This window comes from Bactrocera tryoni, chromosome 4 (assembly GCF_016617805.1).
Source record: "Bactrocera tryoni isolate S06 chromosome 4, CSIRO_BtryS06_freeze2, whole genome shotgun sequence".
Classification (NCBI taxonomy): Eukaryota; Metazoa; Arthropoda; class Insecta; order Diptera; family Tephritidae; genus Bactrocera; species Bactrocera tryoni.
In genome coordinates, this window is record NC_052502.1 from 21,513,667 (window position 1) to 21,581,867 (window position 68,201).

Below are 68,201 nucleotides of genomic sequence, written 5' to 3' on the forward strand. Positions count from 1 at the left end.
GATGCCAGCACGACGACTTTCACGACCTACACTGAATTGTTTGTGTTCTTGGTAAAGTAAAATTCGTCTCTCATACTACTACTCTCGTACCAATTCTTCACCTGCTATGAAATATATGCACTTGTCTCCCTTAGGAACGAGACGAACTTTCCGTAGTTATTCATAAAGATACAACATTTTTGTTTTGAAGGGTATACATAGAAACCACAACAATTGTGGTATCATCTTCGAACCAACAACAACATCTACCACTTTCGTTCCCACCGCTTCAAACCAACACAAAGCCTACAGCGTAATATTGCCGCTTGAACATCATCGATCGTCTGAGATCATCGAAGCAAACTTCCTCCAAACAAATCGAGTTGGATAAAGGAACCAGCGCAACAAGCAACGGCGCAACGACGCAACAAACAACCACCAACAGCACCAGTCAGACAGTCGCCGAGTTCGTACACGCGCATCACAGTCAGTATTAACTTGAATGCGATACGGTGTGAACGTGAACGTGACTTGATCGCATCGACGCATCGACCGATCAGAGACCGACCGATAAGCGGCTAAGAAAAGCAAAACAAAACAAACTTTCTGTACGAAACTTGAAGCGGGTAAATTGAACTTGGTGTTTAGTTGAAATTCTACTTGGAAAGCCAAAAAACAAAAACAACAAAAACGAAATCGCAACAATAAAAGGCTCTGCTTAAGGAGCATCATTAGCAAGTAAGGTGTAGCGTTGTTGTGTCGCATTGCTGCATCGAGTGGCGGCAGGAGTGTGTGGCGGTGGCAAGAAGTGGTATAGCGCGTTGCTGGGTCGTTCGATGGCCTGATGTGGCTTTTTAACTCTTTTTTCCTCGTTTTATTTGCTTTGTTGTTGTGGTGTATGAAGTGTGTACAAAGTGTCTTCGCTGCCATGGTGTTGGCCATTTTAGCAATTTACTTGCCAATCTGAGAAGGTCTTAAAAATATATGCCCATACATACATACGTATCGAAATATGCATAATTGCCCGCGTGTGCGTATATGTATGCACTTACTATATACTACATATATATGGGGTTGTGTGAGCAAACATTTTTGAATTTACCTGTGCGCAGTGTACGCTGAAATATTTATTTGCTAAACTAATTGAAATGTTATTGGCGATGATTAAACAAAAATCAGCAACAGATAAAATGAATTATCTTTTGACTAAGTGTGGACAGTGTTTACAACTTTGTGGCAAATAAAGGGCCAGTACGCTTAAGGTTTGATTTCCAACTCGAACTTTTTGTGTATATTTTTACTGAAGACACAGCAGTTAGTACAATAATTTATATACAAGTATGTACATATGTATATAAGCATGTGTTCGACACTTGCACCCACTAACATCATTAATGGCTTTATTGTATGTACATATGTACATATTTATATAGATGCAAACATATAAACATACGGTCAAGTGTCATAAAAAGCTCGTAAAAGTTTGCGGCTCCGTTGTTGACAATTACTGCATAAAAAACAAATTTGCAAAAAATTATACATTCAGTAAAAATTTGCGGCAACAAACCGGCTGAGCCACATACTTACATACTTCATATACACTTACACATCTGTTATCGCTATGTGCGTCTGGGCGCATGTATATTTGCGTATGTTTATTGATTGATATATTTATTTTTAATTTGGAATATATGGTATGCACGTTTAGCAGTTCAATCAAAATTTATATTAGAGCGGGTTGGATTTTTTTCTATAAAATCGCGTGTGCCCGAAATTTTTTACGGTTTTACTGAAGAACTTTGCTTAAGTGGGGAGCCTGATTTAGAAGCTTCAAAAAATCGATTTTTTTTGCTTAAATCTTTTTAAAAATAATCTAAGAATATGTCCCCAAAGTTTTAGATGGGAATTTGAAATATTTTCGAAGCTACATAGAAGGAAAATAGTGACCGAGCGTCTAAAAGGAGGATAGAAAAAAACTAAACTTCCTATGGAATTGGGGAAAAGTTTGCTATCTTTGGCAATAAATTATCTTCTATTTAAACTAAAAAAAAAACTATGAAAAGTCAAGTTTGAACATATTTTTAAACAACATAAAGTAAATTTTTTTTGGTTAAAAACCACTTTTTTCAATTTTTAAAACAATTCTCAAATTTTACATTTTTTCCGGAATGTTTTTAGTTTAACTAGAAGATAAATTATTAAAATATATGAATCTCTTTGAATTTCTTGTTTCCAATAGAAATTGCAACCTGCATCCTGTCCGCCGTCCGACAAATGCACATGCGAGATACATCGGGCAAATACTTCCCAAAGGCAGAATATAAAAGATTTCGTACCCAAAAAATTTGTGAATGATGTTTAAATATATAACTATAAACCCTAGAAATTTTGCTTTAATCACTTATTTCTTTCCTTTTCAAAAAAATCCTCAAAAAAACCGATTTTTTGAAGCCTCTAAAGCAGGCTCGCCCCTTAAGAGACTATGCGTCTAAAGCTGGTTTCGAGCCAGCGATTTTTATGGCGAAGTTTAAAAAATCTAAACAATCAGTCGTTTGGTACATATGTGTTATAGTTGTCTGGCTGATGCCGATAAATGATCAATAGAATATAAAAATTCACCTACGTATTAACTCATTCCGATTATCTAAAAAACTGTCATTTGGATATCTAAAAAACTAAAGTACAAATTTTTATAATCCCTAAAAAAGTTCACCTTAAAATCGTTGGCTCGAAACCGGTTTTAGACCATAGTCTTTTAGACAAAGTTGTTCAAAATAAACTGTAGCATATTTCCCGCATAAGAAATTTTTTCCGTTTTTTGGGCCACTGTAAATCGTCCCGCTCTAATGTATGTATGTATATGCCTTTGTCGCACAAGTGCGTGTTTTTATGACAATTTTGAGAGCTATATTTTTATGAGTCCTTATCGATTTTTGTGGACCAAACCAAGTTTTTTTTGATAGTTTTAGTCATAAGTAAGAATTTATCATTTTTTCAAAATTAGCTTCAAAAATCGAAATATTTGCCTTCAAGGTATAAAGAGATAATTATCTTGATCAGTCAGTTTGAATGACATCCATATGCTACAGTCGTCCATTCTGATCAATTTCTTCGAAGACTTTTGCGTTACTTTAGGCAATAATCTGTGGCAAATTTCGTGAAGATATCTTTTCAATCGAAGTATTTCCCCATTTAAGGAGCAGATTTCGATCGATGCTAAATTTTTCGGATATTGACAGCTCCGACAAATGAGCAGCTTCTTTGGGAAGAATGTACGTTTGCAAATGTGATATTCACGACGATTTTAAAAATTTGCCCTAAATTATTTGAATTATTAATTGTTTTCTTTTTTTTTTTTCAAAGATTAAGGGGGTATTCTACTCTAGAAGCATGAATTTCATGTAATTTTTAAAGTGTCGTAAAAAAAAGGCAATTAATATTTTTACTATCCATTTTTTATAGTGTTTTATTGATATCTTAAGAATACAGGAAAAAAATTTACAATAAAATATTAAAAATTAAAATAATTAGATTAGAGACAGGTGTAAAAAAATGGCGCATCCTGGTGACATTGATCCTGACTCTCCTGGTGGTCTGAAAAAAAAATCAAAAGAAATTCTTAATCAGTAAGGATGCTGTTATAGTCCCTATTTCAGGGAACATGAAAAATTTTTTTTTGAGAAATGGCGACTGCCTGAAAATAAAAATCATTTTTTACGCTTTTTTTTTGGGAAATTCCTGAATTTTTTTAAAATATTAAAAAAAAAATTTGACACGTTGCTGGTAGGAACGATAAAGGATTATATAATGAAGGTTCACACAAAATTTCAAGTAAATCGGTTGTATAGAACTTGAGATAACGCCGGTACCGTGTGGAAAAAAGAAGTTTCGAGAAAAACGCGTTTAAAAAATTCGATACGTCCGAACCGGTACTAGTTACTAAAGTAACTGCAGCTCTTAAAATAATTTTAATTTTTTAAAAATCCTTTGGAGGATATGTTCTTAATGGTCTAAACTTTAAATATATAACAACTGAACAAATATATAACGATCGAATTTTTCAAAATTCTAGAGTAGATTACCCTCTTAAAGTTGCATCTTGCTTGTAGCATCTCTCATATATCTAAGCTATACACCCTTGAAATAGAAAGAAATCGTGGGTGATATTTCCAATATACATACATATTTATTTTCTTAATAACTAACATACTCTAATTATTAATGATATTTCCAATATACTGACGAACTTCGAAAGCTTGGTGTCTAACTTCGGGAAATGGAGAAATAACTTGTTAACCTATGACTCAATCTCTCGAAAAAAATTAGTTTGGTCCAATACCAATTGTACAGTGCAATCAGTTTTTGCAAAAGGAAATGTATATCAATATACACATACATATATGTACATATATACCTATGACGCTAAAATTCGAAATAATTTCCAGGAAATAATATTAAAAGATTTGCGAAAACCTAATTATAAATTTATTTGCGAATCTGAAATATGCTTCTGAGAATTTGAATTTCAAAATACAACAACACGGGATAATTAACTTAAAACAAATATTGCTATGAACATAATTGTGAAGAAAGCAATTTCCACTGAACAATAAAATTTCTTATTCAACTAATAGAAAAAAGGGAACGTTATATATATATATGTATGTAAAAGATCCTGGCCGACGTTAACGGCATTAAATTAATCGGAAGGGCGTTAGACATTGTGTGCTAGATCTTAGGTTGAGTGATGTTTAGGTTATCTTCGGTAAAATAAAATAAGTTGATGAAAGTCAATATGATATAATATGAGAAGTTGAAGTGGTTCTATACAAAATTCAAACTGCGTCATCAGAACAAGACGTGCCAATTTAAATTTGTCAAGTATTCAGCCAAGGTTGGGTGGGCCATACGCATACTCCAGTTTCTGTACTACTTGGTGTGAAAGACCTTAGCACTTATCTAAATTGTTCACTCTTGTTATCTCAGTTTAAAAAATTTGGCACAATTTCGATATATGGTCGCTGTTATTAAACGATTTGACTATTTTTAGAAGAACAGTCCAACGTGGAGACTGGCATCATAATTGAATTGGTTTCTTACACGCTGTAAATTGTAGATTTATTTGTATTAATATATGTATAATTTAGAGAAGTATTCAAACCTTCCACTCATCGAGTGCCCGCAAATATGTAGTCTTGCATCAAAAATGTGAGTGAAAAGTATGTATGTACATACATACTTACTAAAGAAATATTTTTGATGAAAAAATAATCGGACGGTGTAGCAAGCAAACTGATTATGTTATATGTTAACAAATAACAAAAATTTCAAACAAACGTCTTTAAAGAATTCAGAGAAATATAAAAATTATTTTATTGGAAGCAGCTGCTGTTCGGCGGCTAATTGCTGCTCCAGAAAACAGCTGTTTTATTGCATTTCATAAGGGAGATTTTTTCAAAGCGACCTAGGTATTTCTAGGGTCGTATTATTAATATTTATAATTATTAGTCATTTAGTGTATCGTAAATTTTCGGGATTCGACAGCGAGCGAATAAAAAATGGGGTTCGCTCTCAGTCCGATCGTATTTTGGTCATATATAAATTTAAAAATTGAAATTCAAGAGCACGTTAGACTTTTAAACTTCTTAGCTTTTATTTCGATGATTTCAAAATTAGGATTTGACCTTTGGTTTCCGCATTAAAAAATTTCAAAATCTATTATACTATAAGGCATGCGTGATGATTCCAAAAATTAAAGATTCCTATTGCGAACTGTTTGACTTCCGTCTAATTTATCTCTACACTTATTAAAGAATTACTATTCTGCAAGCTTACGCAAATCTCACTTTAACTATAGTAATTTCACGTGAAAACCCATTCGTTGAACCCATTTTCAAGGTTGGTTTGACTGTCAATGACGTCGGTGCCAAATATCACATCAAAATAATCATTAGTGTTTAGTATACACTTCCCTTTCTGAAGTATATAAAGGGCATTCGGCGATTTTCGCGATGAGTGAAATTATTCAAGAAAGAAGTTCCATTAAATTATGTGTGCGGAATGAAAATTTTGATGCGGAAACGTTCAGAATGTTGGAAAAGGCCTTCGATGATAATTTTTTGTTGCAAGCAAGTGTTTTTAATTGGTACAAATTATGCAAAGAGAGTCGAGATCGCGTTGACGATGAACCACGTCCATCAACCAAACAGGACGATAATCAACACGCCAATAAAAAAAGGAATTGGTGCTTGAGAATCGACGATTAACAGTCAGAGATCTTACTGGCATCGTTTGAATATCGGAAGGATCTGTGAAAATCATTTCGTAAGATCATTTGCACCTAAAAGTGAAAGCTCGATTGGTTCCAAAGTCACTCAAATTACTATTTTTTGCTCAAAGTAGTAAACACAGGACCGTGGAGAGAAATCTTGGACTCGGTTATGTTTGTTGTAAATTTTGTTGGAGAAAAAGTCAGCAAAACATTGTTGCGGAGAATCGGGTTCCTCTGCGAACTACGAGCGTGGGAGGAATTGTTCCCGATCTCCGTTCTCTCTTCTTCACTGAACACTACATATCTGGCTAGCTTCACTTGATAACAAAAGCTTAAAAAGTTTCAAGTAGTAAAATTTGAAATCATTATCCGCTATATGCTTCCAAACTTGAATACTTCCGAATTAATAAATTCCGAGTGCCACAAGCAAATTTTGGTCCGCTGCACTTAAACCCAGTTAGCAAATGGAAGGGCTGCTTTTATCCTTCAAATTAGAAGCGATCAGCTGTTGTTCTGTTTAGATTTAGATGTATGGTACTTACACGTTTTAATTATGACCTTTCTTACTTATTGATATTAGGACAGCTTTATTGAACTCCCTCTCTTCTCTCCTACTTTACCTATACACACGCTAATGAACTTCGATATAACAAAAAAACAATTAATACTACGAATTGATGTCTTACTCAGCATGTCCATGTAATATTGCATTCTCATAGCATAAAAACAAACAATCACACATACGTACTTGCAATACGCACACACACATACATACAATAAAGAGGAAGTGACCATTCCCACGCTCAAATAGATGTTTTATTAACTCATTCCTTGGCCCTTGAAATGCTTTTGTCACATTCTGCTCATTTGTACACATCAGCAACAGCATCAGTCGACACCTCCTTCTCCAGCGGTGATGTACTTGTACGCCTAAACGCCTGTGTGTATGCATGTGTGCAAGGGTGTGATTTGTTTTTCTTTTGCTTTATAATGTTGCTGTTGTTGTTTTTGGTGCAGCATGTGAACACTTTCAGGAGCAAAGAAAAAAGTGAAAAAGTGAGGTGTAACATACAGACAAACGCTCGTAGATGGTCAAGCAAATGAACAGTTGAGACGACCGACAAACAGTTGGACATTGAACGAGAATACCTGTAATATCTTTAGAACCAGAAGAAAAAAAAACAACAACAAAACAAAACACTAAAAAAATAATACGGAAAAGACAAAAACAACACACTTTTAAATCCCACAGACTAACTGGCTAAGCTAAACGGCTTTCGCTTATCGCTTGCTCGGCTAGCTGTGCAGGGTGGATATGCGGCTGTTAGCTGTTGGCAACGGTCATTTGGCTTGTTGGGCGTCTCACTGCCTCCAGTTAACCGGCTTTTTGACGCTGATCGCATTTTCCGTAATTTATTTGTGCCTCATTTCTTTCATACACACATCGATATATTGCAGCCATGCATTGGAGTTGTTAGTTTTGGCTAAAAAGAGACTAGTTCTACGATGTGTGCAAAGTGATGGAAAATGGGTGAAAGCGTAACAGTAAATGGAAGCGATTACGTCTTAGTTGACATTTATTACTATCGTTCGTCTCTGAGTAGATTGAGTTCATAACTACCACCTCGTTAATTCTGTGTTCAGCATCCAGAAAAGGCCAAAAACAAATTTATTGAAAATTATCTTTGAGATATAGGCGGAAAATATCAAATGATCTCTTGTTCAGATATCGAGCCTAAAATGAGGCTCCTATGCGGTTATATCCACTTTCGAAATTCAAAAAGTCGTTTTTTTTTGTGTTTGGAATCCGCCTTATTGCCAAACTCAAAATTTTTACAAGTTATTTGATCGTTACCTGCATTCATCTATAATATTGGATAGTCGAAAAAGTCTTTTCGTATTTTGTAAATATATATCGTTGCAGTCGTGTATCTCCAGTGCAACCAATCACATTGTGTCATACCATATACATATATAGTGGCGGAAAGGTGAGCTTCATTCAACAAAAAAATTTAAATTTGGGCAAGTTGAAAAAAAAAGTTATGTTATAAAATATTATGTTTTAAAATTTTTGTATAGAAGGCGAAGAATGCCACGTACGCCACCAATGAAATTTGTGAAGTTTACGGAGTCAATACTGTATTAGTTCGTGTAGCACAACAATGGTTCGCTCGCTTCCGTTCCGGAAATTTCGATGTGTAAGATGCACCTCACAACGGTCGACCTATCGTTGAAAAATTCGATGAAATTATGAAAAATATTGACCAGGACCGTCGCATAAGCAGCCATGACATCGCTAAGGACCTTAACTTTCATCATCAAACGGTTTTGAACCATTTAAAAAAGGCTGGCTACGAAAAAAGCTCTTTGTTTGGGTACCACATGAAATGTCTATGAAAGTTTTAATGGACCGAATTAACATCTGTGATTTTTTGCTGAAAAGAAATGAAGTCGAACCACTTCTGAAGCGAATAGTAACAGGAGACAAAAAGTGGATCAAACGCTACAATAATGTGCGAAAAAGATCATGGTCCAAGCGTGGTCATGGTCCAAGTGGGGTGAAGCTCAACAAATGCTGAGTGATTGGCGGGAATGGAAAGGAATCATCCGCCACGAGCTGCTCCAGCCTGATCGAACGATTCTACATTTTACTGTCAACAACTGATGAGATTGAAGCAAGCAATCGAAAAAAACGGCTAGAACTGATGAACTAAAAGGGCTTCGACTTCCATCAGGACAACGCTGGACCACACACATCTTTGATGACTCGGCAAAAACTGAGAGAGCTTGGCTGGGAAGTTTTGATGCATCCACCATATAGCCCTAACCTTGCACCATCGGACTACTATTTGTTTCGGCAATGCAGAACTCTCTTAATGGTGTAAAGTTGGCTTCAAGAGAAGCTTGTGAAAATTACTTGCCGCAGTTTTTCGCCGAGAAACAAGAAAAGTTTTACACAGATGGAATAATGTCTCTAGCGGAAAAATGGCAGAAATTGATCGACCAAAATAGTACATATTTGTTTCATTAAAGTTCATTATAATACGAAAAGACTTTTTCGACTACCCAATAATAATGATTTTTTTGGTTTTGATTTGAAAAAACTTTAAGTAGAAAATCTTCCTCACCATGATATACTTGTGTTCAAGTTTTTTCAGAATAAATCGCCGATTACATTGCTCAACAAATCTTAAGTAAAAATTTACGGCTGATGTGCTAAGAGGTTTGTGTGGTATTTGAGTTGTAATCTCATTCATTCAAAATATGATCCCTTCGCCTTGAAAGTCTATTATGACTTTTGGTGAAAACGTCTTTGAAACCAGGTTATTTCTTAACCATGCGAACTGCTTCTCATTAAATTTGACTTTATCAGCAATTTACAGACGTCACATTAGCAATTGCTTATGAAATGCTTGACAATCGCCCTCTCAAGAAAATAATGGACTAGTGGATTAAATACAAAAAATTTTGTTCACTTGACTCTCGAAACAATCTATTTTACTATAGGGGAAAGGAATGAGCATTGCTCGTCTGTAAGTTACCGGTTGGCTACTTTTAGCAGCTGCAGGTGTGCAGACACGGTTGGTGCGGAAATTCGAAGGAAGTTACTATACCATACGGTGATAGCAATCTACAGAAGCTACCCACTAAAAGACGTAGAAAAAACATAAAAAAATATATGAGTTGATATATATAGTGGCATATACATATGTATGTATGCAGAAGCAATAACACGATAAAAAACAATGAAATGAACAGCAAAGACGGCAAAAGTCAGTGGCGCGTTAATTTTTTAAGTAGTTAAATACGTGCTCACCTCGCCACACTCTTCAACGTTTAAATTAAGGAGTTATGTTGACTCTGCATTCACAGGCATACCCACGTGTATATGTTTATATGCACATAGGTACACATGTTTGTATGTCGTTATATTTATACCTTGTAGTAGCACCAGCAAGAGCGTTAGTGATGTTGTTGCTGTTTATTGCTCTTTTTGCCGGCCTCTTATGTTGATATTGTTGCGCTGTTTTGATAAGCAGTTTTAGCCGGTTTGTTGCCACAAATTACAGTGTTCAGAATTGGAAGAATATGCGTTAAACATCTGTATAGCATAGTCGATTCCACGATCTTAAACCCACACTGATGGGGTTCACCTGATTGCTGACTGTCGGCGTAAGCTTAAGGGTGAAAAAATACAAGTTTTAATTAAAACCTTAACTTAGAACTTGGACAAAGGGAAAAAACTGAAATTGGATTTTTGGCTGATATTTTTACAAAAAACTGAAAATTTCGCGGATTTTTTTTCAAATAGTTTTAATTGAAAAAAATCCTTAGCCCACGTCTTTATTAATTCTATCTCAAAGACCTGTGTAAAATTGCATGAAGATCGGTTGAATAGTTCTCGAGAAATCTTGCCAACCGACTTCGAAAATACAGTTTCGAGAAAAACGCGTTTAAAGACGGAGCACTTAGCCTAGCTAGACTCGAGCGCACAAGTTCTCAAAGTTGTATCTCCGAAACTATTACTCGGATCAACTTGTAAATTTAGGAGAATATTTTAGAGGCGTTGTGTTAATAGGACAATCAAAAATTAGATTTTTTGAAACCCGTTAACCCATGTAACACCTTAAATATAGAAATTGATTTGGATTACTCAGCGTCACGGTCTCTCAGCTCTTAAAGCGTTTTTAAAATTATGGGATCTTTAAAAAGATCTTGTGATATCTTTTTTCATTATACTTAGCAACAACCGACGTGTCGGGTGTGGACAACTTTTACAGCGAAGAAAGTTAATTGCAATTATTTTAAATATTTAAACAAGTATGTATGTCAATCGATCCACTGTGAATCGGTCTCATTTGGTGTTTCCACTTACTGTGTCGTGGCCGTCATTCGCGCCTTCGTAGCAATAATAATAGTGATTGTTGCTGTTGTTGTTGGTGATACGTTCTTATAAATCATGTTCATTCCGTCCTCTCTGTTTACGTTGTTGCTGATGATTTCAAGTATTATTTCTTTTGTTATTTTTTGTTTTTGTTAATGGCTTGTCAAACCGTGCACTTATCGTGTTACCTCTTCTTCAACACTTCGTTCACCTGATGAGATCGATAGTCGATGCGGCACAATTCTTGCTACCATCGCTTGAATTTTCGTTGATTGTCATATGCAATTTCATATATTATATAGAAACCTATATACCAGCATATTTATACCCATTACAGCAACAATATGCATATTGATTGCGAAGTTTGAGGGGTTTTTAAGGTGTCGATATCGATCATAACCCCCCTATGTTCAAATGCAGACGCTAAAAGTTTGATGGAAGAATTTGAAGTCAGATATGGATGCCAATTTTTCGTTTTGTAATATTAATAAGTAATATGTGCTGTAATGGGTATATTTCTAGCTATGTGTATACGGTATACAAACTTATTTCTGTATAACTCTTTTTGTTACTAAGTGGCAAGCGAGATAGTTGTAGTTGACAACATTGTGGCGTTCGGCAAATGTAGCGGTTTTCAGATTAACTTAGACTTAATACATATTTTATCATCCTTAGGATAGAATTTTCTCAGGAAAAGATCTACCTAAATGTTAGATTTTAGTTTGCGAAACATTTTCTTCAGTTTGTACAAAGAAAGATCCTTTTGGTTAGTAGGAATCATCAAGAATTTTCTTAAATGGAGCAAAAGAAGTAGTTTTCTCGAATTCTTAGAATTTAAATGGATTTCCGACATCAATAAATATCAAGAATCAATTATATCTGAAGATTAGAAAACTTGTCGTAAGCTAGCAACGACGGTAATGAAGAGACGAGTGAGAGAGAGAGACGGTAATCGAAGAGTGACAATTTTAACTCATTGCATGACTTTAATGCGAATAAGGTCTCAACTAGTACACTCTAAAGTATACCGGAAATTCTTAAAATATACTTATCCTAGTTTAGAAGTTGATCCAGTCAAGCCCTGGGGAAACCTCCAAACCGCTTAATTAACTTAAAGCATGTTGTGTTTCTTCCTAATCCTCATTTTTGTATAACGCCCTTTGCAGACATGATGCCCTAGAAGATCCTCCCTTAATTAGATTCAAGTTCGAACTCATAGCTGCCCACAACCAAAAAGGGGAGGTTTTCGATTCCTGAAATGAATATATCGCGTACCTTAAAACATATTTAGTCTCTGCCTTACCCTGTTCTAATATCCAGTTTTCGCCATGAAACCTTTCTGCAAATGGAAAGCGAACTTATTCAAGAAGAATTAAACAATTGCGACGCTTCCTTCTGGGTGTTACAAACTTCGTGACAAACTTAATATACCCAGTTCAGGGTATAAAACCCAGCATATATCAAATCCAGCAAATCTTGCATCGGAACACCTTGCGCTCATCAACTGAACACCTACGTATTAGTCTATTCCAAAGTGAAATTAAAAAAGCTTGAGTATATCTTTTCTACTGAAACATTGTCTTCTTTGCCAACGCAGCGTGTTACTTTCGTTGCTGCTTTTGCATGAGACCGAGATTATTAGCGCAGTTGCACAACCTTTCTGCTGCTACTTAGTAGTTCCCATAAATGTAGGCATACCGATATAACATTGCATTAAACCTTGCCAAATATGAGCACACACACATATGTCCGTGTATATTGGACCCTTTCAGTTGTCCAGCTGCCTGTTCAGCACTACCCAGACGTCCGTTCGCCTCTTTATACTTTATAAATTTCTCACTTACACATACATACGCACATATATATATGTACTACATACTATATATACCAGATGCGTTTGAAACACTTTTTTGCTGCATTTTTTGTTGTTATTATTATTTTTTTTTTTTGGTTCCTCAATATGTTGTCGTTTCGGTTCGAACTGCCCGCTGTTCGACGCCTTGGTGTTTATTGAGGTGTTTGTCCATTTAAGCGTTGCCTCAATTTGCTCGTTGAGCCTTTTTGTTGACGACGTTGTTGCCATTTTCTGTCCTGCTGTTGTAACTTTGACTTTGGTTTTCTTCTTTTATGCGCTAATGCATTGCTGTTGTTGCAGTGGCTCTCTTGCCACTTGTATTGTTAAAAGTGCAGGTCCACTGGTTGCCGTTGTCGTCGTCGGCTTGGTCGGCTTGGTCGTCTTGGCCGTATCGTCAACATCGTCAATTGTCTGTCCACATTGCACAGCAGTCAAGCGTCAGGCAAATGGAGCAGTGAGCTGGCTCACTTAGTAATAAGGTGTGAGAAAGGCAATAATCGTAAAGAGCTAACAAATTGTTTGCTGGAAGTTAGTGTCCGATGATTGTGTCGTTGCCGTTTACGTTGAGCAGATATTGTGCATCTGTTATATTGTGGTGCGAGCGCGCTGGTTGCATTTGTGCCGCCTACAGGTGTTGATGTCGGAGTGGTTAAGTGATAATTAATGGAATATTGAATGTGCCGGTTCGGGTAGCTGATTACTTACCGTGCATTATGATTACATGTGTAATAAAAATGTGTGTGTGTGTGTTTTTTTTTTCAATTTAATCTAACGCGTATAAATATAAGTATTTGATATTTTTGGTCAAAGGCACTTAATGAAATCAAATTGCGAAGCTGTGAAGTAATACCGATCTCATCTATTATTGAACTGTAATCGAAGAATATGAAATTAGTGCTTTCTGATATCGCCTCTAATGCCTGCTGCAAGTTACTTTAAATATTGGACTTCGCATTTAATAACTTGAAATTGTTTATTTTGTGTTTGGAAATCTAACGTTTTCCTTGATTCAAAGTGTATTCATTTGTGTATAGAAGGATGGTGGAAGGTAGGTCTATAACTTCAGATCCATTTTGTCAATTGGTAGCATAGACCAAGGGAATGCATCAATATTGAAATCGTTCAAACAAATTCGAAATCGTTCTCAAAGCAACCGTTCGAATCTAATATTGAACTGAGTAACCACAGTTTCAAAAACTGAAGTTCCACTCTCCATAATTTTTTAACAATTTCCCTGTTTTATGAGTCCAATGGGGTTAGGCCAGTAGAAAACCGAATCGATAAAAAATTATTCCTAGATTCCTTGTTTATGTTCGTGCGAAGTTTAGTCTACATACTTATATCAATTAGTTTACGACGCCGAAGGTTTCTTTGGGGATTTTTTCCATGCAAGAATTGCATAAAAAGCTTTCTTCAAATTTGTGTTTCCAATGTAATTGCGGTTGTGGAATCGTTGAAATTGTTGCAGAAGCGTTTTGGGCATTCTAATTTATTACGGACAGACTCAAACCATCTTTGGTGGAAACGAGTTCGAATAGAGGTCAAAAAACAAATGCATGACAAATATACTTACCAATACAGGGTTTGTCCGGAAAGTAATAGGACTGAATCAATTTAAATAAATTTATTGAACCAATTGTCACAATTCTTTACTAATTTTCAAAATAGGCTCTTTCTGCATCGATACAGCGCTGCCAGCGTGCTTTCCAATCACTGAAGGCGTCGTGAAAGGCATTCTGCTTGTATCCTCTCTGTCATTTCTAAACACTTGCCTTTCATCGGCCTTTTCAGGCAAGAAAACAAAAAAGTCCGGTGGCCACATCTGGGCTGTAGGGCGGCTACGGAAGCGTTGGTATGCCGGCCTTGGTTAGGCAGCTGTTCACAAAAAAGGCGGTGTGAGCCGGGGCGTTGTCGTGGTGCAACTTCCAATCGGCTGCGCTGTCTTGTCGGACCCGATTGACCCTGCGTCAATCTATTGAGGACTCACACGTAAAACTTGGCGTTGACGGTTTGTCCAGGAAGAACAAATTCATGGTTCAGGTTTTCCCAGTAAATTCGACAGTAAATTAGATTAAGTTGACATGCGTGTATTGGCTCAGCACATTTTGTAGACAATAGTCGATATTTGTATTATAATACTTAAAAATATAGTTTTTTGTCAGTCCGGATCAAATTTGATCAGATTGTATAAACTTTTTTATGCAGTCTATTCATATTAAATTAAGTTGTCAAAGTTAAGCTCTAGACTAGCTTAACCCCTTAAATATTGAGTTCCTAAAAACACCGGGTTTTATCCTGATAATCATTTACAATTTCGAAAATGCGAATTAAACCACTTCATCAAAAGTGCTCTTACATTATCCAACACTCAAATACGCTTTAATATTCATTCTCGTCATATCGAATTCCATAGATCCTACGAGTAGCACACTTACAAATTAAGTATGCACTTACTTCCGGCGATAACTTCATTTTAATTACTCCTTAATTACACTTGGCTATTAAAAAGTAAATTAGTCGCTTGTCAACACCCATGCCCATCAATGAGCATTGTGATCTTCACGATTCTACAAAATAATAATCACGTCCAACCCAACTTCACTACACAAGCATAATTAATTTTAATTGCTTGCCGTTCCCAGACTTGCCTCTGTTGGTTTCTTTCATTCAAAAAGTCCACCAAACGCCTTAAGCAGCGTAGACTTCTTTATTACACTTCGAAGATCGCTGCGAGCAGTTATGCTCGTTGCTTTTCAACTTGCTTGAGAATTAATGGGATATTTTTGTTGTTATTATTTGTTTGTTTACTTGGCTTAGCTCCGATTCTCGAATGAATTGGACCAGATTTTCGGTTTCTTTATACTCAATACGTACCCGGAAAACTTCTAATAAATTTTCACCATAGTTTATGAATTCAGGTTTAGGAAAAATCCACTTTCGATGTTTTGAAATTTTTAGTTACAGGTCAACTCATTCTAATATTCGCTTACTATTGTGTAAGAAAGTTTTGACTAGTTTCAAACTAGTTTTTCTGTCATTCGAGGCATTGATGCGCTTGTCTGGATTTTGATGTCACTCACTTCGTTACTCAATATTTAAGTATTACCCGAGCCTCCTGGGGTAAAATTCTCAAATACAGCCTTCTTATAACTATAAAATCGAAGAATCCAATTTTTCTTGAAAGAAATCTACTCGTATTTCAAATCGAAATATTAAAGCTTATTGATTTTATTTAGCTTGGGTCAACACAGGATCTTAAACCACAACCACTTCTGCTTCAAAGGCGTTTGCTATGTGGTCCCGCAATGCAATTAGCAACATGGTATGTTTCGTTTCCTGTTTGATCACTAGATGCAACGATGTGAGCTCCAGCATGACTTCAAGTGCTGCGGTGGGGCAAGTGCGCATTGCTTCTGAAGCGCAGACACAGGCGAGCCTTTGCAGCTTCGATAGTTGAAGGCCTACCGAAGACCGCTCCATAAGTGACAATAGGTCTTATGATCATGGCATTCAGCCATCTTATGATATCTGGCTTGCAGCCCTGGGATCTGCCGGCTAGGCGTATGCATATCACGAGTGTCTTGGTGGCTTTGGAGAGTGTTAAATTCACAAACCTACTCCACCGTAAGGTTGAGACCCCTCTAACTTCCTGCCACCGAGTGTTAGGGGCTCAAGCCCCTCAGTAAGACTCAAGTGGATGTGCATGCTCTGTACGCATGCTGACTGGCGTGTAGGAGTGCGATTTTCAGCGCCTTCGATCTTATATGAATGTCCACAATCTTTTCAGACTACTTGTATAGTGTAGCATGTAGGTTGTCTTTTGCCACCTACTAAAGGGTTTGCATTTTACAGATCAAAAATATCTGTTCAAGAGAAAGTTCAGTGTATCGTTTCGTTTATTGTCGGCGAACATAGCAGGGTAGGTCCCTGAAATAAAGATTATTCAAATCCATCATGTCTATGAGGAGCTAGGACAAAATAACTTAGTTATAGCCACATTGATACAAAGACCTTAACTTCGGCTACGTCAAAGCTATAATACCCTTCACAGATGCATTTCTTATAGTAACTAAGGGGTGATCGATTTCGAGGTTCCCTACTTTTTGAAGAAAACACACAAAAACTTCAAAATTAATGAGGAATGTTTCATATCTTTCGAGGATCATTATTTGGCATTTACTTTTTGGTGATTATATCTTTCAAATGTTTTCCGCGGTCTAGTCTTAGATAATTCAGCCGTTGAGTCCAATTTTTGGTGATTCTTACGAGCTTTTCCACTGATAATGAAATATGACTGATGATTCCACCGGTTCACAAACCACATCAAACCGTTGTTTTTCTGGGTAAAACGGCAGCTCTTGAATCTCTTCAGGTCTTCGTCCCAAATGCGGTAATTTTGCTTGTTTATATACCCATTGAGCCTGAAATGGGCCTCATTGCTTAACAAAATTTGGTTCGAAAACGTTAAATCTTCTTGGAAATTTTCAAGGCCACATAGAGCGAAGCTCGCGGCTTCAGTTCTTGCACAAGCTATATTTTGTACACTTACAATTTAAGATCTGGATGTAAAATACGCCAAGTTGTTCCATACGTAGCTCCAGCTGCTATATTTTCTTCACCGCGTTCTGGACGTGATCTAATCGGTCGAAGATTATACAATAATGAATGCTCGGTCTCAAAATGAAATGGATGAATAAATATAACATGACAGCTTGACACAACTCACACGTTATCTGTCAAAAAAAGGCTATTGAAAAAAGTACCTGCACTTGGTTCACCCGTTATAAATATATTCCGGCCAACGGAAAGCGTTTTGCTAGTTCTTTCTAACCAAACATGATCTAAGCAACATTTTCGGAGATTGTAGCGTTCTACTTCTTCTTCTTAATAGGCGTAGACAACAGCGCGCCAGTCGTGTACCCAGGTCCTGGTCTTCCTCTGCTTCGCCCGGCGGAGTGTTTTCGTCCATTCGGACAACATGACCTAGCCAGCGTAGCCGCTGTCTTTTAATTCGCTGAACTATGTCAATGTCATCATATATCTCATACAGCTAATCGTTCCATCAAATGCGATATTCGCCGTGGCCAACGCGCAAAGGACCGTAAATCTTCCGCAGAACTTTTCTCTCGAAAACTCGCAACGCCGACTCATCAGTTCTTGTGTAAACCAAACTCTATAAGTCACTCATATTTCCCGTCCTGCTATATGGTGCAGAGGCCTGGACGATGACAACAACTGATGAGATTGTAGCATTGCCTTGGATAATAATCTAAGCCAATTTTATACAGACAGACAGAAGGACGGGCAGATTAGCGGTCATGGCTAAATTGAAACAGCTGATCAATTATGGATATACTTTATAAAGTATCCGACAATTTCTTCTGAGTATTACAAACTTCGTGGCAAAACCTGTACAGGGTATAAAAATAAGGAAACATAAAAAGGCAAAACAGGGGAAATTTTTTCTTAAAGTGATTTATTATAAGCCAAAGATGAGACATTCGGAGTCGGCGTAAAAGACATTTAGGTTGCTAATATAATATATTTATTGTTTCGATGACATCAAGGCGCAATGGGCAAATGGGAGGTGAAGCTGAGCCAACCTATAACATATTTAAAAGTCTATATTAAATATATACGTTGACGTAATTCCTACAAAAAACTATGAATTTCCAAGAAAAATATTTATTTGTTAAATATATTTTTATTACAGACTTATATTTTTGTTTTATTGCAATCTTAATTAGCAACGCTGAAGATTAAATTTGTATGCTACTGAACATATTATAGACCTCTTACTTATCATTACGTATAACGTCCACTTTGCAGCTTGCACTAATCAAACTTCTAATCGCACTGTCCTTTAGCATTTTATAGCCGACATTCCGGGTTACCAGTAACGACTTATTCCAAGAAAAGATCCTAAAAAATTCATTACAGCCACAAGATAAAGAAGTATTTCGCAGGAAAGCCACTTCATATGTTTATAACAGCACTTGACAATAACAGTTATTGACTGGAACAGTCGTTTCGCCATTTATAGCAAATAGTTTTTTCTATTGCCCCAGTATGCATAATGCACACAGCAACATTATAACACTGCCTATATACATACAAACATATATACGTTAGGTATTCGTACATAATCGGGTATATAAGATACAAAGTTGCTTGCTCATCATATATAGTATTAATGTCATTGCAGAGAAAAATGTTTTACCATACACAGATGTCAGCAATCAAGTGGTTCTATCTAATATCGCTGATGCTGCTATTTTGCTGGAGCAGTTTGAGCGAATGCAAAAGGCAACAAGCGCACGCCAACGATGCCGATCATGAGCTTAGGAGTTCAGAAGATGAGGGTGGTGGTGGTGGTGCCGGCGGCAATCTGGGCAATGGACACCAACAGGCGCATCGCAAAAAGCATCGTCAGCATGACAATAAGCTGTCATTGTGGATCAATGAACAGCAGCTGAATATGCTAAGTGGTAATGTATTGCTAAGGGGGAATCTCCGCCACACTCCACAAGCGCAGTATGGCAGGGACTCCCCCAAACGTGTATTTGTTTCCATAAAAAAACCGATCTGATTTTCAAGATTAAAGCACTTTTCTTTCCACAAGGATTCGGTTCGCATGGTCGCATCTATGCCATTGAAAATGGTCATGTGTTTAATTTACCTGAAATCAATGTCTACAAATTCTTGATTATACCCGCCGAAGTGAACTACGTGAATTTCACGTGGAAATCGGGCAGCAGAAAATATTTCTATCACTTCGATCGTTTGATCTCGCTAGATCACAATGTTTTGAAGGATCCCAAGCTTTCAATTGCGAAGAAAGGACGCGTACCGGCGGAAGAGAAAGGTAATCAGTAATTATGTATTTCATATATTAACTAAAAATGAATTTAATTCTTTTAGCTCAAAATGTACGTACATATTTAGGGGTTACATAGTTTTCCTTGATAAAAAAATTGTTTTTTTTTTCAGCAATTATTTTCTGAATTTTAAAATTTAAGCTTTTATTCGAATTTTTTATTGTTACAAAGTAAATAGTGTATTACAAAGAAATTCTGAAATTTTTTGAAAAAAATATTTTAAACTCGCCCATTGCAATGCCATTTCCGGTAGCGCCTCGGAAAAAAGATGCGCCAGCGGCAGGATAACTCCTTACACGAAGTGGAAAAATACGTGTTTTAGTTAAAAGCTAAAGTTAGAACTTAATCGACGGAAAAAAACTGAAAATTGGATTTTTGGCAAACATTTTTACAAAAAAATTTATATTTTAGGGAAAATTTCGCGACATTATTTTTTTTTCAAATAATAACCGAAAAAATCCTTCCAAATTTTTGAAAATTGTATCTCAAAGACGTGTTTAAAATTTCATGAAGATCGGTTGAGTATTTCTCGAGAAATCTTGCCAACCGACTTAAAAACACAGTTTCGAGAAAAGCGTGTTTAAAGACGGCGCTATAGCCTATCCAGCCTCGAACGCACAAGTTCTCAAGGCTGTATCTACGAAACTATTACTCGGATCAACTTTAAAATTTAGGACAATATTCTAGATGTGTTGTAGAATTTAATAAGACAATAAAAACCTTAATCCATGAAATGAAGTAATCCCTTAATCCAGGAGAACCTCTGTTTTTAGTTGTCTAGCGGTTTTTAGATTTGTCTGCTTAAATTATCTCAAATCTCAGAAACCAAAAAAAACGGATAATGATCGAAAGAATAGTCAACATTTTGAGAAAATGGCGGTTCCCAAAACAAGTAGTTTTTTTTGTGAAAAAATTTACGTTCAAAACTTCAAAAATCGAAATTATTATAAAAAATCGTTACCTGACAAATATAACCAAGAAAATGAGTAAATCTGGCTATTTTAAGTCAATCGGTCTGGTTTTTAGGAAAAAATTTCTTCCCGAGCTCTGAAAACCGAAACTATCTAAATGTGAAAAAATAAAGATAATTTTTTTCAAAATTTCACACTTTAAGCGGCACAAAAGGTGTTCTATGAATATAAACGAGTATAAAGAACAGGTTCCCTAGACATTCCACGTCGACCCGATCGTAGCCGATTCATTATTGTATCTATAGTCCAGTCATTATAGTAAGTTCACCTCGGAATTCGATATACCCATTTATATGTATGTCTGTAAATACTTGTATATTGACACCCTAAAGTTGTCTCAAAACCTACATATGGCAGGTATATCCTACCGAGATTCTTACCTAATTTAAGCTTAACTGACTGGACTACTATCTTCTTTAATGTATTCACCCATATTCTGGCCAATTGAACCGATTTCAATGGCGAGTAAAATATTTTCGAAAAATAAAATTGTGTAGTGGTAAAAAACGAATATTTTCCAATATAACACTGAAAATACACTACAATCAATTTATATTTGTATTTTACTTACAGATTTTAGTATTTTCATGCCGTGCGTCCACAATAACTCAGGGACGGCTATGTTCACAATCGGTTTGTCCATACAGAATCGTCGAGAGAAGCTGTTGCCTGGCACGCCGATACGTTTGAATTTCAAAAAGGAATGCGCACACAGAGGTAACGCTTCCATCTCTACACTAACATCTTCGCAAGGTAGTGTATAAAAAGAAATGCTTCCTTTACAAAAATACATACATACAAACTATAAAAAAACATTGGCTTCTAATATACATACTTCTTTCGAAATTTATTTTTCCGATAACCTCAGTGGGAATATTGAAATTACTAAACATTGTTTTATAAGTCGAAAGGTAGTCCATAACTTTGTACTTTTATTTAGTGTCAACTTTTTTCATTTCGGCTTAATTATCGATCTTTCGGAGTTAGGTCAGCCTAGAACCCTCAAAAAAAGTAAAATTTGTTCTGAGAATAGTCACTTTTTTCAATAGGGTCGAGGGCAACTCTAGGGACTTGTCCTTTTTGAAACAAAACAGTAAGGAAAAGTTTACTTTCTAAGGATCCGAACATTAAATACTCTTGTGAGCCATAAGCATTTAAGGAGACTCAAATAGATCGATAAGTCTGCAAAACATAACCTTACCGTTATGTACTTTTTAACGTAAACCGGATGCTCGGAAGATTCTCATGTTCAACCGACTTAGTAATTTTTTTATTATATCTATAAATAGCTCAAATAAGTCGTTCTCGCTAGTTAATTTTAAGTCTACCTAATTCGCTTCACGTCATTAGATCATGCAAGGCATCTGATCAAATTTGACCCGAACCAAAAAAATATTACTTTTAAGTATTTCAACTTTCCCGAGTTCATTAAAGGCCATTAAGTTGTTCAAAACATCTCATTAAATTTAACAAAAAAATACTTTTTCACGTATTTCAATACAAATCTTTATTATCGCCTTCAAAATAAACTCATCAGCCAATACAAGCAAACAAACGCCTAATCCAATTCTTGGTACACTTGTTATAAGACTCGGCTGAGACGGCTTTCAGCGAATTTGGGTTTTTCGGTTAAAACTTTTATTTGGAATTTCGCTAGTTTATTAGACTGTTTCAAAGTCATATTCATAAATCCACGTCTGGTCAAAAATGTAGGATCCTTATCGTTGTCAAGCATCGCTTTTGTAACCTCTACTCGACGTCGTTTTTGCAAAAATTTCTGGTCTTTAGGTAAGAGTCTCTCATTGAAACGCTTCGTACCCAAAACATTAACCAAAAAGCTTGAACCGAACCATAACAGATATTGAGGTGTTCTGCTACTGTTTGGTCAACACGATGCAGGTGAATGGACGAAAAGTCCATCTATGAAAATTTTTCGATGACTTCACTGATTGCTTTGTGCTAATCAAATACTTGTATTCGTGATAAAGTTGACTGTCGATAACATTCTGCAACATTTTTAATGGTTCTATAGTCATGATTCCATTGAGAACACAAAAATTCAAGTAAGCTCGGTGTTAAATTTTTTTTCCATAGTGAAAATTACCAAACAAATTTTTCGAATCGTAAACAAAATGCTGCCGGACGCAAACTAATTGATAAATGGTGAGCAAACTTTACACGTACAAGAAAAAAATGTTGTAGCAATCTAAAAAAAAACTGTTTTTACAATTCAGTTTGCGAAATTGTCAAATTTCACCAGATGACAAATCTGCAAAAAATTATTGCAGAGTACCGGGTCCTTATGAGAACTACGGACCCATTAGAAATTATCTCAGATTTCCCCCTCTTTCCTTCACTGTCAGATGATATTGATGTTGTGGGTAGAGTGTACCTATTAGGGGGTTTAAAATATTTATAAACGACCGCTAACAAAACATTCATTTAACTGTTCCGAGAGTAAAAATTTATAATTAGAAGTATAAGAGCGCTTAAGCGTAAATCTTTCGTGCAATATAGTTTTGTATTATATTGCTAAATGTCGAAAAAATAGTACCTCACATTCCCACTGCGGTTAAAACACAAACACATTACTGGCTGGCGTTTTTATTGCATTACCCTGACTGTTTAACGCTACGCTTATTAATTACTAAATATAAACGAATGCCTAAAGTTATCACACATACTATACATACATACATACATATATAAATATACATTAAGCACTGCTTGTTGAGATTTGTAGAATGCTTGAGACGTCTAAATGCGGCGCTAAACAGCTTTTGTTTATGCATATTTTTCATATATCCAATACAACTGTTGTTGCTTATTTGCCAATGCTTTTAGTAAGCCTACATTTATATAAAAGCACAAACGTACATTTAAGTAGTAATATTTTGTTTGATGTTTTGTGCTTTTACTTTTAAATTAAATAATTTAAGGTCCGGACCCGGAGTGTAATTTGAAATGTGGCGATAATGGTTTTTGTAATCATAATAAAATTTGCCAATGCAAAGCCGGCTATACGGGTCAATATTGTCAAACGGCATTTTGTTTTCCACAATGTTTAAATGGCGGTAATTGCACAGCACCATCAGTCTGCACCTGCTCCGACGGATATCAGGGTACATACTGCGAAGGAGGTAAGTGCGCGTATATTTATGCGTAATAATAATTTTATTTAAAAACTGCTTTTATACAATACAAATATTTACATACATATAAATATGTAGCAAACAAATACTACATTTTATTTTTTTAAATACGTTTCGAAATAGCAATAGCTGTCTTGCAGCCGATTTTGATAACTTCCGTAATTGCTTTATAAAAAGGTGCCTGTTCAGCGCCGCAGTCAATACCCGTATCATGGTGCTCTTGTTCCTCATCACGGAACTTTGTTATTGTATCCAAGAGTTCCTGAAAGTGCATAGTAAAAATAAAAAAAATATACACAAATTTTTGTTGCCAAAAATACGTTCAATCACCTTATCCGGCTTAGGGGACGCCATAATTTGTCGCAATTGTTCATTGTAATGCTCCACGATGACTGTTTCCACAGCAACAGTGCATGCCATGGCAGCTTTCTCACCCAGCAATGCAGTGCCTAAGGCAACGAAACGCTTAAAATTATTTATAATCGAAAATAGTAGCAATTCGGCTATTTTCTATGCACCGCTTACCCGCTCCCAACATAAACCCAGCTACATTCCATATCGGCACCATAACGGTGGGTCGCACTCTGTGCTCTTGTATGAGTTTTTCGAATTTTCTACGATGCTCCTTCTCCTGTTCCCACATGTGCGCAATAGTCTTGCCCATCGGTCCCTTACCCAAAACCGCCATTTGTCCGGCATAAATACGATCGGCACCCAATTCACCAGCATGATCAACACGTATGATCTCATCTGTTAGTTGAGTAGGCCGCTTTCGTAGCGTCGTAGTGGTTTCAGGTTTTTGTTGGCTTCCATGCTCTGTCGCCACCTTTTGTTTGGACTGTTGCAGTATCGGTCGGCATTGTATGAGGCGCCAACTGTTGTTTGATATATTCGAGAGGCGCAACATGCTTAAATACTGAGTGAATGAGAAAAGAAAAAATGAAAGAAAAACAAAAAAAAATAGTTACCACTCAAACATTTTTAATTATAGTGAAGTTCGTTGAATGTATGAAATGTCATATATGAAACCGTTATTGGTGTACTAACGCGCCTAAAAGATACTATGCAAAGTGAAAGCAACAGAAAAGTAGAATTCAAACTTTTATGAGTGTGATTATTACTATTTTTATGTTTAAACCTTTTATTTATTTATTTATTTTATTTATTTATAATAATTCATATAACAAAAAGAGTTTTATTATATAAATACATAAACGCAGCACTGGCTACGAGGCCTTCAGCCGTTAAACCTTTTAAAAATAGTTTTTTATTAGCATTATCATTCCATTTCTGTTAGCAATTCCTAAACGGTTATATAAATACGGATCCGTTCCGGTTAAATCGAGCCGACTGTCTGGCAAACAATTGAAATATGATCTGCTCTGTATATTCTCTAACAGTTAAGGCATAAAAATTTTCTGATTATGCATATTAAGCATGAAGAATTGAATTATACGATTTTTTTTTTTATATTACGGCATCAAACTTAGATTTTTTATATCTGCCAACTATATTACTTACTAAAGTTTAATTTTTGCAAATAGGTAATTCAACCGCATTAATTTTTATCAAATTGTTGTTATATTTAGGCATCTGCTCTGAAAAATGCTTGAATGGTGGCAAATGCATACAAAAGGATAAATGCCAATGTTCAAAAGGTTACTATGGGCTGCACTGCGAATTTTGTAAGTATAAACACACAAATTTTCTATTACTTTTAATTACATGTGTATGTGTTCTTTTTCAAATTGTCTAGCCAAATGTGTGATTCCTTGTAAAAATGGCGGTCGCTGCATAGGCCCCAATATTTGTCGCTGTCCAAGCGGTTTGCTGGGCAACCATTGCGAAATAGAGCGCATACAACGCTCAACCTGTAGGCGTCCTTGCAAGCACGGCGTCTGTACGGCGAATAAAACATGTAAATGCGATCGTGGCTTTTACGGCCGACATTGTAATGCAAGTATGTGGCGTAATTTTCAATGGCAATTACAATTACAACAAATCATACTAATTCTGTTCTTTCGTTTTCACAGGAATTAAAAAACACCGTAAAATCCATAGATAGGCATATCTTATATTTTGGACAGATCTCTCCGCTTTACACTTAACTACTTCGGTTTTAATGGAAATAATAAATTTGTAAAAAAGTTTGCAGTTTATTTTTAATACGACTATCGCTAACCAACTTACATACATACATATATACTTACATACATAAATATTAAAAAATTTCTCCAAATGTTTTGTGTAAAAAGTATAATTAATACTACTATATTATTCGTCTGCCCAGTAATGGCACGTTAGAATCATTTATTTCTAGAAACGTTGTGATAAACCATTTTTTTTTTTTTTGTTTAATTAATGTAACAAAATTTTACTTCAAGGAAGTCTGAAAATGTCTAATTTATAATTGGAAGTAAGCATTTTTATAAAATAAAATAAAATAAAACATGAATTTAAAATAAAAAAAAAAATCATAAACTTTCAATTAAGATTTGATTATATTATTTTTTGCCATTTGGACAGTCAAGCAGCAAAAGAAAGTAAGCAAACTAGCAATGTGACCAAGGTTATATTTAGGCATATTTTAGTGCGACAACCCGCATACTTATAATACTTTTCATTATAAACAACTAAATTTGTTTAATTATTACATTATTTATTATCGTTCCTTTTTTTGCACCACTGCTTTTGGTGCACAACCCTCTATACACAATCTAAGTGTCTCCTCGTCCATTTTCTCATTCTCCTTTGGTGGTTTATAATCGGCCACGTGATCCACGCGTATTGTACGCCCAAGTAGTTTAATACCATTTAAATTATCAACTGCCAAGATAGTGGAACGTTGGTCTTCGTAACAGATAAAGCAAAAACCTTTTGACTTTCCACTACTTTTATCCCTTATCAAATTAATATTAACAATTTCGCCATACTGTGAAAAAACACAGATTATATCGCCTTCTGTTAAGGTGTAAGGCAAACCACCAACAAATATCCATGCTGAATCCTTATACATATCATGCCATGATTTCTTGCCACCTTTTAAATCAGTTGCACTGAGCTTAAGTACATTCTTCACATTTGTCATAACATTCATGTTGAGAATTATAATATCAAATGTAGGTATATTCCTGCAGAGAGTGGTTGTAGAAATTCTTAGTTTAAAGCAGATATTATATTTTCGTTTTTACAATTTATTAGACAAAGGTTTACAATGTCGTTGGCATATAAAATTTGGATCAGTAGACATATGATAAATAAACACTTTTTTCACTTCTCTTACTAAGTGCTGGTGAAAAAGATAGCCTAAGGAATCCTTTCTGAGATTCCACTCAGGAGTTAAGTAGATTCAACTATGTTATGAACAATGCGGAGTATAGAACCGCCTTAATGCACTAGGTAAGTAAATATCAAATACGCTACGGTTCCAGAGATTTCCAAAAAATAATTAAATAGTGTATATACTATTCGTACGTACCTGATATTTCTTTTAATTTATTTCTTTAAATAAAATGCCGACAAAATAAATTATGCACTAAATTCACAAAACAGCTGCTTGTAAATAAACTAGCACGGTTGCACAAATAGCAGCAAAGCGATGCCACATACGAGGAATAAGTGCACATTCACGGAGCACAGTATTTTTTCAGTTTCAAATCACATACGTACTGAAATTCTTATTCTACTTCTAAACGATAAGGAAAATTAATATAATATTTTTATTCAGATAAAAACATCAAAAAAATATAATGAGCACCAAATTAAAACTTTTAAATCTATATTACTCCAGAAGTAATTATTAAGCCTTTGCTTGAATGTACCTACCGAGCTGACATATTCATTAGTGAAAAGAGAATAAAATAAATGTCAATAAAGCTGACTGGTGCAAAACAAAGCAGGCAAATCTTATTGAAAAGGAATGGAAAAGTCAGCTGACCAAAGCAGCAACAAAGTATACGAAATGACTCCTAAAAACATCGACGATCCCGTGGACGCCAACTCCGCTTCAAAAGCAGACGAATCTGATCTGCAAGGTAAGAGCGGAAATTTACCAAGTAAAATGTAAATAAACGTTTTTACTTAATTTTCCAGAGGTTGAGGATGTGAACGAGAGCCTCGACGAACTAACTCGTGCACTCGATTTTTTTGAACAGCGCACCGACGATATTATTGCACAGCTAAGAGTGCTGCTAGACTCTAATCGTGAGATACGTCAACAAATAGCACAGGACAAGGAAAAAGAAACAATTGCGGCTTTGGCAGCTACAAATATCAGTAGCAAAACAGAAAACGACGATGCTGATGAAAATACCAATGTCGGAGATTAAGATGCGCTAAATGGGCCCATCGCAATGGAAGGTGCACACAAAAGTATTAGAGGCCGTGAAATTGTCGTTTACATTTGCTTGCTTTTGTTTTATATATCTTAAATTTATTCGTGTTGACAACAATTATAAGAGTAGTACAAACTAACGTTATTTTTTTGTTTCCAATAATTGTTTCGCGGAGACCTCGAATAATTGTTTATTAACAAGTTTTAAATGTTGTACTTCGGCCCTTAATCGCTCAATCTCTTTCGCCGCTTCCTCGTCTGTCGCTGTAGCAGTAGGGGTGTTATTGCTTGTTGCTGTGGACGTGGACGGCTCTTCTAGATATTCGGTAGGATATTCTAGTGTATCCCAATATTCATAGTCGGTATCAGCATTTGCTTCAGTGATTAAAACTTCTATGCACTCTTCTTCATCAGCCTCTGGTGGGTCTAGCATGCGTCGCAAGTTGCCACTAAATTTTTTCGGTGGTTTATTTTCTGGTTTAAATATATCTGGGTTGGAAAGTCGCAATTTTACATTTGTTACAGGTCCTTTATGCTGCATACGCTTTATCAGCTGTTTGCTGGTAACGTCCCAAATGCATACTTGTTCGTCTTGACCACCAGACACCAGAGTTTTGCCATCAAATGATAGGGCCAAACAAGTAACTGCAGTGCTCTCTTTATGTCCTTTAAAAAGATTAGAGTGTTCCTTTTCAACATGTAATTCCTATCGGAAAATAAATTGATAAATATTGAACTATTTAACTAATAATTTTGTAATACCTTGTTTCCGGCCGCAGCATCAGTATTAAATTGGTAAATATTACCGTCGCCCGTGCCAACGAATACAGCGGTTTCCATAGTATTTGTAGTAACACTGTGTAATGATTCTGCAAATACAACATTCAGAAGCAAAGCTCCAATTAACAAATCATAAATTTTGCAGGTGCGATCCAGTGACACGGTAATCATATGCGCTCGAATACCACCAAAACCTATATGAACATCTGTTACTGGCAGCCCGTGATCGGTGAAGGTGTACACTGGTGTTTGATTGTCATCGTCCCGTGCACACACAGTTGTCAGATTCCATAACATTACACTACCATCTTGACCAGCTGAAGCAAAATGTGAATCTTCATCAAAACGAATGCAGTTAATGGGCTGGAAATGTTTCGAAATTGTGTTTAGCATTTTACCAGACGGTAAATGCCAAATATAAATATTCTCTTGTATTGCAGCAACAAGATAAAGCATATCGGGTGAAAGTGACATGGAATTAGCGCGACCAGGCAGCACGAAACGCACAGAAGTAACCTGCTGTTGTGAGTTGATTGGCCAAACATGGAGAAGAGGTTTAGTACTATTAGCTGCTAATATATAATGGCGATCCAGGATGGATATAGCGCGTGGTTGTATCACACCACCTGCTTTGTACACCATCAAATTAGTCCCCGTTTTGTAGTCCCATGCTGTAATAGAGGCTTGTGATTCGTTTGAGTCACTGGTGAAAAGCACTTCTACAAGTTCTGCCATTTAAAATGCAATAAAACTTCATAAACTTTTAACTTTGTTATTCTAAAATTTTAAGATTCTTTTCAATTTTAAAAGTTAAACAGAGAATCGCTCTCCTTTACTCCACACGTGTTTTCGTTTACATTACTGCTATAAGAAATGTCAAAAAGTGACATAAAGCACGGTCGCCGTTGAAACGTGCTTATCTTTTTGTTTGTGAAGTGCTTCTTGCAGGACGGCTATTTGGACTATGATTTGTGAAAAGCATTAAAACAAACGAATAATGGTTCAGGAAACAGGCAGTATATCACTGCCACAAAAGCGATATTACCGTCAAAGGGCGCACTCAAATCCAATTGCTGATCATTGCTTCGACTAGTAAGTACACCGTACAGACGTATATTTAATTAAATAGTTATTCTATTTAATTACCTTTATTATATTATCGTAGCCCGGCACACCCGGATGATGTCGATTGGCAGGAGATGTATCCAAATATAACATCTGACCAATGTGTCGAATTCGCAGATATTGGGTGCGGGTATGGCGGCTTTCTTGTTACTCTTGGGGAAATGTTTCCCGACCGGTTTGCAATCGGGCTAGAAATTCGTGTGAAGGTTTCAGATTATGTCATGGATCGTATAAAAGCGCTACGTACTTTGCATCCAGGGAAATATAACAATATTGCTTGCTTACGCACAAATGCCATGAAGTATCTACCAAATTATTTCCGCAAGGCACAATTAGATAAAATGTTTTTCCTTTACCCTGACCCACATTTTAAGCGCGCCAAGCATAAGTGGCGTATAATAAATCAAGCTCTTCTCTCAGAATACGCGTATGTATTACGAAAAGGTGGACTTGTTTATACAATGACTGATGTAGAAGATCTTCATAAATGGATAGTACTCCATATGGAGCAACATCCTCTATACGAGAGATTACCAAATGATGAAGAGGTGAGATTAAATTTGTTATTTTTTGTAAATGGAGAGACGTATAAATAATTTTTAGAAAGCCGATCCAATTACACCGAAACTTTATCAGAGCAGCGAAGAGGGCGCAAAGGTTGTACGAAACAAGGGTGACCATTTCTTGGCAATATTCAGACGAATTTAATATAGCTAAACATAAGTTAAGTCTCGTTTATATAATTTAACACAAATAAATAAATTAGATTTACATTTGCTTGTTTTCATATCCAATGCCATGACAAGATAATATAACTCGGTTATTTGAATCGATTTCCTCAACGTCAAACTTGGCTCCAGTCATTAGATTGGCCACATGCATGGCCGTACGAGTGTGCTGGGTGAGAGGTGTTGTGAGTATTCTTGATATCCCATGAGCAAGAGCCATAAATATTATTATTTGGTCCTGCACATGACTGTCTATACAAATTTCGCTCTTCAAATATTTTGTTAATTCATCAGCTGCACTTTTCCCCAAAACACGACCATCAACTTGCCGTTCACCCAACGCTGACGATCCAACGGTACATCCTTCAGTAGTAACCGCTTTTAAAATTACCCCGGAACCATTATCACGTGCAACTTCTAAGCTTTCTTTGTATGCTTCCAATTGTGGTGGATTTCGACATATTTGTTGTAACTCTCGTTCCGCAGCCTGCTTCATATCCTCCGCTATACGCAATGGCAACTTGCCTGCCACGAAACACCAACCAGACACTTCACTTACAACACCGAAATTAACTAAGTTCACTGGTTTTAAGCTGCGTACGGCTGGAACTAGTACTTTACAATGTCCTCCTCCACGAGGATAATAGCCGCGTTTGAATAAATCAAAATCAAAGGATATTCCAAATAATTCCAAATTTGGACGTAAAACTTCTGTCATACTATCCACTTGTGGTGCCATACCCACATTTGTTCCTCCTATTAGATCCAATTCTGACTTGCTGCTTCCAAATATTAATACAGGCAGAGCCGCTTGCAGCACTAATGCAACACTCGCAGCGGTTCGTGTATCCACAGTATATCGCCCAGAGGTAATGTCACCTGGATAAAACTCCACCTCAGTCGATTTGATGTGATTGCCCTTAACGCGGGCTCCGGTTATATTTTGCAGAAGATTCAAACCAAATAAATGCTGATTGGAAAGCCCTGGATTAGGACGATTGGCACGTATGTTTGTAACTTTGATAGGCCGGCGAAGAATGCAACTCAAACTAAGTGCATTCCGCAGTATCTGCCCCCCACCTTCCAGGTAACTACCATCAATTACAAGAGCTTCTGACATGACTTCGTTATCTTGATTAATTTAAGTTTAAGCTAAATATGTTTTGTTTTGCTAAAAAAGGTGCTTCAATGGAATACCAACATTTACAGATATGTTGATAAATATATTATACTTTGACAATTGACCATTAGAGTTGCCAAGATTATTATTTTCGGCGTTTTTTTTACATATCATATACCCGTTAAAAGAGCAAATAAAGAAAACCCAGAGAATAAACAAGTTGCTTTGCATTTTCAAAATTAGGTATTTACTTTATTATTGGTATCTGATTAAATATATTAAGTTCGCCACTATTTTTCTATATAATTAATTGTTTTGACATGTACGGGAACAAAACCCAAATGCATATAAGTATGTGTATAGAAGTAGGATCGTGATCACAAATCTCCATATGTGGGAACATTTTTACCTTTTACGATCGCGGGAGCGCTCGTGATCGCTCGAACGATGCTTCTGTCCACCGCGATGTGATGATCCTCGGTTCGAATATCCGTGGTGATGTTTACTCGAGTAACCATGATGATGCTTGCTGGACTCCTTGTACTCCTGATACTTGTCACGTTCACGATATTTATCACTGGTGCTCATACGCTCCTTATTGGAATAATAATCATTACGCTCATGTTCTCTGGATGATTTCCTGAAACAAGCAGCAAAGCTTGGTATAATAAAAGTAAGTAATATCAGATTTTTTTAAATGTTACCTTTTGCGATGTTTTGCGTGTGGTGAGCTCGATGGGGATCGTGAATAATGTCTGGACTTCTTCTTATTTTTATTTGATGGAGGGGAGCGTGAGCGACTACGAGAACGATGCGTTTTCTTGTTTCGGCTTTTATAGTCGCCAATACCATTCGAAGCGGATCGCGAACGACTGCGTGAACGTGATGTGAATTTGGGTGAACGTGAACCTCGAGAACGAGATCGTGTTCGTGAACGCGAACGTGAATCCTTATCTGGTGATTTATTTTCTGTTGGCAATGGCAATGGAATTGCACGTTGTATGAATCCTCCCCAAGCATTATGTGAGCCGTTATTGCGATCTACTGTGGTAACTGCTGGCGGTGTATTTTGCTCCTTGTTTTTATTACGAGATTCCATATATCGTTTTTTCAATTCCTCAACGGCAGCGTCTAGTTTTTCAACATTTGGCTGTAAAGATTTGGATTCGAAACTCATTTACATATACATACATTTATTTTTTTTATAACTCCTCACCTTAGCTCGCATATATAATTCCATTATACGGTAACAAATATCAACGATATGATCTTCGCTTACTCTAAATATTCCGAACCATGGAGGATTATTTGGCAAAGGGATTACGAGTTTTCGTGCACTCAAGTATATGCAAGCACAAGCAATAGTTTCTGGTTGATAACGCATAAATACATCTGTGCGTAGTGAGTCGTTCATGAAATTCCATGACATTTGCATCAGTTTCTCATGTTTTTCATACTTCATGACTTGCAAATACATGACAATAAGTTTATGTGGATGTTTCACATGCACACAAAAACCCAATTCCTTTAGAACTCGTCGTTCCGCTTTTATAACTTGTGTTTTTAGATTTGTATATGCCTGGTCTAAAATCATTGGTGCTATGTCCCTGGGAATAAAAATATATATGTATATACATACATATATAACTTATTATGAAATCTTAGACTTGCAAATATACTTACTTTTGAGCGCGCACTTGTTTGATATGATGGAAAACATTTATAACGTCCCGTATACGGCGTGGGGCTTCTTCAATTTTTGACGCCAAGCAGACGCAACTCATAGCAACAGTTTCCATGTTGTAGCGCACAAAACTTTTCGAATAAAAAAAGCGTTGAAAAATAACCTGTCCTGTTGCCATTGCGACTTGAGGCAATTTAAGTAATATTCCTGCTGTTTGTATTAACTCGCAGCCCAGTATACGTAAGTCTTTTTCCGTCTCTGGATCTAAGCCATCGACATGCGAAGGAGTCGCATTAAGCTTTGCTTCCGGTATAAGACTGTTTTCCAATGTTAGTACTATTTTATTAAAGAGCCGTGGGTACGCTGGTTTTGCAGTCAATTCGGATTCAGCACCACTTGCGCTTGGGCCTGCAGCACTCGCAGATCCACCAGATATAGAGGCTGTTGTGTTAGCCACATTGGATGTGCCTGCAGAACTTGTCATCTTGACTATGCCTGCTTTAGTTTGATGATACACTTCGACAACTACCATTTGAACAAGTTTTTAACATTTGTGCCAAAATAATAAAATAAAACTAATTAAAGAAAACACAAGTTAGACAGTCACGCCAAAAAATCGTCAGAAAAAAGTTTCACTGCTATTTGATGACATTTCTTAGAGGGTGGTACAAAGTTTTCAAAACATAAAAATAATTACTAATTTAAATAGTGCAAATATTAAAAAGATGTGGTTTAAACATTATTGCGAACTGCAAGTCGCTTCCAATTTTTCGAAAATTTTTGTATTAGTACAAATTAAAAGTAGTTTTTATTATTTTTACTTTTCCAGACGTGATTAAAATTTTCGTAAATTGGCAACGCGATTAACAGTGCTGCTATTTCTACAAACAAATCTTTGCAGCTTATGTTAAAAATTGCTGTCCAGCAAGAGTTGATTAATTTTAAATTTAATGGTAGAAATAGTTTATAATATTATATTTAAAAATCGTTTTGAATATTTATCTTTCGTAAAAATAAAATTCAGCGTAGTAATAAAGTTTTGAAAAGTAATATTTTTTTTAAAGTCCAATTAATTAAAAAATTAATTGAATACATATTCAGTTCTACGAATATACGTATTATATGTACAAATGTTTGTGTATATTAAAAATTTATTAAACGTATCCACTAAAACTTAATATTCATAACCGGCTAATACATAATCGAGGTTTTACTGTACTGTTTATTATAAACATTCTCTGTATGTATTAAACGTTCTCTGTAGGTACCCGTCAATAATATAAAACATATCTCACTTTGATTTGCTATTTTGATTTAATTATTTGCTAAACCAATTTAATTTCGGTTAATTTAATTTTACTAAAGACATGGCATTAAGAGCATTTGGAAATAAATATTTTTCGTCTCTCGGTAGGTATATCCAGATACAAGGTTCAAAGTCCATACAATAGGATCAGTTTTTGTATCGTTTTTATTTACAAATATTTTTGTATGTATATAGCTTTAAGGGCTGCAGTTATCACAAAAGTGGATCGCAACATGAGTAGTAGCATTTTGCATAAACATGATGGTGATTTGAAATATCATACACTAAACATCACTACACCAAAACAATTTGTTTACCATGTCGAGCTTAATCGACCCAAACAATTAAATGCTTTCAATAAGGACCTGTTTGTGTAAGTATTTAAGTAAACACTGGTGGTGCTTTTATTTAATTTAATTTATTTATGCTTTTAGTGAAATTAAAAACTGTTTTGAGAGCCTTAGCACCAATCCTGACTGCCGCGTAGTTGTTTTATCAGGCTTAGGAAAACACTTTTCTGCAGGACTTGATTTAGTCGATGGTATGAAGTTGAGTCAAGAATTAGGTGCGGTTGATGATGTTGCACGCAAAGGTGCTTTGCTAGAACACACAATTAAACTATATCAAGATTCCATATCATCCTTGGAAATGTGCCCGAAGCCTATTATAACAGCTGTACATTCTGGATGCATCGGCGCGGGAGTTGACCTTATAACTGCTGCAGATATACGTTATTGTAGTGAAGATGCATTTTTCTCCATTAAAGAAGTTGACATTGGTATGGCCGCAGATGTAGGTGTATTGCAACGACTACCAAAAGTCGTGGGGAATGAATCATTGGCGAGGGAACTTGCTTATACTGCGAGACGTTTTGGCGCTGCCGAAGCGCATAGCTTCGGTTTGGTTAGCAAAGTTTACCCTTCCAAGGAAGCTTGTGTTGAGGGTGCGTTGGAATTGGCAGTAATCATCGCTGAGAAAAGCCCAGTTGCAGTGCAGGCTACAAAAACTAATATAATTTACTCAAAGCCAAGACCAAATCAGGATGGTTTAGATCATATTGTAAGCAAGACAAAAAATTCATATACCACTTAGGCTATGATAATGGACTTTTGAAAATTTTAATTCTCTTTCAGCGACAAACGAATAAGTTAAACTTGCAATCCGAAGATTTCGCGAATGCCGCTGTAGCAGCATTAACCAAGGAACAACCAACATTTTCAAAATTGTAAAAGGCAAAGTGTTTTTAAGGATAAAGTTTAACTAAAAATTAAAAGAAATTATTAAACAAAAGTTTTATATACAATATATATGTATATTATTTGCATAATTAGTGTAACATTTGCGTAAGTCGCTCCATATTAATAGAATATACGGAGTGTGATGCAATAAGATTGTGATCGTTGAAAGCACGCTGCGCATCCTTCAATGTTATTATTTCACGTCTTTGTGGCTCACTAAAAGTAATATTAAAATAGTTACTAAATTGTTCAAATTTTTTTTTAAATGTGCTTACATTTCTTCACAAGCTGATAAGAAAACTCCATCTTCATTTGAACGACGCATAAAATTCGGTGAAGTAATTTCTTTATCAAGCTCTAATGGTCCATCATCAATTTTTTGTCTCGTAACTGTATTCCGCAGAGAAGGATCTTTTAATGGTGCACCAACATCATAGTAAAACGAACCATCGCCGGTTACTTTATAATGTTTACGATTCATTATAATCGCCGATATGAGATTTTTTAAGAGCACCTGCACCGCCATTGCCACATACTCGGCCACATTGTCTTCGACATTAGTTAATCCCACTTCCCAAGCACCAATTAGAAAGCGACCCAGCACAAAGCCCGCATCAGGCAAAAACAGTTCCTGTACGCAATAACGCTGTGTAGGCAATATTTGGACATTAGCATCGGTTCCCGCTGTGGGTTTAATACATTCTAAATTGTCTTCCACTATGAAGTCAAGAAAATCGTATGGTTCGAAAGTAACACGATCACTGACCGCTCGTGAACTTCTTTTGCGTTTGCGGCTACGACTGCTGCTACTACCACCACTAGCGGTGCCAGTTGTACTGCCCGCAGGACCACTATTGTTGTGCGATGCGAAAAGTAACGCTGACTTTTCTGGAGTTTGAAATGCATCGATTTTGTTTAGTATAGCAATTAGAAATTGATTGTGTAAGTGCATTTTATCGGAAGTAAGAAATTTTCTTGATTCACTGTCAAATTCTTCTTTGGACCATTTATAACGAAACCACAACTTCATGTTTGCCAAATATTTATGTGCGTTTTCACCCAAAGCGCTAAATAACGCTGTTTTCGCCGCAATGACTTTATCGCTTAAATCACTCATTGCACTTCTTTAAATTTGTTAGTTATTAAATAACGCAATTTCTTTATTGTTTGAAAAAATATAAGATGTCGTCTATTTGTCAACTATTATCATTGTACACCTTGTTTGTTATTAATCAGTTTTCGTTGTTTAGATTGCAGTTGTTTAGAATTGATCAGCTGATTACAGCAGAGCTGCCAGACTACGGTGTGTTAATTCGTGCATGCACAATGTAAGTTTTTTGTCTGAATAAAAATATTTCTTTTATTGTGAATAGTTGTTTAAGCCGATGACAGTATTTTAATGTGAATATTTTGCAAAAACAAAAACAAAACAAACTCGAGAAGGCGGTAACATGTCACCTAGCAACATATTTTTGTTTAAAAATCTAGTAATTTCTGATTATTTATTCCCAAGAAATATTTGACAAATATTAATTAGCACAAGATGTCTTTAAACATGGAGGAAGTGTGTAAGAATCTCCAGTCGGGTGAACGCCGAACCAAGCTTTCAGCTTTGAATCTCCTACAAGATCATTGTGAAAAGGCATCTTATGCACAATTGCATGGTATATTCGATGAGATCTACTTACATTTGCTAAAATGTTATTCCGATCGTTTCGAAAGTGTGCGCGAAAAAGCAGTGCAAACGGCAACCGAATTTGTAAACAAATTGCCTCCAAATGACTTTCATTTAATGAATATCGTCTCAACCTTGGTGGAGCGTATGGGACAACAGGAAACCTTAGAGTCAAGTGAGGAAATTCGTTTGCTATATATACAACAATTGTTGACACTAATACAAAAGTATACGGTCACGGGAAATAAGCGATCACTCCAAGAATGTTATAATGAAATTGTTTCCGTTTTGACGAAAGCCTTGCGGGACGCTTACCCTGCGGTACAAAGAGAATCGTGTGCATGTGTGGTAGCGTTGATGAACGCTGCCGACACAATAGCAATACAACCATTTATTGAAAAATTTACCAAACCACTTTATGGCATGCTAAATCATAAACATTCGTTAGCCCGTATATCAGCTGTAGAAGCTATTGGTCGATTGGCGTTACATGTAGATCCGAAGAATGACACTTTATCTCAATTGATTATGGAAGTGTCGCCGTTGTTGATGGATTCAATGCCACTGGTTCGTCGCGAATGTGGTCAACTAGGCATATTGCTAGCTTTGGAATTAAGAGACCGGTACTCATTTTTCGATCGCATTACACCATTTATATTATGTTGGTAAGTATGTTGAACTTTCATAAGATCATTTATTGAATAATAATTGATTGAAATAACAGTTTAAAAGATGATTCACCTGAAGTGGTAGATTTTATACGTCCACAATGGATTAAATGTGGCAAGCAATATTTTGATGAAAATGAGGAGGAACTAAGCAAACAAGAAATAGGCGATTTACCTGTGAAAAACTATCCACCCGACACTGAACGCCCAACAATTGGTTGTCGAGCAATAGTGCAACGTTCACTACGCTTATTAAGTTTAATCACGCGCGAATCGAACGACTGGAAAGTGAATGTGCGCCTTCATTCTCTTAAGTTGCTCTATCAGTTCGTACTACATGCGGAGGCAACAATGACTGCAAAATTTTTCGAAATTTATGGTGATGTTGCACGTGCCTGCCGCGATCCTGAGGCTATTGTGTCTAGTGAGGCAATGAAAGTTGCCGATTTAATGGGTCGATTATTTTCTTATGACGATTGGATCGAACATGGATTCGATGGGTTGGTAAAAAATACTAAAGAGGAATACTTGAAATGTTTTTATCACATGTTTGCTGCCAGCCTAGGCAGCAAGATCGATGATATTATTCGTGTTTCTGAAATGTTGATTAATAGTGAGTTTTCACAGACGCTCAAACCAGAAGTTCAATTGTATGTACTGAAATTGGTTGAAACTATACTATCGAAATCAGATGAAGTCGGAGATCAGTTCGAAAATAATAAGAATGAAAAACTCGTTTTAAACTTATATGTAGCGACTATTAAAGTTATGGCTCTGTCATTTGACTCCGAGCAAACGAATGTTGTAGAACTGCAAGATTTAGGCCAACATATACTGACTAAACTAGCAGAACGCCAAAAAATCACTGTGGCCGCTCTACACGAAAACTATTTTATTAGCGCATTGAATTATGTGGAGAATCTGGATGCGTCACTGGATGATTTGACCGAGCCTATTATACTGTTAAACGGTTTGATCAATATAGCTAAATTGCGGGCAACATATCTGCAAAATTTGCAAGAAAAAATAATTTTAGTCTGGGAGAATTGTGATGATTCTGCTAAAGTGAAGATTTTCACTAGCATATCTCTTGTTATGCTACATTGGACTGAAACTATTAATCGACAACTGTGTGAAAGTACAGAACTCTTAACGAATTTCGTAACATCGGTAATAGAACGACATTTGCTTTGGCATGCCGGTGCAAATGCAGAAGCAATGCGCTCGATGGCAATGGCTACATTATGCGCTATGTCGCAAGGGGCTGTTGAAGAATCTCGTGTTGTGTTGCCAGCATGCGTTGGTAAGTATCTTCCTAGTTTACTAGAAGATCGTTCGGTCGCAACGCGTCACTACTCAGTAAAGTGCCTCTTCAACTTTGGTGAAGTTGATGTGGAACAATTGAAACCAATTGCTTACGGTATATATTTTAAATTGCTTTTTGTGACATAAGAAGTATATATTATATAATTTTACAGCTACCTTGCAGCGATTGGATGATCCATCTGCTGGTATACGTGAATTAGCTGCGATGGTCATACCAAAATTAAGCCCAAAATTTAATAAAAGTAAAGACGAGAAGGAAGTTTTTGAACACGAAATTTGGGAAACATTCATTAGAAAAGCGTTAGATATGATGTTTTTGCACTACGAAGGACCAGAAGTCCGCTTACAAACGTCCATAAAGGGTAATAATTGTAACATATATAAAATATATTCTCGCGAACTTATACAATTTTGTTTTCTTTTTAATAGCGTCTATCAATTTGCTTGCCGAAAAATATCCTGAAATATGCAAAGACAGTTATAAGCGTACTGTGGCCATGTCGTATAATAGCTTAAGCCTGCGGGAATTGCAATCGGAGCTACCACTTCTAATATAATTCTTTTGAAATAATTGTATTATTTTTTAAATACATACATATTAAATTTATTTACAACATATTATTTGATTATAAATGAAAGAAAATCTGCATGCAATTTACCACATGGCGCGTTGAACGCCCGACAATTTATTATAATCTGCCAGGTGCCTCCATACAATACGACTTAGACGGTATCTGTGTACAATACCTCGAGAACGTGAAGTAAGTGCGCAACGCTCACGTACACGCACCAAGCATGAATCTCGAGGAAAGGCAGCTATCTCAGCGTCAGCTATTTCGCGTAATTCCACAGGTAGGATATCATTCTTGCGCAGAGCATTTACTCGTAGTCGCTCCTTGGCATTTTCAGCCACACATTTTCGCCGTTTTACATCGCGTATCATACGCCAATCTGCATATTTGGTGCGCACTTGCTGGAGCTGTTGAGAAGTACTTTCAATTACTTTGAAACATCAAAATAAACTTTTTACTTACGCCACAGCCAGCTATTTGTACACTTTGGCAAACAAAACTTCCGAGTTTGTGGGTCAATTGATTCATGCTTTCTTCTAAAGATTCCAGGAGTTTGTTATTCAATTGGTATGAACAGCTGATGCGAGACCGCAAATAGATCTGTTCGATTTATGTGTTCAGTTACGTTTCAGTGGCTGTACAAATTGTTGTTGTTGCCATATTTAAGATATCCGAAAATGTGCTTTTTTCTTAATTTTCAGAGTAAAAAGACAAAATAAGAACAGTTTTAATATTAACGATTGACAATTATTTTTCAAATTACTGAAGACGAGCATTTTTGAAATCAACGACTGAAAAAATACATATTGTTTCAAATAATTAAGATAAATATTAAAGTCTGGCATAAAAAGAATTAAATGTCAATTGCTTGCTTTGACAATTCTACCTTCATATCTAATTTAACTATTTGTGCGTGTGTGTGTTCAATACTGCTCTGTTTGTCTTCTTCTTCTTTTCTGTCGAGCACGGATCGACATCTCAATTTTGCTCGTGGTTAAGCTTCCACGGAACTTTTGTGAAAATTTTCACCGTCCGTGGCGAAAATTTCTGTGAAGGATTGGTGTATTCCGTTTGTATTAACGTAGATAGTGCAAATAGTGTGAAGCTTGTAAGTTTGTTAAAAGTAAAGTGTGCAAGATGCCTTCCAGCGATCCACTGCCGCCCAAAGAGAGTGCGCTCTTCAGGAAGCTGCTGGTAGGTGCATAAATATTTGGAAATTTTATAATTGTACTTTGTTTCAGATGCTCATAAACAACGTATAATAAAAAATATATCATTAAATGCAAATTCCATCTTAAGCGGCATCAAAACTATTTCCATTGACATACATGATTCTACGAGTCATCTTTTAACCGCGGGTTTTAGAAATAAAAACCTTATGAGTTTTCTTGATACGATTTAGTATTGTACCAACTAAAATGATGTATTTGTTTGAATAGGGTAAACAAAATTTATAGGAATAAGTTAGGAATATTTGCTTGAAAAATATTGTCAAAACATAACCTCAAATGCGGCTAGCGGGTTAATAATGGGGTGCAAAGCTAATATAACGCAAATTTTTAAAGATTATTTTTTAATATTTGACTAAAAATTTTGTGTAATTCATAATTGCTTCTATTGAATGAATTCTTTTTCAGAAATGCTACGAAATGAAGCAGTACAAAAATGGTTTGAAACTTGCAAAGCAGATTCTATCAAACCCCAAATATGCAGAACATGGTGAAACGTTGGCGATGAAAGGTTTAACACTTAACGGTCTAGGACGCCGAGAGGAGGCGTACAAATATGTACGTTTGGGACTGCGGAGAGATCTACGTTCCCACGTTTGCTGGCATGTATACGGTTTACTGCAGCGCAGTGATAAAAAGTATGATGAGGCAATTAAATGTTATCGTAATGCATTGAAATGGGAAAAGGATAATCTGCAAATCCTCAAGGATCTGTCGCTGCTGCAGATACAAATGCGTGATTTAGAAGGTTATAAGGAAACCCGCCATCATTTATTTACGCTGAGACCTTCGCAACACGCTAGTTGGATTGGTTTTGCTATGAGTTATCATTTAATTGGAGATCTCGAAATGGCCAATAGTATATTGGAAACCTTCAGCCAATCACAGGCATCAATAGTATGTAGATTAATGAATTATTCTTAAATATTACCCCTAATAATTGATTTTATTGTATATATTTTACTGGTAGGAAACACATGACTATCGCCATTCAGAACTTTTATTGTATCAAAACCAAATCCTAGTAGAAGCCGGTAATCTTCAGCGCGCACTCGAACATTTAAAACAATACGAGAGTCAAATTGTTGATAAGCTGGCGGTGCAAGAGTCAATTGGCGATCTGTATATTAAACTCGGACAACCCGAATTAGCAGTACCTATCTTTGAGGAGTTGATTCATCGGAATCCCGAGAACACACTGTACTATTCGCAATATTTTGCGGCTCGTGAATTCACGGAAGCCGCAGATAAGTTGACTGCTTTCAAAAAATTTGAAGAAATTTACCCGCGAGCCATGTGTCCTAAACGTTTGCCATTGGATGTGGCAAGTGGCGATGCATTTAGGTCGGCACTTGATTCTTATCTACGTCGTGGTTTGCGTAAAGGCGTACCGCCATTGTTCGTGAATGTTCGTGTTTTGCATCGTGTGCCAGAAAAGGCATCAATTATCGAACAACTAGCCTTACAATATTATGAAAATTTGACACGTTCTGGGCACTTTTCGAGAGAAGATGCCGATGCAAATCTACCTGTGGAACCGGCGTCAGCACTGGTTTGGACTGCTTTGTTTTTGGCACAACATTACGATTACAAACGCGACACGGAACATGCCCTAGAATACGTTAACGCGGCTATTGACCATACACCCACGCTCATTGAGTTATTCATGACCAAGGGACGTATTTACAAGCACGCTGGCGATCCCGTGGAAGCCTATATGTGGATGGATGAAGCGCAAAGTATGGATACGGCTGATCGGTGAGTTTGAGTTGATTCAAGTAATTTCAGCTGAAAGCAATTATATACAAATTATATTTTTTTAATTCGTTGTAATACATTATTTTTATGTACTTGTCACAGTTACATCAACTCAAAATGCGCCAAATATATGCTGCGCGCCAATATGGTTAAGGAGGCTGAAGAGATTTGTTCGAAATTCACACGTGAGGGAGTTACTGCCATGGAGAACTTGAATGAAATGCAATGCATGTGGTTCCAAACGGAATGTGCACTGGCTTACCAGCGCATGGGACGTTGGGGTGACGCCTTGAAGAAGTGTCACGAAGTAGACCGTCACTTTTCGGAAATTATAGAAGATCAGTTCGACTTCCATACATACTGTATGCGCAAGATGACGTTACGTGCGTATATTGGACTATTGCGACTAGAAGATGTGTTACGTCGTCATCCTTTCTATTTCAAAGCGGCAAAATGTGCCATAGAGGTGAGTAGAAATGTGGAAAATTCATGACTTAATCAAATGTCTTCTTTTCTTAAATTTATTTCTAGGTCTACATACGCTTATACGACAAACCACTTAAATCGGAAGAAACCATTGAAGAAATCGATTCGGGTATGAATTACGTTTACGTCAAGTATTTTGGATATTTTTAGCTCAATTTCATAAAAACTTGCAGAAAATCTTCCGCCATCGGAGCTTAAGAAGTTGCGCAGCAAGCAGCGCAAAGCCAAGAAGAAAGCCGAACTGGAAAACGCACAAGCGGCACAAGCGCAAGTCAAGCGCGAGCAACATCAGAAATCCAAGCAGCAAGCAAATCAAGAAGCCGATCCAGAAGCGCCGCAATTGGATGAGCTCATACCAGAGAAGCTAGAGCGACCGGATGATCCACTCGAAAAGGCTATTGAATTCCTGAAACCGTTACAACAATTGGCCAAAGATCGTATTGAAACGCATTTATTGGCATTCGAGATATACTGCCGCAAGAACAAGATTCTCTTAATGTTGCAATCCATTAGACGTGCTATGGCAATCGATGCGACGCATTCATCGGTACACGCTTGCATAGCTAGGCTAGCGCAGGCATTGCCCAAGCTGACAGCTGACCAAGAGTTGAATGAGAGCATTAAAATTGTCATAGACAAGGCCACCAAAGAACTGATAGGTACAAAGAGTGTACAACAACTGAACGAAGAGTTTGTGGCGCAAAAAGATGCTTCCATAATGCATCTCTACGAAGGCGCACGCATCATGTATGAACTGGAGCCAAGTAAACGGGATACCGCCATCAATTTGATTACCTCATACGACTTAAATAAAGTTAAACTGGAAGTAAGTAGTGTAGTAGTAGCCGAATAATTGTATTATTACACCCTGAACACACAAAATGAAACGTCGGAGCCCCAGATATGTCAGAACTCTGCACTTCGGCCTATAACGGGTTGCCTCTTGATGTCGAGCCTGTATGCTTCTAGTTAAGAAACATAACGAACTCTTCGCATTTTCGTAGTTTCCCTGGCCGGATAAAAATCCGGATCCGTTTCGGTTACTTAGATTCAACTGTCATGGAAACTGTCCGTCTGTCTTTATATACCCGAATTAGTCCGTCAGTTTTTAAAATATCGTTCTCCAATCTTGCACACGTCCGTCTCTCACCAAAAAGTTGTTCATTTGTCGGTCGCCGCCGATATCAGGCCATACAAACTAACCGATCAAACCCTATCTTTGTCTGGAAAACTTTTGTTTTTAACAAGGTAATTCTGCGAAAACTGCCATAGATTATTATACAAAGCAACGCTACCATCTCCGATTATATTGTTCAAATCGGACCCCTATAGTAATGCCAATCAAATTGACTTATCAAAATCAAGATATACCCTTTATGCTTGAAAAATGCACCCGTGTAGGGTATTATAGCCTCGGTGCAGCCGAAGTTAGCCTTTTTTCGTTTTTTTTCTTGTTTTTTTTTTCTTGTTTTTTTTTTCTTGTTTTTTTTTCTTGTTTTTTTTTCTTGTTTTTTTTTCTTGTTTTTTTTTTATCTTTAGTAATATTTCCATTCTATTTTATTTTTATTGTAAAGGAAGCCACGAAAATCTACGAAGCGCTGCGTGACGGTGTTTTCGGCGATTGCGATGCGGAATTGAGTCTATACCGTGCTAAGTGTCAGCAACGTTTCAAGTATGCACGTCTTTTCAAGGACATTGTGGACGCACCAAACGCCGTTTCCACTGAGGATAATCATGTGGATGAGAAAACAAAACCGAATGCTATATCTGCTGATGTGAAGACTGCGGATTTGTAATACACAACTGCAATATGCATATGATGTGCAAAACAATTTTAAAAAATATTTACAATAACAAATGGAGCAAGAGTGAAACAATATCCAGCAGCCGTGTAACACCAATTAAATCAACAGATAACATCCTAGTTACCTACATTAATAAATTCACACGCATACACACATCAATTAAACGCTGAAATTTAAAAGTTTAATCTGAATAAATGTCTTGACTAACAATCTACAAAGCGAAGTAGGGGAAAATAAAAATGCTCGAACATTTATTATAGCAAAAAAAAAAACATCCGAGAAACCATTATATCAGCGCTTAACTCATGCGCAAATTAGCAATTACAATAAATACAATTATAAAACAGATTTCACTTATATACATACATACAAACATGCATAGTTTACTATATGGTACGGTTGTAGGAAAATATTGGTAACTATGCATATAACTCGAAACATGATGAAGGGGCTCAAGTGTATGTGAGTACGCCGCGGTTGCGCAATACAAGAAAGTAAAATAATTACAAATTCATAAAATGTCTGCGAATTGTCGAATGTTATCTATTATTTCTCAAACCAAATGCATATTATATTTCTATCAACAATTTTCACATTTTATTTTTTCTACGCTGGAGTTTGAGGCTGTCAGCGCGTCAAATTGTGTTAAGTAGTTATTAATATTGCTTTATTTCTGAACTAAACTCTACTAACTATTACCGCTTTAAACAATTATATTGCAATAGCACGTGAACTTTTGTTTTATCTTTTTTATAATTGGAGAAGCAACAAATTGGAAAATAATAAAATTAAAAGCAACTTTGAAAAGCTCTAGCGCCTCTAGTTCAATGAATGAAAGGGATGCCAGTTAACTTTTTCATTGCGCTACTGGAAAATTTGTTAAAAACGCAGTAAAAATGCATTAAGACCAGTATTTGTGCAAATCAGACAAAAATATTAAAAAAAAATAAAAAAATTAAGCAAAGGTTCAAAAGCATGGCACTAGTGCAGATAAATTATTGGTCGAGGGCAACAATGAAAGTAAAAAACAACACAAACAATATATTTTCCAAACATATTATGCATAGCTCATTCCTGTTTTTATGAATATACATTCATATATACATACATACATACTACATACATACGTACATATGTACGTAATAATGGGTAGGAGTGATTTATATAGGCGAGCCAATAAAAATTCCTAACAAAAAGTTGTTGCGCTGCAAATTTATTACGCAAAAATAAATTAACTAATAAATACCGAAAATATTAAAAAATTTAGTATTTACTAAAATAAAAGCATCGCATTAGAGATCTGTGTTTTAAACTAATTTATAACTACTCAGCGTAGTTAAGCTGCGGGCGCATCGACTATTTTCAGTGTTTCCTTTTTTATAAAATACAAAAGCCAATTAATTTTTACTTATTTACAGTAGCTCGTGAATAAATAAAATAGTAGACACAATGAAATATAAATTAAAAACACAATCACGGAGTTTGATTAAATCACAATTTTGTACAAACGAAAATCAGGTGAGTTACAGTGTGTATAGAATTTAGTATGTCTGCTTACACGAATTATTTGAAATAAATGAAGAAGTGACATTTGTTTCCGTTTCTCATTCGCTCGCTGGCAAAAGCAACGAGTAGTAGGTATTCAAAAAATAATAAAGTCTTAAAGTTGCATTTTCAGTTGAGAAATTTTTAATTTACATTTTGCAATTGCTACTTACACATACTAATCTGTTAAATATTAACCAAATTTTAGATAATAGTTGTATTTAAATTTAATTTTAATTTACTAAATTAACATCCCTAACAAAAATTAATTAATACGAAAAATATTTGCTTAATAAATAATTTCCATGCTGCTAGCAACCCTACTTCCGTTTCCTAACTGTTCTTTCACATCAACGAGTGAGCCGAACAGAAACTCAATTCGTTTATAAACGCAAGTGAATTTCCTTGATGTGTTGTGTTGTGTTATTATAAATAAATAAAATAAGTGTTGGATTTTGTGATGTGATATAATCAAGCGTGCTAATGTTTTTCATATATTATTGTTGCTGGTGTAAAATATTTGTTTTTTGTTTACTTAAACAGCAACAGCGTATGAGTGTCGAAAACATGCGCAGTCATGCGAGATTTCTCTTAAGTTTGTTTTTGTAAAGCTTTCAATGGCTTCAAGTTGTTGTAATCATGTGCAAAACATGCTATTACAGCAATATCACAAATAAATTCATAAAGTGTGTCATTGCAAAGTGTATAAGTGTATAATTGTAAAGTTTTAAGTGTGTGTACCCGATCGCATTTGCGCAGGTAAATTGCTCCTCGTGTCATATGTACTTATATGTACATATGTATGTATCTATGCTTGTGCATATTATTGGTAAGTTTTTTTTTCAAAATTGTTAAATATTTAGACATTAATATATAGTTTTATTTGTACTTAAATTTTAAGTTAATGACTTCGGTAAATTGCTTTGAGCAAAATAATAAATTTTGTTTGTTATGAAAAGATTGTATCGAGTGCTTTGTTATCGATATTTTAAAAACTGATTTCCTGTATAGAAATCAGGTGATATTTGAATTAACTAAATTTTGTGAGTTATAATTTTTAAATTTAAACATGTATTTTGAAGAAAGAATAATGAAGTATTTCCTAAATATAAATATTGCGTTTTAGTGGCTATAACATTTTTTTTTATAATTTAAGTTTGAATAAGCGATAATAATAATGGGAAAATGAGAAGTAATAGCTAAATCATTTGTACTTGTTGCTGTTATTCCCACAAAATGGTTCGCTAGCTGGATAAAATGTGGTCCAAGTGAATCTGTGTACAGCTCCGTGCATAATAATAGTAAATTATAGTATGTCAATTAGGAATGAAATTTCTAAAATATCATTTTAAAATGAAAAATAATATTCTTTCATAAATAAGTACAATAAAAGTTTAATTTAATTTATTTGCGGATTCTTAGTATTCGAATTATATAGACAGACCAATAGCTCCATACATAAATATGATTTAAATACAAGTATATTGTTTTATATATATTTTTTTTTAATTTCAAAAGTGAGTCCAAATGTACATACATATGTATGTTAATAAAAAGTAGCAATATAACAACGAAATGAATTTAACATTTCGGTTAAAAGAAATTCTATACACACCTCCTGTTATCCTTCCAGTTATTTGTTTTTTTTATAGGCCTGCCAAATTTCTACGTCTACATACAGTATACATATGTATATCAAAGCATAAGTTTTTCTCATGTTTATTTCGATATCAGCTCATATACATATTAGGCTCATAATAACTTGACTTCTATATCATCCATTGAATAAAAAATATCATTTAACTTGGTGCTAAATCATTCTCGGTAAGAGCAAAGGACAACGGAATCCTACAAAACTTTTCCTGAACGTAACATATTTGTCAGCTGTAATATACTTTTTCTACAAAATCGAATTATCATCTGATCTGACTAACAAAAAAAAAGGCTACATATTAGCGTATTTAAATACAAAACTTTATTATTGCCTTCAAAATAGGCTTCTTTTGAGACAATACGCATACAAACATGCTAACGCTTAACACAATTTTCAAACACTTGTTCTTCGGCTGGGACGGCCTTCAGTGCCTTCAGCGAATCTTCACTTGCTATCAGATGTCAACAAGACGTTTAGCACTGTTTATTTAACTTAACTGTTAAAGTAGCTCTCCAAACGATTCCGAAGCCGTGTTTCCCTTGGCAGCACAAAATTTTAGTAAAATGGCTATTAAATTTTTTTCAATGGTAAAAACCGCTCCACAAACAATTTCGTGTTTGGACAAACGCATACTAATTCACATATGGCGATCAAACTTCACACGTATATTAAAAAATAGTTTACCAATCTAGGAAAAAAGTGTTTTAATGGACCAGTTCGGGTCAAATTTGATCAGAAGGCATATACTACTATTTGTATAGTGCTGTGGACGATCAAAAATAGATCAAGTTCCTATAAAGATGTGTTTTAGTTACTGTAGTCGACTTAATTCCCAATATTTTTAGTGAAACTTTTGTGATGCTTGATTTCAAGGGAGATCCAAGTAGAGGTACTTTTTTCAATAGCCTTTTTTGACTAATCATGCGTGAGGCATGTCAAGCAGTCATGTTATTTTTGTTCACTATTGTTTGGTATTTCATCATGAAAAGACTTACGCCTGAACAACGTTTACAAATCGTTCAACTTTATTACGGAAATTCACGTTCTGTAAAGAATATGTATCGCACGCTTCTACTTCCGGCACGCAGCAAAGACCGTGGAGAGTCGATTAGGCGCAGCAACTCGGACTGACGTATGAAATGACTTGGCGCACTTTATGTCGAGATTTTAAATTGAAAGCGTACAAATCACAGCTTATGCAAGAACTGAAGCTGCTCGACCGGTTCTTGAAAAGTTTTAAGAAGATCCGACGTTTTTCAGCCAAATTTTTGTCAGCGATGAAGCCCATCTCTGGTTCAATGGGTATGTAAACAAATGAAATTGCCGCATTTAAGACGAAGAGCAACATGAAGAGGTTCAAGAGCTGCTGTTTCATCCAGAAAAAACAACGTATTGGTGCGATTTGGGGGCCGGTGGTATCATCGGCCCATATTACTTCAAAAATTATGACGGTAAGAACGGAACCGCCAATGACGCGCCATGATAACCGACTCTTTGATGCCTGAAATTGAAGCTCGTGGTGTCGGCGACATTTGGTTTCAACAAGACGTCGCCATTTCTCATGCATCACATCAATCAAAGGATTCATAGAGATTCCACTTCGTTGAGCTGGTCGATTGGCCACCAAAATATTTATAGTATGATTATTAATAGTATGATTTTACACCGTTAGATTTTACACCGTTAGACTTTTTCCTGCGGGGATATGTAAAGTCTAAAGTCTATGCAGACAATCCCGCTTCGATTCCGGCCTTGGAGCAAAACAGCACACGTGTCATTCGCCAGTTGCCAGTCTAAATGATCCAACAAGTCATTGAAAATTGGGCTCAACGATTTACCATCTGAGACGTAGCCGCGGCCAACATAAAGAGATCTTTCGAATGATAATGAACATTTCCCATTAAATTTGAAGTTTAAAAGTTTTTCTTAAAAAAGTGGGAAACCTCGAATGGCTCGCCCTTTATAACAAACCACTTTTTAAATACCGCACCACAACATGCTGTATGATAAAATGAAAATTTTTGAAATATGTGACCTGGTCTACGGAAAGGGGGCTTAGGCGTCAAAAAATCAATGAGATAACGAGAAACTGACGAAACGAGTTGTTTATTTTTAACACCTGTTTCCCAGATAACTAGTTTTCGCACATTTGCTCCCTTTTCGTAGACCAGGTCACCTATACCAATAATTTACGTACATTACGCGCACAAGAAATAATATTACGTATAACTGTACATTAATCACATCGAAAAATCAACTGCTTGAAAGTGCAGCAAATAGTTCTGTTCAACCACATTTACCAAGGCAACACCACAGTCCACTCAATACGACAATTATTTCTGCCACACAATCGATTGTAGGCTTACGGTCTTTAAATCGCTCATCCGCATCTGTTTCCATTTCCTTGATACATACATATGGTATTTACTCCTACATATATAATATAAATGTCAGTATATGAGTGCATTGTTCATCGGGTTACTGTTGTAACGTAGCGTGTAATTATTGTAATTATGCATTAATGGCTTAATTGACAATAAAATCTCATTTAATTTAATTATCCTCCTCATTGTACATACAAACGGCACATTATATCAGTCGCATTTAATCTCAGCCAATGTTGATTAAAAACATATTCTCGCTACAACAGCATCACTACCTATCATACTCAAACTCATTGTTTACACTCAATTTCGGTGCGGATCTGTTGTGTTAGCGCTGATTTAATCTGGGTTGGCTTCATTTGGAAAATACGGTGTCAGTTTTTTGGCTAAGAAAACTGATCTTTAAGAATCTCGATCCGAAAAGCCATTGATGTAAATAAATTTCGCATAATCAATACGCGTCCAAATGAACACGTGTCTACTATTTAAAATACCACGAATTCAAACAAATACCGTTAAAAATAGTATAAGCTACGAAATGGGACCCTTTTGCACTACCTTTTTTTACGCTAGGTACGCCAGGAAACATCGTCATCATTAGTTTATAAAATGGAAGTATATATCGAGGTTATCATCTTCTTTTCTATTACTTTTTTGAATTTATTGAAATTTCGAGAATATTTTCATTTGATATCAATCGAGATTGAAATTTACTCATACTATTTATTATGTCTCTTATATATAAAGATAAATGCTATCAAAACATGTCAGGAAGTGCTAAGTTAGGTTGTAACCGAACATTTTATACTCTTGCAAGTTGAAACGAAAGTCGGGTATTTCAGACTTTGGCAAAGTAAGAACTGGCGTCCACATATTCGGTGTCTGGTGATCTGGTGTCATCGGTGGCACATCGCAAAGGCGCTACCATTGTCGTGCAAAGTATTATCTCGATGTATTGATTATTTTTTACTCTTGCAACTTGCGATAATCAAAACCACGGAAATACTTTAAGGTGTAAAACGTCAACCACAGGATCGAAATCCCAGCAATTTTATATATACATATGCTATATATAACTCATACACTGGCAAACACTTAAGGTTTGTTAGGAAACTGAAATAAGTATATGTAGTATATGGGAGTTAGGGTAGTATCGATCCGAGAAGAAAAGGATTATATCTGAATTTCAGTTACATATTGGGTAGTCAAAAAAGTCTTTCCGTATTTCTATAAACAAATACATATATGTACATACAAGTATATCATTTTGGTCGACCACTTTTTGCCATATTTCCGCTTATTCCATCAGTCTAAAACTTTCATTTCATCATTGAAACAGCATCGTCTCCGTAAACTTCACAAATTTCATTGGTGGTTTGCATTCTTCCCTTTTTTATCTAAAAATTTGAAAATATGGGGAATTTTTTTATTATTTTTGTACAGCTGTAACTTTTTTTTCAATTTCCCCAATTTTTTTTTTTTGGTTAAATGAAGCTTAACCCTTTCCTCACCTTTCCAACACTATATGCTATGATACAATGTGTTGGCAGCACTGGAGATATACGACTCCAACGACATCTATTGACAAAATACGAAAAGACTTTTTCGACTACTTAATATCTAACACTCTGACCAATATTTTCGATCAAAAGCCAATCATAAGTACTGTGGTCCAAATATTCGGTACCTAGGAGCTTGATCAGTTTTTATTGGATTTGAACAATTTTTGGTCATAAGGTGGCATTCGCTACAGGCATTGTTCTTGCAAAGTTTTATGACGCCATATTAATTGCTTCTTGATTTGAGTAGTGGAAAGTGAAAATATCAAATGGAATTTAAAATTGTGGTATATGGGAAGAAGGCGCGATTGTAGTCCGATTTCGTCCACTGCGACTTAGGAATGTGAGAAGAATGATACATACAAGATTTTGTCGAAATCGGTCGGTCGGGTCCAGAGATATGGGATTTCACCAAAAAGTGGGCGTGGCACCGAATTTTACAACGGCTTCGATAAAGCTCTCTTATACAATCTCGGGGGTAACATTTATCGTCTCTGGCGTATTTGATTTATTGCGCTTTTAGTAGTTCTTAACTGTACCGTTATATGGGGAGTGACCGGGGTTATCATCATCCATTTTCACACTGTCGGTAGAAGTTTTTATAAGATTTGTACTCAACAAATTTTGGTTGTTGTGGCTTAGGAGATATGTACATTAAACTTGTTAAAGGGCTTGGCCACTACCACTTTTTCAAAAAATTTTACCCACAGGTGACCTTGCTACTGCGATCCTTTATATCAAATTACAGTTTTATATCTTAATTAGGTGCTTATTTCTGTCACTTTATAGGTTTTCGGTTAATGGTGATTTGTGGTCGTGGCAGTGATCTGATAACGCCCATCTACGAACTCGTAATTTTTCTTGTACTAAGGAACCCACATACCAAGTTTCATCAAGATAATTAAATTTTTACTCCAGTTACAGCTTGCACGGACGGACGGACGGACAGATGGTCACCTGGGGTACATAGTACTTACCAATAATTTTATAAAAAAAAAAATTATGAAATCAAAAACTAAATATTTTAAACCGTCTAAACCTATTTTGTCCCATAAAAATTTTAGATGACGTGATTCATCTTTAGTTGCACATAAGAGCCAAATAGATCACAGAGGATCGGCTCAAGTTACTGGCACTTGTATAGCATGGGCCAATTAATTGGTTTTAGCAGGGTGAAAACTAAAATATTATAAATATCGCTCAAAGTTCAGTGTAAAGTGAAGGTACTCTGGTATTTTGTTACCAAGGATAACCAAGGAATTATTGGTTTGGGTGCCTCAATTTCAACCGGTTTTGGCTGAATAACTTTAATTCGTGTCTCAATTCCACTCCTTTAATGACAACGTCTATTAAATATTCCTTAACTGAATAATGCATTTGCTCAACAATTATCGAATCACCGCGTAGACCAAATCATTATTTATTAATTTCTTTACTTTCCTTTGATTAATTGTGCGCTCATGTCATGGAGAAATTTGTGTCACTGGACACACTCGCATCGTGCATAATTGAATGTGACAGCATGCGGTTAATAATTCCGTTCCAACAAACGCATAACCCTACACGCCTACCTATTATACGTGCCTTTCACATACACTCGCACATACATACATATGTATGTATTTCCATTGCATATTAATTTGTTGCGCTACAAAATACCTGCATAATGCTTCCCACTGTGGGTTTGTATTAAATACATATTCATTATGTTGTTATGCAGTTAAGCCGCATTTGCCTCACCACTTCAGTCACTTCGCTGCCGGTCGCTTCGCAAATAGGAAACGGTTTGAAGTTGGATACTTGGAGGATTTGCAGCACAATCGCTCAATTACCCCAAACACACAAAGGGGAAAACGGAAATCATAAATTGAACCAAATTCGTTTCCTGTTGTTTCGCTAAGGTGCTTTGTGTTTACATTCAAATCTATAAGTATGCACACACATATGTACTTAAACGAGCATCGTAATTATTTTGTAACAGAAAACTAGATTTCACAAGCAATTAAACATTAATGTTGAAATAAGACATGATACTAAATTGATGAAGACACATTGTCGTTATGTAATAATATATTATTGAATATTGTTAATTTTATATGCACATATGTATATTGGAAAATAATTTATTATTACAAATAAATTGAATTGTACTGTTTCAAGGGGGGAAAAGAGTATTATACCATTCAAAAGATTTACCTATTTCTGTTTTTTCCTTTTCATAAAATTAAAGAACGATGTAAAACTATGTTCTCAAAATTTTAACTGAAAATTCTGATTCGTTTTGCATGTTATTATTGGTATTTAGCTCTCCTTCATCCCTTGTAAGTGAGATTTTTTAACGCATTTGTTTTAAAATTTGCGTAAACGTTAATTTGAAAAGTTTTTAACAAATCGGTTTGAAGATTCACAGGTACTTTTTCCAATATGAGCTCAATAATATCTTGCTTAAAAAAAATTAAAAAAAATTTTTTACCATAATATTGGGAAGTCGAAACTGTCTCTCTAAGCTTGAAGGATTTTATTATTCCATCGATATTTTCGTGCATCTATAACATCCAAAATATCGAAATATGGAACTCGATTTCTTTTGCATAGCCACCACGGGCAGGCTTGCAGAAGTCAAGACGTTGAACCCAATTTTCGACAGTTTTTAAGCATAAATCTGCTGCTGCAATTTCACGTTCGATATTCGTACGAAGTTCATCAGTTGTTGGTATAGACCATAGACTTGACGTAGCCCCACAGGAAATAGGTAGTTTAACGCACGACCGAGGCGGACAATTGACTGGGCCATTTCATAACGTTAACCAAACTTATTTTTCAATAAATCGGTTGTGACATTCGCTGTGTGGGTTTTGGCGCTGTCCTGTTAGGACCATATATTGTCCAAGTCCATTCGGGCTAAAAGTATTGGGTTATCATTGAGCGGTAGTGATTCATTCCCATTCACAGTAACATGTCGTCGCCGGATCATAAACCGCACCAAACCGCAATTTGCTTTGCAACGATGACTCATGGAGTAGGTGTGGATTGCCGCCTGGCTTCAGTTCTTGCATCAATTTGATCTTGTGTAAGGATGTAGGCCAAGACCTTTTCACAAAATTCGCCACAACAACGCCACAGAGATGCCCAACGCTTGAGAACGACGTGTGAGAGGCTGATCTGGTTCTTCCTCAAATACGCTAGCGGCAGCAATATTCTCCACACTACGGGCACTTCTTTGTCTCACTGGCACGGGAACATTTGTACTGTGTCTGTGAAATTTTTCCACTAGATGCTCAATTGTTGATCTAACAGGATGTTTATGACGACCATGAAGTAGCGAAAGTTGAGGCTACTGACTCTGAATTTCGGTAGTAAATTTTAATAATTTCGACTCGACGCTTTCCAAACCTTACTGAATGGCAAACCTTACTGAAGAGAAATGTCAAAAGAGCGGGAAAAAATATGGTGTCGTTTGCTGTTCCTATTGGTCTACCATTGTAGCGTCGGTATTGAAAAACCCGCTTATCGGTATATAAATATCAATTAAATGCTCAACTTTATTTAATATACATAAATTCTATTTTCAATACTTTGAATATACAAGTAGCCAATTAAGTCAACACAATTCACCTCAAATGCTCAACACAATATTCTATAATGCTCAATATATTGATAGGAGCATGTAGAAACTTGAGAATATATTCTCCTACATCTGCGAATTTTTATACTCTCGCAACAATGTTGCTAACGAGAGTATTATAGTTTTGTTCACATAACGGTTGTTTGTAAGTCCTAAAACTAAAAGAGTCAGATATAGGGTTATATATACCAAAGTGATCAGGGCGACGAGTAGAGTCGAAATCCGGATGTCTGTCCGTCCGTCCGTGCAAGCTGTAACTTGAGTAAAAATTGAGATATCATGATGAAACTTGGTACACGTATTCTTTGGCTCCATAAGAAGGTTAAGTTCGAAGATGGGCAAAATCGGCCCACTGCCACGCCCACAAAATGGCGGAAACCGGAAACCTATAAAGTGTCTTAACTAAGCCATAAATAAAGATAATAAAGTGAAATTTGGCACAAAGGATCGCATTAGGGAGGGGCATATTTGGACGCATTTTTTTAAGAAAAGTGGGCGTGGCCCCGCCCCCTACTAAGTTTTTTGTACGTATCTCGGAAACTACTATAGCTATGTCAACCAAACTCTACAGAGTCGTTTTCTTCAGGCATTTCCATATACAGTTCAAAAATGGAAGAAATCGGATAATAACCACGCCCACCTCCCATACAAAGGTTATGTTGAAAATCACTAAAAGTGCGTTAACCGACTAACAAAAAATGTCAGAAACACTAAATTTTACGGAAGAAATGGCAGAAGGACGCTGCTCCCAGGCTTTTTTTTAAAAATTGAAAATGGGCGTGGCGTCGCCCACTTATGGACCAAAAACTATATCTCAGGAACTACTAGACCGATTTCAGTGAAATTCGGTATATATGTAATATTTTCTTAACACCCTGATGACATGTACCTTGCCATGCCTTCTCCCAATATAACGCTATTTTGAATTCTATCTGATGCCTTCTCTGTATAATATATACATTAGGAACCAATGATGATAGCGGAATAAAACTTTAAAAAAATAGGGTATTTGAAAAATATGTAAATGACGTATAATGAAATCTCAATTATCACTTTATAATGCGAGAGTATAAAATTTTCGGTGACACCCGAACTTAGCCCTTCCTTACTTGTTTTTATATAGTATTATTATTCTACACATTAGACATTAAGCGATTTATTCCCACCTTTAACCAGCAATATTGAAGAGTTTCATAGCTCATATTACATTATATGAATATTATGTAAAGGTATAACAAATTATAGCAGATATCTCTAAGGATTTCTCATCCTTTCATAAATATAAACGTATTCTTAAAAACCTGACGAGATTATAAATTTAATCGTTTAATCCATATTTTCTTAAAAAATTCTTAAATATATATTCCGCTTTAATAAATTTACAAAATATTAACAGTAATAGATGAAGAATACTCTTTATAGACCACTTGGAATTTCAGATTTTGTGACAAAGTTAATGAACATATCTGTATTTCCATTACATTATTAGAGAGAGAGAGAGAGAGTGAGAGTGCGAGAGAAAAAGAGAGGCATGATTGGTTAGGAGATGTATCCATAGAGAGATGTCACGTGAACAGCTTAGATCTCTGGTCCGTTGTGGTACTCAAAAACTTTTATATACTGGACCGCCATTTCAGATCAAAAATTTGTTGAGATGGCTGATATCGATTTAGGTTTTCTGATACCGCCCCAGTCTTTCCAAGGTTAAACCATCCTAACATCCGACAAAATTGTTTGCCTTGCCGCCCGAATACCTATTGGACAGTTACTACTTGTACTGTTATAGTTACTACACTGAACAGCTACCACTGCGTCAAGATGAACTTTACTAAGTGCAGACAGCTTAAGAGATCTCCTGCGGTCCATTGATAGGAAGCCAATTGAAGTTACGCCAATGAAGAAGTTAAACTCAACTGCAGTTGCCAGCTTTTCCGCTGTGACCTGTGAGCCAAACGAGTCTGATGATGAAGTAGCATAATGCTATTTCTAGTGACGATAGACACTGCTTCACTAGCTTTGACCGCACAGTGAATATTCACTTCCGTGAAAGAGGCTGCACTTCGTAGTGGCACCTTAATAACAGCTACTTCTTCCACTACACTACAGGTTCTGCAGCCTAAAACTAAGATTGATAGAGCTCCTTACCGAAAACTTCCTTTCCTACCTTCTCCCCATCCACATATCCCTGGGCGGTATGTAAGAACGCAGTGATCCAAGTTTTCAGGAGTGCAGTTGAAGAAGGAGAGAATTTCAGAGTGTGCTTGTTCTGAACCCTTTATACGCCCAGCTTCCCTGCGCCTTAGAGCACACTTCATAGCACATCTGCTATATTTAAAACCGCATTAGGTCCTATTGTTTAAGCTTCTTAGCAAGTGCGCCATTTTCGTACTCCCTCTACCACACGAATAAATCATAGAATATAAATGGCATAACTATGAATTCGTAGAGCCAAAACACCACCTTTGGTGAGAGTCCTCACCTTTTCCGTATAGATAATCTAAAACAGTATAAGGCAACAAACTCATACATTACTCTTTCTTCAATATTTGTTAGCCGTGAAAGCTTTCTATCAATTACAAGACCTAGGTATTTCACCTTATCAACAGGTGACAGGAGACGTGACCCGCCGGAGACGTGAACCGCCGAAAGAGGAAAGAGGCACGTAGTACTTAGTGGGGCAGATAAGCTTTTCTTCTATAAGCCAATCCCTACACTACGAGTAGACCACGCTTACCAATAGAAGGTATGTATATGGATTTCATGACATCTACTGAAGCTACCATGATTTCTCCAAGCTGACCTTCGCGAAATTGAAGGCTTTTCATCCTCGCTTGGTGATACTTTTTTATATTTATCGGAGTGTGCATTTCAGTTCCACACATTTTCGGAAATCAAGTCCACACAAGTCGCCGTCGGGAGATGTTAGATATTAGGTATTCTGACTTCAGGAATTATAAAGAGGTGTATGGGTCACATTTCCTAATATTTTGATACTTAGTCCGATTAAAAGAACTTTCATAGGCGGTCTTCCCACACAACTACTGTCAAATTTGATTACATCAATGATACCTTAAGAGGAAATACCTTTTCCCAATACTGCCTAAACTATCATCCAACACAAACTGCATGGTTTTTGTAATACATAAGTACAATTTTTTGTGGTTGTGGGAAGAAAATTTGAAAGCGTCAATTTTAATTGCTAAACATCTTAATGAAATAGTCTTCCAAATTACACTCAAAACTTTAATTCAATTAACTGGAAACAATAAATGCATTCAAAGGAAATAATTATTTTAAGTATTAATCTCAAGTTAGCTCATTTCCGAATTAAATGAAGCCAATTGTTTCAATTTAAATTAAAACTGATTGCAATTAGCGTACGCACACACACACACACACATCTACACTTTTTTATAATTTTGCAAAGCTTTTCTAAACTTTGAGTAGCTTTCCAAATCAACGCTTTGTGATGCGAATTGTTTGACTTTACAAAGAACAAATATAAGTTCATTAGTTGTATATATAAGTATGTGTGTGTAAGTACAATTTCTTAGCATTGCAATACTTTTGCCAAATTTGACGTTTATCTAATTTCCGACACATTTGCCAGACACAAAATGAATGCTATTAAATCAGCAAATTTGGTTTTTCACTACAGAAAACCGACATACATATATATTTACAAGTATAAGTATATCTGTATGTACGGATTTAGCATATTGTAGCTCATAAAGCCTTTGTTCTACCAAATAAATTTGTATGCATTTAAAATTATGTTTACATAACGTAATATCAAATTATAGCATCACTTCTTGGAAAACTTTTCGGTTTCATCTTCTTTGTAATTTAGCCTTTCTGCAAAATAAGCATTAAAGATAGATTCCAAAAGATTTAACTAATTTCACTTGAAACCTTCATTAGTTTATGTGCATTTGTATTATATTATGCTAATTTAATTTCTGCTAAAATTCTATTGAAATTAATTTCAAGAACTTTTCATATAAAGAGTTGAAAGAAAATTCACTTTTGTGCTTAATAACAGCTTCTTAATAAAATTTTGATTATATAATAAAAATATGTTTACATAAATAAGCCTAAAAATATATATATTATATTTCCTTTGAATGCATATATATGTATATATTTTTTTATACTCTCGCAACAAAGTTGCTAAGGAGAGTATTATAGTTTTGTTCACATAACGGTTGTTTGTAAGTCCTAAAAATAAAAGAGTCAGAAATAGGATTATATATAGCAAAGTGATCAGGGTGACGAGTAGAGTTGAAATCCGGATGTCTGTCTGTCCGTCCGTCCGTCTGTACGTCCGTCCGACCGTCCATGCAAGCTGTAACTTGAGTAAAAGTTGAGATATCATGATGAAACTTGGTACACGTATTTCTTGGCTCCTTAGGAAGGTTAAGTTCGAAGATGGGCAAAATCGGCTCACTGCTACGCCCACAAAACGGCGGAAGCCGAAAACCTATAAAGTGTCATAACTAAGCCATAAATAAAGATATTAATGTAAAATTTGGCACAAAGGATCACATTAAGGAGAAGCAAATTTGGACGCAGTTTTTTTGGAAAAGTGGGCGTGACCCCGCCCCCTACTAAGTTTTTTGTACATATCTCAGAAACTACTATAGCTATGTCAACCAAACTCTGCAGAGTCGTTTTCTTCAGGTATTTCCATATACAGTTCAAAAATGGAAGAAATCGGATAATAACCTCGCCCACCTCCCGTACAAAGGTTATGTTGAAAATCACTAAAAGTGCCTTAACCGACTAACAAAAAACATCAGAAACACAAAATTTTACGGAAGAAATGGCAGAAGGAAGCTGCACCCAGGCTTTTTTAAAAAATTGAAAATGGGCGTGGCGTGAAATCTGTACACAACTACGCCTTCTTCCAATATAACGCTATTTTGAATTCCATTTGATGCCTTCTCTGTATAATATATAGTACATTAGGAACCAATGATGATAGCGGAATAAAACTCTACACAAATACGGTATTTGTAAAATATGTAAATGACGGAAATCGCAGCTCTTGAATCTCTTCAGGTTCCTCTTTGGCCGTAATGCGGCAATTCTGGTTGTTTATATACACAATGAGCCGAAATTGGCCCTCATCGCGGAACAAAATTTGGCTCGAAAACGTTGGAACTTTTCAAGAGCAAATAGAGCGGAGCGTTGCCGCTTGGTAAGGTCAATTCGATCGAATATTATCCAATAATGAATGTTGGGTCTCATAATGGATGATGGTATTGCGAATAGTGCGCTCAGTTTTGAACGTTTAGTTAATTTTTGACACCTGTTTTGCTAGGTTTTGGTTCTTCTTCAATTTTTGCTTATTCCGCGCAGACGCATTCCGAATGTTGACTGTGGCATATGGTGAAACTATCGTGGACAAAAGCAACGTTTATCGGTGATACAAAATGTTCTTAGAGGTTCGAAAAGATGTGAACCGAAGAGTTCCTATTGACCAATCAACGAACCATCATCAGAGAATTTTCAGAGGAACTAAATATATCGACTGGCTCATGCCATTCGATTTTAACCATTGACATGAGTATGAGTCAGGTCGCCTTAAAGTTTGTACCAAAATTGTTCACTTTCGACCAAACACAGAATCGTTCAGGGAATGTTGGACTTACAAGGTGCATTCCAAAGCAAAAAGGACTTACAAAAAAAACAGAACAAATGGTTTTTTCGGCAAATCAATTGTTTTTATTCAAAATAGTCTCCTTCTGCTTCAATACAGCTTTTTTCTCGGTCCAAAAGCATGTCCAACGAGTGTTTTAGCTCGTTGGCCAGTATGGCCGCCAGTATGCCGGTGCAAGCCTTTTGAATGGCCTCTACGTCTGCATAGCGCTTTCCTTTCATGGGCAAATGCATTTTTCCGAAAAGGAAGAAGTCGCACGGTGCCATATCAGGTGAATACGGGTAGTGGTTAGTGGCTAAAATGTGAGTTTTAATCAAATAATCGATCACAAGCGTCGATCGATGAGAGCAATTTTTGGTCGTGAGTCAATTTGTGCGGAACAACCGTGCACACACCTTTCGTAAGCTCTAATGTTCGGTCAAATCGATAAAACGATGTTTTGGAGATGTTCAATTCCATTTTCATGAATTTCAGTGATGATTTCGGCTGATTTTCGATGAATTCACACACAGTTTTGATGGAATTTCCGGCGATCACGGATTTTGATTGGCCCACATGTTGATCGTCATTTATGTCCTCACGACAACTTTGAAAACGTTGAAACCACTCTTGCACTCTGCTACGGGATAGGCAATCATCACCATAAGCTTGTTTCATCAATTGAAACGTTTCGGTAAAAGTTTTACCAATTTTAAAACAAAACTTAATTTTGGCTCTTTGTTCGAAGCTCATTTTCGCACCGATACCACAAACATACTGACACTTAAAATGCAATAACTTCACTTCCAATCAATGAAATGTCTTGAAATTCTCTCACTGGACAATCGATGAAGATCGCAGATTCTAACACACCAGTCGACATATAGATGGCGCCACTAGGGGGCGCTAGATTCAAAAATTCCTGTTTACTTTGAAAAGCACCTTGTATCTCACATTTATCTAGCTCTAACATGTGTGTTGCTGGAATTCAAAAACAAAACTATAGAAAGCCAAAAAGTAATCGCAGTCGCCATATTAAGAATAGAAGATAAGATAGAACTGATAATTTGTCTGTTGTTGTAGTGAAGAATTTCAGAAAATTACTTTACTTAATAAATGCATAACAATTTAATTTCAGAAATTCAGCAAAAGTGCAAACGTAATGAAAATACGAGCAAAAAATCGAATTTGGACGCTATGACGACAGACATATTCAAAGCTGGCCACGCAACGGCGAAACAATAGGTGGCATTGCCAAGGTATGTACACACTCACATACATATTTGTATCATATAAACACAAAGGTATAAATTGATTATGCGATACACAAATACATACACCCCTACACATACAAATACATATTTGTGATTAAAGGCAATGAAGCTTAAAATTACCACACGCAGCGTGCAACCGCAGCAACCGAATGGCAATGATAACATGCGGACGCATCACTTGTGTGGGTGTGTGTGTTTATGTGCTGATTTGCGTTTCTATGTGTGTGTGCGTGTGCGTGGCGAGCCCTTTAGCAGCTTAAAGCCCACAACTCAAGCACTCATACATGCTTAACGCCAAAAAGCTGCCACGGCGGCTACAAATGCGCTACGAAAGCGCAAACACACACATATGTATATGTAAATAAGTGTATTTGAAGTGCCCTCACCGCCGCAGCGCTGCTCAGCGCAATCATAAATAAGCAGAAATACAGTTTTGCGGATGGACTTTGGAGACGGGTGGCGGTCGGCATCATTTCATATACCTGAAAGTATAATTCTCTCGACCGACCAATTTGGGCGTATGTGTGTTGGCATATATATATGAATATCTGTATACATAATGTATGTATAGGTGGCTGTGTGTATGTGGATGTATGCGTGGACTGCGCGGCATGCGATTACAAATCTCCACTTGCATTTATTATCCGACAGGTGCGCGCGTGCAAGGACTAAGCGGTGGTCAAAGCGACAGGCACGCAAAGCTGGTGAGTGGAGAGTGCGTGAAATTATATCTACATACATATGTACATATGTGTGTGTGCGATTTTGCTGCGTTTGCAGGTATTCATTACATTACTTCCTCGAATACATATGTATATATACATACATGTGGGTGTGTGTTTTCAGTTCTTTGAATGTTTGTTTGGCCGCCGCCCTCTCTTTAGCTTCCGTTCGCCTTTGCTATCGCTTGGTCGTAGCCGCTCTAAATTGCATATAAACTTTATTATCCTGTGACAGTTTTATATTCAACAGAAAGTGCCCTCGCACACACACATACATACACGCAGACTCAGAACAAACGAAATTACACTCCAATCTCTTTCACTGCAACCACTCGCCGCCCTCACTCACTCTCTTTCCACTATTGCATGGACTACCTGTGCAATTATCGTAGGATTTGCGTTGACTTGCCAATGTTATTATAGTCTTTTGTTCTACGATTTATGCTCATAAACACAAATACACGCACGCAGCGCAAGAAAAGGCTATGGACTCACATTTATATACGTATTTGTGTGTGTGTGTGTTTGCAGCAACTTTAAATGCATTTCCAATGCATTTCATGAATTAGTTTGGATTTATATACTCACACACTCACACATACACACATACATACACCCATACATTTCTGCAATGCGATTAGGTCGGCTTTTAGGCGCTCAGGCACACACACACACACATGCCACGCTAACAGCAAGCGCATATGGTTACTTTGTTTGTTGCAAAAAATTATTTCTGGCTTTTAGGCTTAGTAAATTTCGCCATGGCAATGCATTTGCCTATTTAGTTCTATTCTATTTGCAATATTTTACAAAGCGATCAAAAGCAAGGGATTTCTGTTGTGGGTCACAGCAGGCCTGCGGAGCAGCAAATCTAATTAAAACGGTTTATTCGAAACTAAAATCGTATTAAGCAGTATTTGTAAGCGATTATGGCTGTAAATTGGTTTGATAATACTTTTAGAAAATAATCAAGAATGCCTTTAATGAAAACTCAAAGAGGGCAATTTGAGGTTATAACTTCAATGGATGTAGATCGGACTACTATATATTTTTTTTTTTACTTTCTTATCGAACTTCGGTCGAAAAACCTCAGCTTTATTAATCAAAACTTAAGAACGCCGTAAATCAAAACTGAAAAGCAGCATTTTTAGGTTATAATTTAATGGACTTCTGTCTCGAACTTTCCATTTAGAAATTTGGACTTTGCTGTTGAAAATTTCTTCAATCGCTCTTGCCAAAAGCCGACTTACAAAGAATTCTCAAAAGAACTTTTATGGAGAAATAAGGCTTCAAAGTATTTAGAAAAGCTTGAAAGTCTTTTGGCATTACCGATACTTTGAATTACCTGCTTTCTCGTCAAGTGGGTCTGTGGAATGTACTTTTTTTTTGTTAACCGGCAGAAATCTTAAAATTTTAAGGAGCAGAAGACAGAGTTCTTATCAAATAAGACTATTCTTCTCCTTCTTCTGAATTGGCGTAGAGACCCCATACGTGGTTTACGACAGCGCACCAGTCATTTTTCTTTTTCGCTGTTTGGTGCCAATTGAAGATTCGAAGTGTAGCCAGGTTCTCTCTACCTGGTCTTTCCAACGTAGTGGATATCTTCCTCTTCCTCTCCTTCTCCCGACGGGTACTGCGTCGAATACTTTTATAGCTGGAGCGTTTTCATCCATTCGGACGACATGACCTTTCCAGCTTCGCCCCTGTATCTTAATTCACTGATTCGTTCAATCGAATTCGATATTCGCCATTCGCAATGCGCACAGGACCATAAATCTTCCGCAGAACCTTTCTCTCAAAAACTCGTAACGCTGACTCATCAGATGTTGTCATAGTCCTTGTCTCTGCAGCATATATCAGGACGGTAATAATGAGTGACTTATAGAGTTTGGTATTTTTTCGTCGAGAGAGGAATTCAAGACTGCCTGATGACATATATAGAGAGCCGGAAAAGCTGAAGCATTCCAAAACTGCGACGGTCTACCTCTACGTCTTTTGCTACAGACTCACTCTAGAAACACCTTTTTTGCTGGAGCGTCATCACCCATTCTCACAACATGATCAAGCCAGCACAACACCTGGATGTTTATTCTTTGGACAATGCCATGGTCTGGAAACATCATATTTCTTTGTCATGAATCGATAGTTGTCAACAACACGTAGGCAGGTAGGCAGGGTGGACTTCTGGCGACGCATACAACAGGTAAGGCATCAAAAATCAAGCGAACGTCTTTTCTCTCGAATACTTCAAGCGCCAGTTCATTTCTTTTTGACTTCATCCATGCTTCTGCGCCATACAGAAGCGCAGGTACTGTGGACTTACAGTGGAGAACTCTACATATGCATGTATATTTAGAACCTGTTTACCTACTACCGTAATAGAGACGACTCACAACTGGAATTATTATTGCTGTTGAAGGTGCTGCAAAGACAGATAAAGTTCTAGAATGCTTCGAAAATATCGAACCCAGCTTCAAGCTCATTCACCTTCCCATATGGTAGACATGCAAGTACTTTGCATTGTGCTCTTTAACCTGCAGACCCATCTAAAACCACAAAAGTTTCGGAGGCATCTTGCCTGCTAAGCTCTACCACCGTTAGTACAGATAAGCAACTGGACATAATGTTAAAATTACCTGCACGCCAGATGAATACCTGCTCTGCGAAACACAATCTTTTTAACGAAGTTGACGAGGTTCCAAGATAAGGGGTCGGGCCTTCATTGGGCTATCGAAAACTGCCTTATAATCAATGAAGAGATGGCGGGTGTCGATTTCATATTCTCGGTATTCCTTATCCAATAATAATAAGTTCAGGTATTTATCAGACCAATGTGACACTTGGACGATAATGAGCTCACATTTGATTTGTTATAAAATAAAATTAGAAATCTGGACAAAACTGTCATAGAAGAACGCGTGCTCTCGTTAAAACATTTTAAATAAAAGAGTCCATTTTTGATATGCCACCTTTTAATTAGCCAATCAATTTCAATATATGTATGTATGTCGACTTGGTAACTGGGTCTAACAAAGTACGAGGTGTTGCTTAATAATTTAATTGAACGTACTTCTAATATCTAGATTTTCTTCCTTTTTCTCGTTGATCTATACATACATATGTCATCGCCATACAATATAAAAATAAAAAATTTTACAAAGATTTCTGAAGCATTTCCCTCCGAATGATAAAGTTCAAGAATAGAGTAGACTCAATATTTATTTTCTAACAAAAACTAGCGAGTTCACAAAATTTGTTATAGAACACTATAACAGTACATAATATGCAATGTTAATCAAATGTAATAGATTCTTTGTGCGAAATGTATATTTACCCGCCCAATGCCCCAAATTCGCTTTGATGACATTCGAAAATCGTCTTAATTGTTTATGTTATTGGCCACAACAAAAGATATGCCTACATATGAACATGTGTTAATGCTCACATAAGTTCATGAGAATACATTTCTAGATATGCATGGCACAAAGTCATGTACATATACAAAACTATTGGAGTTTTGAAGTCACGACAGATGTGTAGGAAGGCCTGTCTGAGAACTAACAAAACAATTACTCATTATATTAAAATTACAAAGCTAACTACAGATGGATATGTTGATAGAGAAATATAATAAAAAAGTTTGTTCATATTTTCAAAGTTTTAACTAGTTTGTGACTGGTTAGATTTTCACTAGTTGAAATTGGTCTAGTTTTGGTTTTTGAAATTATATTTTTTTTTACATTGAAATATAAATTAATGTCATACTGTATCACTTTATCTTCTCTCCGCCCTCCATTCACCCTAATTTAAGTGTTTTTAAGTACAGATACGAGTAATACCACAATGGACCGATTCTAAGCTGTTCAAGTAGGATCCCTGTTAACATCGTCCTCTTAACCTAACCTAACCTATATACAGATACGCACTTTTGTAAAATCTTTGAAGGCCGCCGAAAGTTTATTGTTTTCCAGAG

At 36.2% G+C, this 68,201-nt stretch overlaps 13 protein-coding genes across 17 annotated transcripts; 6 read left to right on the forward strand and 7 right to left on the reverse strand.

Annotated features, from left to right (window-relative positions):
* Positions 1-473: 473 nt before the first annotated feature.
* Positions 474-26,115, forward strand: LOC120773344 (protein shifted). 5 transcript variants are annotated; one of them, XM_040102159.1, is made up of 8 exons: positions 474-605; positions 19,196-19,478; positions 19,595-19,855; positions 21,413-21,592; positions 23,779-23,979; positions 25,581-25,676; positions 25,748-25,951; positions 26,025-26,115. In XM_040102159.1, the coding sequence occupies exons 2-8, from the start codon at positions 19,202-19,204 to the stop codon at positions 26,054-26,056; spliced, it is 1,251 nt and encodes a 416-aa protein (XP_039958093.1). In that variant the 5' UTR covers positions 474-605; positions 19,196-19,201; the 3' UTR covers positions 26,057-26,115. The 5 variants fall into 5 exon arrangements, with proteins under 5 accessions (XP_039958093.1, XP_039958098.1, XP_039958097.1 ...); XM_040102164.1 differs by having other exon boundaries at positions 21,413-21,556; XM_040102163.1 differs by having other exon boundaries at positions 19,613-19,855.
* On the reverse strand, positions 24,074-27,541 carry LOC120773347 (5-demethoxyubiquinone hydroxylase, mitochondrial). Its single transcript, XM_040102167.1, has 4 exons — positions 27,470-27,541; positions 24,517-24,907; positions 24,322-24,440; positions 24,074-24,253 (listed from the first exon to the last, which is right to left on the reverse strand). The coding sequence occupies exons 2-4, from the start codon at positions 24,896-24,898 to the stop codon at positions 24,095-24,097; spliced, it is 660 nt and encodes a 219-aa protein (XP_039958101.1). The 5' UTR covers positions 24,899-24,907; positions 27,470-27,541; the 3' UTR covers positions 24,074-24,094.
* On the reverse strand, positions 26,266-27,547 carry LOC120773348 (RNA-binding motif protein, X-linked 2). The gene is made up of 2 exons (XM_040102168.1): positions 27,470-27,547; positions 26,266-27,122 (listed from the first exon to the last, which is right to left on the reverse strand). Exon 2 carries the CDS (start codon positions 27,086-27,088, stop codon positions 26,654-26,656), a length of 435 nt encoding a protein of 144 aa, XP_039958102.1. The 5' UTR covers positions 27,089-27,122; positions 27,470-27,547; the 3' UTR covers positions 26,266-26,653.
* Positions 27,548-27,882: 335 nt separating this feature from the next.
* On the forward strand, positions 27,883-28,469 carry LOC120773349 (UPF0184 protein CG14818). The gene is made up of 2 exons (XM_040102169.1): positions 27,883-28,025; positions 28,084-28,469. The coding sequence occupies exons 1-2, from the start codon at positions 27,911-27,913 to the stop codon at positions 28,317-28,319; spliced, it is 351 nt and encodes a 116-aa protein (XP_039958103.1). The 5' UTR covers positions 27,883-27,910; the 3' UTR covers positions 28,320-28,469.
* Positions 28,381-30,080, reverse strand: LOC120773343 (WD repeat-containing protein 18). The gene is made up of 2 exons (XM_040102158.1): positions 29,087-30,080; positions 28,381-29,030 (listed from the first exon to the last, which is right to left on the reverse strand). The coding sequence occupies exons 1-2, from the start codon at positions 29,837-29,839 to the stop codon at positions 28,467-28,469; spliced, it is 1,317 nt and encodes a 438-aa protein (XP_039958092.1). The 5' UTR covers positions 29,840-30,080; the 3' UTR covers positions 28,381-28,466.
* Positions 30,081-30,101: 21 nt separating this feature from the next.
* Positions 30,102-31,002, forward strand: LOC120773346 (tRNA (guanine-N(7)-)-methyltransferase). The gene is made up of 3 exons (XM_040102166.1): positions 30,102-30,196; positions 30,270-30,777; positions 30,833-31,002. The coding sequence occupies exons 1-3, from the start codon at positions 30,102-30,104 to the stop codon at positions 30,935-30,937; spliced, it is 708 nt and encodes a 235-aa protein (XP_039958100.1). The 3' UTR covers positions 30,938-31,002.
* LOC120773345 (RNA 3'-terminal phosphate cyclase) lies at positions 30,938-32,166 on the reverse strand. Its single transcript, XM_040102165.1, has one exon. The coding sequence runs from the start codon at positions 32,075-32,077 to the stop codon at positions 30,998-31,000; it is 1,080 nt and encodes a 359-aa protein (XP_039958099.1). The 5' UTR covers positions 32,078-32,166; the 3' UTR covers positions 30,938-30,997.
* Positions 32,167-32,314: 148 nt separating this feature from the next.
* Positions 32,315-34,385, reverse strand: LOC120775511 (cyclin-L1). The gene is made up of 4 exons (XM_040105720.1): positions 33,761-34,385; positions 33,294-33,684; positions 32,782-33,227; positions 32,315-32,717 (listed from the first exon to the last, which is right to left on the reverse strand). The coding sequence occupies exons 1-4, from the start codon at positions 34,291-34,293 to the stop codon at positions 32,483-32,485; spliced, it is 1,605 nt and encodes a 534-aa protein (XP_039961654.1). The 5' UTR covers positions 34,294-34,385; the 3' UTR covers positions 32,315-32,482.
* Positions 34,386-35,128: 743 nt separating this feature from the next.
* LOC120775428 (delta(3,5)-Delta(2,4)-dienoyl-CoA isomerase, mitochondrial) lies at positions 35,129-36,346 on the forward strand. The gene is made up of 4 exons (XM_040105612.1): positions 35,129-35,171; positions 35,263-35,440; positions 35,502-36,126; positions 36,201-36,346. Exons 1-4 carry the CDS (start codon positions 35,129-35,131, stop codon positions 36,294-36,296), a joined length of 942 nt encoding a protein of 313 aa, XP_039961546.1. The 3' UTR covers positions 36,297-36,346.
* Positions 36,347-36,358: 12 nt separating this feature from the next.
* LOC120775427 (transcriptional adapter 1-like) lies at positions 36,359-37,554 on the reverse strand. The gene is made up of 2 exons (XM_040105611.1): positions 36,581-37,554; positions 36,359-36,521 (listed from the first exon to the last, which is right to left on the reverse strand). Exons 1-2 carry the CDS (start codon positions 37,420-37,422, stop codon positions 36,395-36,397), a joined length of 969 nt encoding a protein of 322 aa, XP_039961545.1. The 5' UTR covers positions 37,423-37,554; the 3' UTR covers positions 36,359-36,394.
* A 185-nt stretch (positions 37,555-37,739) lies between these two features.
* On the forward strand, positions 37,740-40,592 carry LOC120775136 (dynein assembly factor 5, axonemal). The gene is made up of 4 exons (XM_040105167.1): positions 37,740-38,645; positions 38,705-40,068; positions 40,127-40,336; positions 40,404-40,592. Exons 1-4 carry the CDS (start codon positions 37,849-37,851, stop codon positions 40,529-40,531), a joined length of 2,499 nt encoding a protein of 832 aa, XP_039961101.1. The 5' UTR covers positions 37,740-37,848; the 3' UTR covers positions 40,532-40,592.
* On the reverse strand, positions 40,566-41,172 carry LOC120775137 (28S ribosomal protein S14, mitochondrial). Its single transcript, XM_040105168.1, has 2 exons — positions 41,009-41,172; positions 40,566-40,953 (listed from the first exon to the last, which is right to left on the reverse strand). Exons 1-2 carry the CDS (start codon positions 41,072-41,074, stop codon positions 40,630-40,632), a joined length of 390 nt encoding a protein of 129 aa, XP_039961102.1. The 5' UTR covers positions 41,075-41,172; the 3' UTR covers positions 40,566-40,629.
* A 288-nt stretch (positions 41,173-41,460) lies between these two features.
* Positions 41,461-46,411, forward strand: LOC120774170 (N-alpha-acetyltransferase 16, NatA auxiliary subunit). The gene is made up of 7 exons (XM_040103591.1): positions 41,461-41,740; positions 42,184-42,672; positions 42,746-43,533; positions 43,636-43,999; positions 44,065-44,128; positions 44,193-44,845; positions 45,594-46,411. Exons 1-7 carry the CDS (start codon positions 41,684-41,686, stop codon positions 45,813-45,815), a joined length of 2,637 nt encoding a protein of 878 aa, XP_039959525.1. The 5' UTR covers positions 41,461-41,683; the 3' UTR covers positions 45,816-46,411.
* Positions 46,412-68,201: the final 21,790 nt, after the last annotated feature.

What these genes read in the sequence shown, in the direction of transcription:
- LOC120773346 (XM_040102166.1), top strand. Translation starts at nt 30,102, where the DNA reads ATGGTTCAGGAAACAGGCAGTATATCACTGCCACAAAAGCGATATTAC. An exon ending in GCTGATCATTGCTTCGACTA is followed by an intron (nt 30,197 to 30,269) that starts GTAAGTACACCG and finishes ATATTATCGTAG; the next exon opens with CCCGGCACACCCGGATGATG. An exon ending in GATTACCAAATGATGAAGAG is followed by an intron (nt 30,778 to 30,832) that starts GTGAGATTAAAT and finishes AATAATTTTTAG; the next exon opens with AAAGCCGATCCAATTACACC.
- LOC120773344 (XM_040102159.1), top strand. Translation starts at nt 19,202, where the DNA reads ATGTTTTACCATACACAGATGTCAGCAATCAAGTGGTTCTATCTAATA. An exon ending in CGTACCGGCGGAAGAGAAAG is followed by an intron (nt 19,856 to 21,412) that starts GTAATCAGTAAT and finishes TTTTACTTACAG; the next exon opens with ATTTTAGTATTTTCATGCCG. An exon ending in TACACTAACATCTTCGCAAG is followed by an intron (nt 21,593 to 23,778) that starts GTAGTGTATAAA and finishes AAATAATTTAAG; the next exon opens with GTCCGGACCCGGAGTGTAAT.
- LOC120773345 (XM_040102165.1), bottom strand. Translation starts at nt 32,077, where the DNA reads ATGTCAGAAGCTCTTGTAATTGATGGTAGTTACCTGGAAGGTGGGGGG.
- LOC120775137 (XM_040105168.1), bottom strand. Translation starts at nt 41,074, where the DNA reads ATGAATCAATTGACCCACAAACTCGGAAGTTTTGTTTGCCAAAGTGTA. An exon ending in TACAAATAGCTGGCTGTGGC is followed by an intron (nt 40,954 to 41,008) that starts GTAAGTAAAAAG and finishes ACTTCTCAACAG; the next exon opens with CTCCAGCAAGTGCGCACCAA.
- LOC120773343 (XM_040102158.1), bottom strand. Translation starts at nt 29,839, where the DNA reads ATGGCAGAACTTGTAGAAGTGCTTTTCACCAGTGACTCAAACGAATCA. An exon ending in ATGCTGCGGCCGGAAACAAG is followed by an intron (nt 29,031 to 29,086) that starts GTATTACAAAAT and finishes ATTTTCCGATAG; the next exon opens with GAATTACATGTTGAAAAGGA.
- LOC120775136 (XM_040105167.1), top strand. Translation starts at nt 37,849, where the DNA reads ATGTCTTTAAACATGGAGGAAGTGTGTAAGAATCTCCAGTCGGGTGAA. An exon ending in ACACCATTTATATTATGTTG is followed by an intron (nt 38,646 to 38,704) that starts GTAAGTATGTTG and finishes TTGAAATAACAG; the next exon opens with TTTAAAAGATGATTCACCTG. An exon ending in CTTACAAACGTCCATAAAGG is followed by an intron (nt 40,337 to 40,403) that starts GTAATAATTGTA and finishes TCTTTTTAATAG; the next exon opens with CGTCTATCAATTTGCTTGCC.
- LOC120773348 (XM_040102168.1), bottom strand. Translation starts at nt 27,088, where the DNA reads ATGAATGTTATGACAAATGTGAAGAATGTACTTAAGCTCAGTGCAACT.
- LOC120774170 (XM_040103591.1), top strand. Translation starts at nt 41,684, where the DNA reads ATGCCTTCCAGCGATCCACTGCCGCCCAAAGAGAGTGCGCTCTTCAGG. An exon ending in CGCTCTTCAGGAAGCTGCTG is followed by an intron (nt 41,741 to 42,183) that starts GTAGGTGCATAA and finishes ATTCTTTTTCAG; the next exon opens with AAATGCTACGAAATGAAGCA. An exon ending in GCCAATCACAGGCATCAATA is followed by an intron (nt 42,673 to 42,745) that starts GTATGTAGATTA and finishes TTTTACTGGTAG; the next exon opens with GAAACACATGACTATCGCCA.
- LOC120775511 (XM_040105720.1), bottom strand. Translation starts at nt 34,293, where the DNA reads ATGGTAGTTGTCGAAGTGTATCATCAAACTAAAGCAGGCATAGTCAAG. An exon ending in AATTATATATGCGAGCTAAG is followed by an intron (nt 33,228 to 33,293) that starts GTGAGGAGTTAT and finishes AAATCTTTACAG; the next exon opens with CCAAATGTTGAAAAACTAGA. An exon ending in CACGCAAAACATCGCAAAAG is followed by an intron (nt 32,718 to 32,781) that starts GTAACATTTAAA and finishes TGCTTGTTTCAG; the next exon opens with GAAATCATCCAGAGAACATG.
- LOC120775427 (XM_040105611.1), bottom strand. Translation starts at nt 37,422, where the DNA reads ATGAGTGATTTAAGCGATAAAGTCATTGCGGCGAAAACAGCGTTATTT. An exon ending in TTATCAGCTTGTGAAGAAAT is followed by an intron (nt 36,522 to 36,580) that starts GTAAGCACATTT and finishes TATTACTTTTAG; the next exon opens with TGAGCCACAAAGACGTGAAA.
- LOC120775428 (XM_040105612.1), top strand. Translation starts at nt 35,129, where the DNA reads ATGGCATTAAGAGCATTTGGAAATAAATATTTTTCGTCTCTCG. An exon ending in TAAATATTTTTCGTCTCTCG is followed by an intron (nt 35,172 to 35,262) that starts GTAGGTATATCC and finishes GTATGTATATAG; the next exon opens with CTTTAAGGGCTGCAGTTATC. An exon ending in TTCAATAAGGACCTGTTTGT is followed by an intron (nt 35,441 to 35,501) that starts GTAAGTATTTAA and finishes TTATGCTTTTAG; the next exon opens with TGAAATTAAAAACTGTTTTG.
- LOC120773347 (XM_040102167.1), bottom strand. Translation starts at nt 24,898, where the DNA reads ATGTTGCGCCTCTCGAATATATCAAACAACAGTTGGCGCCTCATACAA. An exon ending in TGGGTTTATGTTGGGAGCGG is followed by an intron (nt 24,441 to 24,516) that starts GTAAGCGGTGCA and finishes TCGTTGCCTTAG; the next exon opens with GCACTGCATTGCTGGGTGAG. An exon ending in CGTCCCCTAAGCCGGATAAG is followed by an intron (nt 24,254 to 24,321) that starts GTGATTGAACGT and finishes ATGCACTTTCAG; the next exon opens with GAACTCTTGGATACAATAAC.
- LOC120773349 (XM_040102169.1), top strand. Translation starts at nt 27,911, where the DNA reads ATGGAAAAGTCAGCTGACCAAAGCAGCAACAAAGTATACGAAATGACT. An exon ending in AGACGAATCTGATCTGCAAG is followed by an intron (nt 28,026 to 28,083) that starts GTAAGAGCGGAA and finishes TTAATTTTCCAG; the next exon opens with AGGTTGAGGATGTGAACGAG.